At 36.3% G+C, this 72,089-nt stretch overlaps 2 protein-coding genes across 2 annotated transcripts; both read left to right on the top strand.

The window, feature by feature from the left end:
- The first annotated feature begins 54,109 nt into the window (after positions 1-54,109).
- LOC143596245 (uncharacterized) lies at positions 54,110-55,736 on the top strand. The gene is made up of 2 exons (XM_077075072.1): positions 54,110-55,238; positions 55,339-55,736. Exons 1-2 carry the CDS (start codon positions 54,173-54,175, stop codon positions 55,686-55,688), a joined length of 1,416 nt encoding a protein of 471 aa, XP_076931187.1. The 5' UTR covers positions 54,110-54,172; the 3' UTR covers positions 55,689-55,736.
- Positions 55,737-55,818: 82 nt separating this feature from the next.
- On the top strand, positions 55,819-56,870 carry LOC143596244 (uncharacterized). Its single transcript, XM_077075071.1, has 2 exons — positions 55,819-55,993; positions 56,083-56,870. Exons 1-2 carry the CDS (start codon positions 55,819-55,821, stop codon positions 56,868-56,870), a joined length of 963 nt encoding a protein of 320 aa, XP_076931186.1.
- The last annotated feature ends 15,219 nt before the right edge of the window (positions 56,871-72,089 follow it).

The following is a 72,089-nucleotide window of genomic DNA, read 5'->3' as shown; positions in this document are numbered from 1 at the left end:
AAATGAAAGGTATGGTGTACAAAGTGTGATGAATATGGTCACCATACTGATTCTTGTCATGAGAGGTTCACTTCAAACCCTTTCATGTTCCCAATGGAACGAAGTTTGGACAAGATTTTAGTCTATATAAAAGAAGTATGATGAATACTTGGGAAAAGGGAAGAAAGGTGAGGAAGTGGTAGTGGAAGTGGAAGTGAAAGGTGAAGTTCCAAAAGTTGTGAAGAATTAGAAAGAAACTGTGACAGCTGATGAGAATCTGAAAAGTAATTCTGTGAATCAAGTGAAAAGGAATAGTTCACTCAACAAACCTGATGTGGTAATGAAAAGGAATACACAACCAATCAGGATTGTTCCATAGAATGACACCAAGTCTGTAAAGTCTGATGACTCTGAGAAATCACCAAGAGAAGGAAAGAAAAGTACTAAGGGCGTGTGTTCTCAAGAAAGAAGTCAAGAGAACTCAATGGTGATGAAAAGTTTTTATTGAAAAATGGATTTGAATCTCATGGTTTTCTTTGGAAACCAAGGAGTGAAATTCAAGTGTCAAAAGCAACAGATGTGAGAGATTTTTCAATTAGAAAGGATTATGTGGTGCAAGAATGTAAAAGTATAATTCCATATGTGAAAACTCCAATTGATAGTGGTTATGAATCATATGAGTCTGATGGTTGTGAGATACTTTATGAAGATCCTAAGCCTATTCACAACCCTAATGCAACACTTGTCCATGTCAATGATGAATTTAGCTTGCATTTCATTACCAAACTGGTTATTTTTCTTTGATATATGCAGGAACAGTCCACACCGGTCAATGAAGTATGGTATATGGACAGTGGATGTTCCAGGTATATGACATGCAACAAGAGGTCACTAGTTAATTATGAAGAGAAGTTTGAAGGCCCAGTTGCATTTAGGAGTGACGAAAATGGTAGAAAGATTGTGGGCAAAGGAATCTTGACTAATGGAAAAGTCGCATTTGATAATGTATTTTATGTGGAAGGTTGCAATATAACCTTTTAAGCATCTCACAAATGTGTGATAAAGGTTATAAGGTTGGGTTTGATGACTCTCACTGTTTTATTCTCAAACCTGAATTTGTAATCCTTCCAGATATGATTATGATGATGGCTCCAAGGAATGGTAATTTGTATGAACTGAACATGAAAGATGCCATTTCAAGGGGTGGTACATGCTTTGTATCAAAAGCCAATGAAAATGAAACCAAATTTTGGCATAGAAAGCTTTGTCATGTCAACTTAAAGATCATGAACAAACTTGTGAAGGGTGAGCATGTAATTGGTTTGCCTACAAGGGAGTTCAAGCTGGATGAAAATTGCATCTCATGTCATAAGGAAAAGCAGCACAAGTCATCACACAAGACAAAGCTCATCAACACAATTGATCATGTGCTTGAGATGATTCACATGGATCTTTTTGGTCCTCTGAGTGTTCCAAGTATTGGAAAGAAGAGATATTGCCTTGTGATTATTGATGATTTCTCAAGATACACTTGGGTTTATTTCCTAAGTACCAAAGATGAAACTGCTGAATTGATTAAGAGCTGTGTGACCAGGGTTGAGAACCAATTGGATGCAAGGGTGAAAGTAATGAGAAATGACAATGGGACAGAGTTCAAAAATTGAGTAATGGAAGAGTTTTGCAATGAAAAAGGCATTCTTCAACAATTCAGTGCTCCTAGAACTCCTGAACAAAATGGAGTTGCAGAGAGAAGAAACAGAACACTTATTGAGGCAGCAAGGACCATGCTAGCAGATGCTCTCTTGCCTGTTACCTTTTGGGCAGAAGCTATAAACACTGCCTGCTATGTTCAGAACAGAGTCCTTCTCAACAAAAGTCATGACAAGACTCCTTATGAGATCTTGTTTAAGAGAAAGCCCTACATCAAGTTTCTCAAACCATTTGGTTGCAAATGTTTATTGTTGAACAAGGATTATCTCAACAAATTTCAAGCAAAATCCTTGGATTGCTTCTTTGTTGGTTACTCTACACACTCAAAATCCTACAAAGTATATGTCAAAGACCATTTGGGTGTGATTGAATCTTCAGATATAATATTCAATGAAAATTAGTTCAATACAGTTGATGGTGTTGCATGGCTATTTGATCTTGAAAAATTGATCAAGTACTTCAAGATTTATCCTGAAGATTTTGATGATTCATTTTACAAGACAAGTTTTATTGAAGAGAATGATCAAAAGAAGTTAGATTTGGACAAGGTGTGGTCCAAGGTTGCTGGAAAAAGAAGTGAATATAGATTTATAAAGGATCCCTCAAGTGCTGAAATTGAACAGGTTCAAGATCAAGTTCATAATCAAGAACAAAATCAAAATCCAGGACCTGAACAAGACAATGGTAATCAAGAAAATCAGGTAGTTAATGGTGACCAAGTCCTGAATGAAGAGGATCCAAGCAACCAAGATGAAGTGCAAAGACAAGTTGAAAGAGAAGCAAGATTTGAAAATTTATTTCAAAGCTCGAATATGGGAAACAATGGTGCATCTACCTCACAACAGAACAATGAAGAAGCACCAGAGTTTCATGATGTAACAACTGATTTCATCATTGATGAACCAGATCTCAATGAATCAAATCTTGACTCTACTGTGTCTACTAATATGATTGTTCAATCCTCTTATGTTGAAAGAAATCATCCACCTGAAAACATCATTGGAAATATAAATGAAAGAGTTACTAGAAGTGCTTCTGAATCTACAAACATTGGTTTGTACTCCTGCTTCCTATCCCAAATTGAACCCAAGAACATTGTTCAAGCATTGAAAGACAACTATTGGGTAGAGGCAATGCAAGAGGAGTTGGCTCAATTCAGAGATTTACAAGTGTGGGAACTTGTGGATAGACCAAGAAACATATATGCAATTGGAACAAAATGGGTTTTTAGGAACAAAAGGGATGAAAGAGGAATTGTGATTAAGAACAAAGCAAGACTTGTTGCATTGGGATGCCTACAAGAAGAAGGAATAGACTTTGAGCAAGTTTTTGCTCCTGTGGCAAGACTTGAGGCAATAAGAATCTTCTTAGCCTATGCTACCTCAAAGAATATAAAGGTATTTCAGTTAGATGTCAAATATGCCTTCTTAAATGGAAAAATAGAAGAGGAAGTGTATATGTCTCAACCACCAGGATTTGAGGACCCTGATTATCCTAACAAAGTGTATAAGTTAAACAAAGCTGCTTAAACTCCAATGGACACTCATGAGAAAATGATAGCAGATGAAAAGGGGGAGCCTGTTTATGAACATGAATATAGAGCCAAAATTAGATCCTTGATGTATTTTACTGCTTCTAGACCAAATATCATATTTGCAGTATGTGTATGTGCAAGATTTCAGTCAAATCCTAAGGTATCTCATATGATTGCTGTCAAGAGGATATTTTGATACTTGAAGGGAAAACCAGATTTTGGGATTTGGTACCCTAAGAACCATTCCTTTGATTTTATTGCCTACACTGACGGTGTTAATGATGGTGCAACATGAGCAGAAAGTCAACTTCTGGTGGATGTCAATTTTTGGGTGACATGCTAATGTCTTGGCAGTGCAAGAAACAAACTACAGTGTCCATCTCAACTGCTGAAGCTGAGTACATTACTGCATCTGCCTGCTGTGCACAAGTTCTATGGATTCAGAATAAAATGCTGGATTACGGTCTAAATTTCTTGAACACTCCTATATTCATTGATAACACTGCTGCATTTTTCATAATTAAGAATCCAGTTCAACCTTCAAAGATCAAGCACATTGAAACCAGACATCATTTCATTAGGGATTGTAATGAAAAAGGTCTAATTGAGATGAAAAGAGTTGACACAAGTGATAATTTGGCTGACCTATTCACCAAACCATTTGATAGAACCAGATTCCACTTTCTTCTGAAAGCATTGGAAATGATCAACTGATCAGATGAGGTCAGATTAATAATGTATGCCTTTATGTGCTAATTGACTATCTTGATATAGGGTCTAAGCGATTGTTGTGTATGTTTGAATATGTTACTGTTTGATGTTCACTTATGTGTGCTTAATTATCTTTATAACTTAGGTATATTTGATGCTTAGGTTAATGATAAGTGAATATGTGTTATATCATCATAAGTGCTTAAAATGACTAATATGCATTTGTGCTTATCTGATATCATGGTGATACATTTGAATATGATTAATATTAATCTAATAATGATGTTATTAGGATATATTAGACTATGCTTAATGTGAAGTCTATCTGTTTTGATGATGTCATGATTGAGATTTGAATATGTTACTTTATGTTAGTGTCAAAGTATGCTTTTGTGTCAAAATTTCATGCTCAAATGAAAATTTTAAATGAATTTTGCTTAAAACATTTTTTACAAAAACAGAGCAAGTTGATTAATGGTGCTGAGATATGATAAGATTATTCAGTTCAAAGCTTTATAGAACTTAAGAAAGGGTTTTTAAATGAAAATTGATCCAACCTTTTGGGAAATGATAGTACATTGACTTTTTTGGCAAATCATATGGATTTAATAGGCTAAAAAGACACTTAGTGCCGTCATTAACATGTATGGTGCTTTCCCATGATGTGTAAAATATAAGGTGATATAAACATAAAGAAACTTCTAAGCTTAATTTGGAGTTACATTGTTGTCTATGCATATTTCCAATATACATCTTTCCGAATGATAGGCAGAAAAGTGAATATCTAGTCGTACACGAGCCCGTTGGTATTTGGTCCCCAAAATGAAGTATTTATTTGAGAATGACAAAGAACACAAGTGAACAAAATGTACTGATTATACAACACAATTTTGTTATATACAATCTTATGTTACAAAAAAAAATCTTAAGTTCTGTCATTAAAAAGTTTTACCAAATATCAGGGGGTCGAAGTCAATTTTGGGTGATCTGGAGAAAGCCAAATAAGCCTTGAGAATAGATATGGAGCATCAGAAAGCAATATGTGTTATCCATTTAGTGTTATGCATCTTAAATGAACCTTAATCATGTCACCAAAGAAATGAAATTCATGCTAAGTCTAGACCAGCAGTTAACCTGTCTAATCTGTCATAATAATTCTGAGAATGAAGTACTGAGAAGCAACTTGGTCAATATGATCCCATGTTGAGATCTTTTCATACCAAGTAAGAAAATGATTTGAAAGGAAAAATAACTGAAATTTGATCTCTTAATGCACCATTTGCTCTTAAACAATGATCCTTAATGTTAAAACTATTTGACTTTTGGTTTAAGACAAAAAAAAAGTTGCATTTTACCTTCAAAAGGACTGAATGTGTATTTTCGAGTAAGGTTGAATGATTTTCAACCTTTTCGAGCAAACTTAGATGGTTTTGTCTAAGATTATCTTATTCGAGCATGCTTTGATGTTTCATAAACTTTCGAGTACACTTTACTGTTATCTTTGAATTTTTACTCCTTCGAGCAAGCTTGATGTCTAAATATGTTTTGACTATTTTGATTCTAGCAAGCTTTGATGAATTCTGAACCTTCCAGCAAACTTAGTTGTTTTATAGGTTGTTTAGGTCATTATAGCAAGCTTTGTGATTGAATGTGTTACTTCTAGCAAGCTTTAGTGTTTTTGAACATTCTAGAAAACTTAGGTGTTTTGATTGATTGTTTAAACTCATTCTAGAAAGCTTTGTGATGTTCAGTACTTAAATGAATTATACATATATTGTCGAGTACACCTTGATATTTCTTAGCTTTCGAGTAAACGTAGATGTTCTGAAGGTTAGTTTTGTGTAGCATACTTGATAATTCTGTGACATCTGCTTGAATATGCTTTATATGTCTATTTCAAGTAAACTTTGATGTTTTAATTGAAATATGTCTTTATCTAGCATACTTTATGATTGTGAATGTGATTCTTTGAAATTACAAGTGTTTTCGGGCAAACCTTTTTTTCCGGGCACACTTTATATTTCGAGCACTCTTTGAAAATCTTCAAAGTGTTCTCATAATATACTTGGTAATTTTCAAAACCTTACTTTTCGAATACACTTTGTGTTTAGAGTCCTTCTCTAGCACACTTTATATTCTTAAAATGTGTCAAGCATACTTTGTTTCAAAGTTTACTTGACTGAATATTTGTGAACTGATTAAGTACTTTCAAGCACAGTTTGTGTTATTCAGAAATACGAGCAAGTTTGACTCATAGAAATGTTTCTAAGTTACTTATTTAGGATTCTTTATTGATTCCTAGCAAGGTTGCCTATTTGATGATCTATACTTGATTATTTGTATTGTGATTTATTTTTCAAGCAATCTTGTATTTCGAGTAAGTTTCCTTCATTTTATTTACTTAGGTTTATTTCTATCTACTTTATTATTTATGAAATGATTTTGGAACGAGCAAGCTTTGAAAAGTGAAATTCATATACTAGCAAGTTTAAATGAATAAACTTTCCGAGTAAGGTTTGCTACAATATGCTTTAACGAGCAAGGTTTTAAATGGGAAAACTTTATCGAGCAAGGGTTTGTAAAGAAAGATATTTCCTTAAAACATTATAAATGTTTGACAGCTATTTAGTCACTAAATGACAAAAAAACATTTAAAACCCACTTTCAAAAAGGTATAAGAGAGGGAGTTAGAGAAAATTTTCATATTATTCACTTCTCTCTCTTTCCACTACAGTACACTTGCTCTCTTGCTCTTGTTTCCAGAATACAAACCGCCTTAATTATTTTTCCAAACCCTAATTAACCAGCCCACAAATTCCGACTCGGTAAGCATTGATTGATTGATTTCCGACACCGATTATATGGAATTGGCAGTTAATTTTCTTATAAACTAAACTCTCTATTTTATGTGTAGGTTATTAATTTGTCGAAGCTTAGGTTCAAAAAGACATTTCTTTTCTCCTTCTTCAAATTATAACCTAAAACTATTCAAAGATATGAACTTTATGACTAATCTTTGCTTTGAATGTGTTTTGTTTTTGTTTGCACATATATGGCGGATGATGAACCGACATATCCTTTTGAGCACAAGCATAACATGTGCGCTCTGTTGCAAGTGACCCAAGACAACGAGGAAGTCGAACACATGATCAGATGGCTACAACGATCAAACCTTCGATTTTCTCTGCCTGAGTGCCCTTTGATTTATCGAAATCATCACTTGGACTTCTGGCGCTCAGCCACACTATATGATGATCAAAATGGTAGGTGGTTGGAGGCTACTGTGGCTAATCACGAGATCAGAGTCACTGAAAGACTAATACGAACATGCTTACAACTGAACGATGATGACCATAACCCCATTCACTTCACAATTGAGCATTTAATGAAGATTTTTCAACAGACAATGGGTTATCAAGGGAATGTCTGTGAGGGACAGTTCCAAAAAGGCATGTTCCTAACCTGTATAGGTTTTTAATTCATCACATTATTCAAGGGTTTGCCCCTTGGAAGGGGTCGTGGACTCTTATGAGCAAGTATTTGGTGAATGCAACTGTAGCTGTGGTCTATGATTATCATTCAATTTCTCACGGATGATTTTTGAAGGAATGGTAAGTATCCTGAGGAAGCCTAACAAAGAGAAATTTTTAGCCTATCCCAATTCCTCCAGATTATCTTCAATAGTGTGTTATAAGATTTGCCTACGATGGGAACAACTCATGTGCTACATAATCCTAATGTTTACAAGAGGATTGCTAAGTTGAAAAGCACAAGCCGTTTTAATCCAGAAGCTGAATTTGATATACTACCATGGCTAGTGAATCATGATGCGGCTATTATGCTAGTTCCGGAGTTAAGCTCTGAGGAGGAAGAGGAGGATGAGGAGGAGATGGATGATGATTCAGATGGAGATGATGGAGGAGAAGGAGATGAAGGAGGAGTTGGAGGAAATGTTGATGATGATGTACAAGCTCAGGGGGGAGAACAAACCCTTACCTACACCACCAGCCACACCACCTTCCCACCACCACAACATGAAACATCTACCCAATCACCACCCATCCAAACACCACTTACCCATACTCAGAGCCTACCTCTAACCCAAGCCCAAACCTTTATCCAAGACCAAAGCCATAGCATACATGAACCATATATCCCACAACATGTCCCAGTCCACTTACTAAACCTTCCAAACCTTTGAAACTGATCACTTTACATCCACATCTCTAATCCAAACAATAAACCCTTTACCCTATACCAGTGAAAATATCATCCAAAGCCAAAGCCCACCCACTGAACCAACTCCAACCCAAACCAACCTGCCTGATCCTTTCACTGAACAGTCTACCCAAACCCCTTCTCATAATGCTTATCTATTCCAACAAAATTTGGACCTTACGATTGAAAATATTGATTTAAAAGGGAGGAATGCAGAGGTGATGAAGGAGAATGAGGAATTGAAAACACAGTTGGCCCAAGATCTAAAGAAAATTCAAACCCTGAAGGCTGAGGTTGAGAAGACCCCAGCTGTACCAAAACATGGGGAGAATATTCAAGTGGCAACTGATGTTGATGAGGAGATGGCAAAGGTGGAAATGAACGTTGATGATGATGGTCTTAAAAATATTTTGAATATGTATGGTGATAGTGATGTTGATAATAGTGATGAGAGAATGGAGGATAATGATGGATATGAAGGAGACTACTGAGGATAATGGAGGATAGTGATGAGAGAATGGAGGATAGTGATGTTGGTGAACAAGAGTATGATGTTGAGGATTTGTTGGCAAAGAAAGTAAATGAGGAAAATGTTGAGAAACAATCCAATATGGAGATGGAGGATGATCAAGATGTTCAAACTGATAATATAATCACAACTGAGGTCATAGCTGCTGATGCTATCGGTACTAAAACATTAACAGATCTGTTTGTGGATGAGGGTGCGCAACTGAGGAACTAGTTCTACAGAACAAGAAACTCATGAAGAATGTTCCAAAAAGGTTATGCATGATAAGGAGATGGAAGATCTTATGGATGATATTGAAAATTTCCCAACTCAGTTAGAAGAAGAAAGAAAGAGAAAAGAGAAAGGTGCAGAAATAATTGAATCTGATGATGATGAACCTATTGATACATAGGATAAACATGATGATGATGTGTGTGAAGAAGATGAGATGGTTGAACAAGCTGCCAAGAGGCAAGCTAATATTATACAAGAAACACTTGAAAGGGAAATAATTGCTCAGTCTATGACTGCAAAGGAGTTTGGTGAACAAGAAACACTGATTGAACAAGCCAATATTGGCAAAACTCTTAATCAAGAAGCTGATGTAGAACAAGAAGTAATTGAAGTACTAATCAAGTTGAAACAAGCTGAAGAGGTGGACAAAACCTTAGCACTTGTACTAAGCAAGTTCATCCAACCACAACATGAACCTCAACCTGAAACCAAATATCCAACCACTGCAGAACCTACGATTGATGATTCAATTAAGCAGATGGTGCCTGATGAGGATGGAGAATCATTAACAAAGATTGCATCAAAGATATGGATAAAATCGGTTGAAGAGGAGATTGAACATAATCCTCCAGATGAGTGGAGTTATGATGAGGAGCCCAGAAGTAAATTTGGAAAGATCTATAAAAGAAAAGGAAGTAAATTGATAAGAAAAGTGGTGATGAAAAAGAACCTAAAAGAAGAAGAACTGATGAGGCTGATATGCCAGAATATACTGTTGAAAGCCCAATTGATACTTATGTTGATGATGTCCCACGTCAAAGTTTTATGCCAGAAGCTGAACCAGATCTAAAAGAACCTAGAATTGAAGCACTGGTGATTCAACCGAACAAGATGATGATACTGAAGTTGATGATAGTGCAGATGATTACAATGTCAATGATAATGCTTGTGAGAAAACTGCTGATGCTGCAACGATTATTTCCCCACAAGTTGAAATAACTGATGAGCAGAGGGAGAACATACAACGAAGTTTGGATGATGCAAGGAGTAATGATCCTCTGATTGTGAGTTTAATAAGACATGGGTACAAGTTTGAAAATTTGGCTCCTTTATCTGATGAGGAGTTGCAAAAGTTAGTGGATAAGGAAAGTGATTAACTTAAGAGACTGATGGAGAAAAAGAATAGTTCCATGAAATACAGAGACTATCTGAGAAAGCAGGGATTGAATGAAAAAGATTTGAGTACTATGAGTTTTGATGACTTGAAAAGACACTACCAGTTGAATAAGGAAACAACAGAGAGAGAGGAGAAAGAGAGATTGGCTAGAGAGACATAGCAATCTGAAAAGATTGATAAATTAATGAAAAGATATGGAGGAAAGTGTAAGTATCTAATTGAGAAAGGTATGGAAATGGAGCTGGTTGATAGTCTATCAAAGGAAAAAGTTGAACAGTACTTCAAAAAACTCTCTATGAGAGTTGAACCTGAAGCACCTGCAAGAAGGCCAAGAATAGTAACATTAGCTGAGAAGAGAAAGAATGAGAAGAAAAAGAAATGGGAAGATGAGCAGTTGAGACTGCTAGATAGGCTAATGGAGGCAGGGGAGATTGAGTGAACTGCAAGGTATGAACAGAATTGAAAAGTTGAACTTATATTTGTCTGAACTTGAGAAAAATGATCTAGAAAGGGCTCAAGCTACAAAGGACACCAAAACTCCCATCACTGTTCAAGTAAAATCTGAACCTGTTGAATACAGAGATCCATGGGAGGATGAAGAAAGGATCAAAACTCTAAAAGGAAAAATGTTGAGCAAATGAATGAACGAGAATACATTTGATATGCTGGGAAAATCCCAATTAAAACAATTGTTCTATGAGGAAAAGGAAGAATGGGAGAGACTGGAGGCTGAACAAAGGAACCAACAAAACTTTGAAGCTGGACCCAGTGGAGTTCGCTTTGTTCCAGCCGGTCAGCTTGAAAATAATACTGTGAATATGATGATTGAAAAACTGGCCCAAGCAGGGCTATGCCAGTTGAAATGATAATTTCAATATATGAGAAGAAATTTGGAGCGTTGGAGGCCACTAAACCCAGAAATACAGTATCCTCTAGGACCTCAGCCTCGAGACCACAAGTCCCTGCAATTGGAGTCACACAACAATGATCATAAAGGCCACCATCCAAGGTGGACCTACCAAAGATACTCTTCTATGACTCCGTTGCTGAATCATTGAAAGTTGTGATGAGGAGTGGAGATTTGCAGGATATCATCTTCAAGGATGATTTTTGCTTAGTTTAAAAGGGAACAATTGGAGAAAATGGCAAGTTTGGAATTGTATGACGATCATAACCGAAACAAACTTGCAGGAAGGCAACAGAATGAATTCTCCAAATACCTAAAGGAGGAAGCAAGCAAAGGATTCCCTTTGCTCAATAAGAAGAGAAAATGGAAGATGACTGAGCATGAAAAGAATAAAAGAGCAAAGAGGATGAGAAATATCACTGGTGTTGAATTTGAATATATCACACACGTAAGGGAGAGAGACCCTTTGACAAACATAATAGTTTGCATCAATATGAGAAGAAGGATGACAAGGCCGAACAGTGAAGTCCAGAAGAATGGTAGGGTTGCCAGAATTGACTACAAGGAAGAAGATAATTCCTACATTCTTAGAAATTTGAATGGACTTGCCTTGGGAATTATCATAACTGATGAAGACCTAACTTTCCTATATGATAATGCTTTAACGGATATTATGGATTGGACTGTACCTGAAAATCACCCTTATCGTTAGCGGTTATTCATATTCAAGGAAATAGTAGGATCAGTGAGTGTGGGAAGAAGACAAGCAGCCTCAAGCTCCAGAAGATGAAGACTATGTTTTTAGCTTAGGTTTTGTTTTGTAATGTCCACTGGATAGAATTTCCACTTTTAATATTTTGACTTTGATATGTAATTTTGATTTTGAAATTTGATGTGTATTTTTGGCTAAGTGTATCTAACCATAGAGGTGTTTTGGTACTGCTGAGGTGTTCCAATCTAGGGGGAGATTGTTGGGATGAGAAAATGCTCAAAGGAAGGTTGGAACTTTCTCAACCTCTCAAGAATATGCTAAGTATGGACTCCAAGCACACTTAGACCTCCGAGCAAGCTTTTCACTTGACCTAGCAAGGTATTTTGCCATTCGGGCAAGGTTATCTTTTTGAAGTCTTCTTAAGTGTTAATCCAAGCAGGGTTCACTTTGTCTAGCAAAGGTGTTCATCAAGTCGAGCATGGTTTGCTCACTAGCAAACTCTTAACTTCCAAGCTAATGAAACCAGGTAGTTTGGAAGATCTAGAAAGGTTCGATCAATAAATAGTAGTCCGAGCATGCTTGAAGAAAGTTGATCAAGAATTATTCTAAGGACTTTCACTAGAAAAGTTCAACTCTGTGCAAGCTAAAGTGCTACCAGCACAAGTCAAACAGTGTTACCAGCACACTTTAGTTTGCTTAATAAGTTATCTATTAACAAAGAGTTGAAGGGATTCATGAAGAACAGTTTGCTCGTAGGACCATATCGAGCAAAGTTTGCTATGGTCAAGAAGATTGAAGTCTGCTAGGTGAATATTTTCTAAGGAAAATATTTTAAGTAAAGTCTACCCGGAGAACTATTCCCCTACATACTTTGGTTACCAGGTCGGCTTGAAGAAGACAAAGGATGCAAAGCTTACTAGAAGATCTGTTTTACACTTAAAATCTTTTTGTAATATGATTTTCTGATTATGTAACAATCATTAGGGTTTCTAGATGGAATGACAGCTGTCAGGAGACAGGCCTATAATGATCTAGGGCACACCTCCTAACACTCTGAACACTCGTAATGGACACACCCTGAAATATCCTGAAATATTCCAAACATTGAGTGTGATGGCAGATTTGTACGGACAAAATATTCCTTACAGAAACCCTAATCGATTTGCATTTGTATGAAGCTTTCTATAAATGGAAATCTTTTGAGTTAATGTTTGTGTATGTTACCTTAGCATTTATTGTGCAACATTTAGTGTGTTAGTGATTCCGCCGTTAACATACTATTTTTCTTACCTTATATAGTAGGTCGTTAACCTTCTTGTCAACACTTTAATAGTGTGGGTTACGACATATCTATGAGTGATATATCCTATGAGAGGGATCGACAAAACACAAAAAGGACATAGTATAAAAAGGGAGACTTTAGAAAAATTTTCATTTATTTTCCCTCTCTCTCTCTCTCTCTCTGTCTCTTCTATTATACCCAGCTTACCCGTGACCTATGTTATAGAACCGTTGCTCAACAAATTACTCAAAAAAAATTACCATCCACTCTAATTCCGATTTGGTAAGGTTTGATTATATAATTTCCGACACTCATTATGTGGGTTTAGGTCTTTAATTTTCAATTTTACTAATGACTCTGTTTTATGTGTAGGTTATTACTTGTCGAAAAACAGGTTCATAAAGACTATCATTTTATGCTTTCTTCTTCAATTATTTCTACATGCATGTTCAAATTATGCTCATTTGACTAACTTGTGCTTTGAATATGCGTTTTTCCTGATTGTGTGCAGATATGGCATATAAATTTGAGCCGTAGCACAATATATGTGTGTTTATCTAAATAACTGAGGAGAATCAACCACTTGAATTGATGATAAACTGGCTTATACGATACAATCTACGGTACACCCTCATTGAAAGCCCTATAATCTACAGAAATCAACATATAGATTTCTGGAGATCAGCATTGTACGTGGAGGATGTGAATGGAAGGAAGATTGAGGCAACCGTGCTTGGTAGAGAAGTTGAAATCACAGAACAACTTATTCGAACAAGCCTGCAGTTGAATGACAACTTTGGTGAAAAACTTTCATATTCCTAATAAATATTGTTGAGGGTATTTCAAGAAACAATGGGCTACCAAGGAAACATCAATGAGGGGCAGTTCTAGAAGGGAATGTTTCCTTTAATTTATCAGTTCCTTATACATCACATAATACAGAGCTTGACTCCAAGAAGGGGCATTTGAACAGTGATGAGCAGAGAAATTTCAACAACCACTGTATTTGTTCTTTATGATCAACCATTCAACTTTTCAAGGATGATATTTGAGGGTATAGTGACAAATACAAGAAAGAGGGAAGCTGATAAATTTCTTATGTACCCAAGATTTCGGCAAATCATCTTCAATAGACTACATCCTTATTTGCCAACTACTGGTGCAACACATGTTCTCCAAGATCCTAATGTTTATATGTTGGGACCAAAAATGATCAAGGAAGATTGGAATCTTCTCAACATCCTCAATAAATATGCTAAGTATGGAATTCGATCAAACCAGGCACTTTGAGCAAGCCCGGTATCTATTCAAGCAAGGTATCTTACTTAGAGCAAGGTTATCTTCTAGAATTCTTCTAAATGTCTAGTTCGAGTAAACTAAACTTCATCAAACAATGTTGTTCCTCTGTCGAGCAAGGTTTGTTTCAGAGCAAACCCTTGACATAGCCAATCTTAAACCAAGCAATTTGGTGCGTCGAGAAAGGTTTCAATAATGATGATCTCAAGCACACTTGTAGGAAGTTAAAGGATTTATTACAAGAACTTCTACGAGCAAGGTTCAATCTCGAGCAAGCTACAGTACCCAAGCGCACTTAGTTTGCTGGAATAAGTCTTTGATAAAAGGTTGAAGATATCAAGAAAAACAAGTTTGCTCGTAGGATATTCTCGAGCAAAGTTTGATTATATCATGAAGATTGAAGTCTTCTTAAAGAATATTTTTTAAGGAAAATATCCATAAGTAAAAGCTTGCTCGGAAAACTGTACCAGCACACTTATATGTTACAAGGTGTGCTCGATAAAGACAAAAGCTTGCTCGAAGACCTATCTGACACTTGTAATAATTTTAAATACGCTTAAATGTGTTTTAACAATGATTAGGAATTCTAGAAGGTCTCAGGTGTGGTTATTTAAGGAAATACTTGTTCACATTTATGACAACGTTGAAAAATGGCAGATTAGACACTTTCTTAGCAGACATAATATTTTTGTATGGAAAGTAACTACACCTGACATTCTACCTAGAAACCTTAAATTTATTCCTTTGTATTGGTGACTAATATCAATGAAAATCTTTTGAGTCTCTTGTGTCTTTGTCATCTTTGTGTTATTAATAACATCTTGATTACTATTAATTCCGCCTTTAGTAATCATTGGGTTTTTACATTAGCTTATTCGTAACCGTCTTGTCAACATTAATTTGTTGGTTACGATGTTAGTAGTGAGAGAAATCGATCCTGACAAGTGATATCAGAGCTAAGTTAAGCTCTTGTGAAGACCGACGTGTTGCTGTGAAGATTGATTGTGAAGCTTTTCACTGGATATTATTTGATTTTGAAGAAGAAGAAGATGATGACGTCAGTAGAGCACTGTTACATTAAATTGTAACGTCAGCTTATATGTTCTTCATTCTTTAGATCTACAATCATTTAAGGCTTAAAAGAATTCTAATCACAGATTCACATTGATTATTGTTTGTTTTGAGTCCAGATCTTGGTAAAATCCATATGTTTTTCTTCAGAATCAAGGATTTTATCCTCAGATCTTAATATTTCTCAAATTTTATGTAACTTTTCTTTTTAAAAGCTTGATAAAAATACCAAAAATATTTTCAAAACAAATGATGACCAAGAAATGTCTACTAACAAGATTTCAAGACTGTTAGGACAAGAAAACTATATCAAGTGGAAGGTGTTGTTTGAGGCAGATGTTTGCTACAATGACACTGAGTTATGAAACTCTATATAAAACAGTCTCTATGTTCCCACTGAAGGTTCAAACAACAACCATGCTGTTGAAAGACAAATGAAAAAGAGGGATGAAAAGGGTCTTTCTATGTTGAAATTGGGTTTGTCATGGGAAATTTTGACCAGTGTGAACCATTACACAACTTCAAAGGAAATGTATGATGCAGTGGTGGAAATGTTTGAAGGCAACACTGAATTCAAAGACATCAAGAAAGATAGGCTGAAACAAGAACCTGACAGATTCAAGTTTAAAGCGGAAGAAAGGCTGAAGTTAGTTTTACAAGATTTGTAGCAATAGTCAATGAAATTAGGACAACAGATCTTGCTATTACTGATTTTGATCTTAACAAGAAGCTATTATTTTCATTGTCTGGTGAATGGTATACAGCAAACAAATTCATCAAGGTAAAGGCCAATTTCCCCAACCTAAGCTAGATGAATATGTTTCCTTCAAGCTGCTGAATTTGAAATGATTGAAAACCACATGATTAAAGAAGAGAATCCCAATTTTCAAGTTGCAAATGACTTGATAGCTCCAATGGGAAATATGTCACCTAGCAATCAACAACAGATTCCTATCATTGAAGAACTTAGTGATTTTAATGTTGAGACACCAACGGTTTTTGTAGCAATTGAAGCATCTTGGAGCCAGGACAACAAAGATTCAATTTCAAATGATAGATGGTGGTGATACATCTTCTATGGCAAGTGTACATTCTCCATATGTTCCTAGAAACTCAAGTCAAGGAAATGAATATCAAGCATTGTTGACTTTGTTTACTGAATCTTACAATGCCTTTGTAGCCAAGAACTTGATTCATACAAGTGTTGTACAAGAAGACCTTGGAACAGATTGATGCAGATGATCTTGAATATATGGATTTAAAATGGCAAGATTCCATGTTAGCTTTGAGAAGTAAAAAGTTGTACAAAAGGACTAGAAGGTCTACATTCTCTAGTCTAAATGACGGGACTGGTTTGATAAATCCAATGCAATTTGCTACAATTGTCAACAACCTGGTAACTTTGCAAGAGAATGCAATCAACCAAGACAGTTCCAAAACAATAACAACAACAACCTTCAAAGAAATCAATTCCAATATCATAATCAAAGTTTGGTCAACAGTAGAGACAATTTTACAACAACTTTCAACCCCAACAGAACCACAAAAAATCATTCTACAACAACAACCTATCCAAAGAATCAACAATCACACCCTTCCCAAGTTTCTGCAAATCAGAATAGAAACAATACAACTCAACCAAGAAATCAAGGAAATGTTGTTGTAGCTCAACAACCACAAGATGGTTTGTTTAACTGGAGTAATCATGCTGAAGAGATTTGAAAGGCCAATGTTGAATTCATGGAAAAAATCAATGATCAAGCTGAATCTTCAAAATCTTAGATACATTCTAATTACTAAACCTCATATTAACTTGATTTGAATGATTCATTAAGAAAGGAGGTTGGTAAATTGCAAGCAGAATGTTTCAAGAAAGAAAGCATAATCAATGCTTATGAAATGAGTGAAATAACTTATGAAAACCAGATTAAAGGTCTAGAACAAGACTGTTTGGATAGTTATGAAACTCCATCAAGATATATAACTAAATTAGAAGGTTTAAAAATGATGTATTTAGAAAAAAAATCAAGAATACCCAACTTCAAGTTGAAGTTGATTTTCTATAGAACCTTGTTTCAACTGGTAACGTATGTGGAAAGCTTTTGAAGATTAAGGCGGAAGATAAGTATAAAGTTGTTTCACCACCTTTCAATGATAAATATTCTTTAAAAGTTGACAAAGAAAAAAGAGAAACCTATCTAGATCAATTCAAGAATTTTTTAAGTGAGAAAGAAGAATTTATTGAAAACTACAAGAAGGTTGCTGTGAATGAAGAAGGAGAGTTTGTGTTGAAGGATGATGAAATAAAAGAAATTGAAAATGATAATTTATAGTAAAACTCTTATGGAAGATCAAGAGTTAAATGATTCATTTGAAGACAACTCAGGTGTCTCAAGTGGAAAGTGTTCAAGCTATGGGAGTATCAAAGGAAAAGAACAGAAAAGAAAGAATTCAAAGAACAAGATTCCTAAATTACCCAAGATAACACCTAAAATGAAGAAACATCATGAGAAGATAAGAAAAGAACTTAAGAAGTTTGACATCTGTGAAGATCCAAAAGACAGTCAAACAAGGTCTTCTCAGATTAAGAGGTCCAAGATGACAGAAGAATGAAGTCTCTAAAGAATTCAAACACCAAGAGTGAAGAAACAAAGAGAGATGAGTATTATCTACCAATTTACCAAGTGTTTTCTAATCATGAGTTATTTGATATTGGGGATGTGGAAGATTAATCAAGAAAATGGTCAAGACCAGCAAGAGAAAGCTACTCAAGTGAAAAATCTGTAAAATTGGAAAAAATCATTTTTTGTGAAAGGGTCAACTGATAGAAGTTCATTTAAGATTGAAAATTTTCAACCCTTCTCAATCAACTTTAATGAAATCACTCACCAAAAGACAATAGGAATTAATCTCCCAAGACCTAGTGAGAGATTCAAGAAGGGAAACTCCATGGCCAATCTTAAAGGTCAAGTGTGGTGCATAACCAGTTATGTTTATGGGCATCACACTGACTCATGTCAAGACAGATTTTCCCCTGCACCATTCGATGTACCAGATTGTACCAAGTTTGGACAAGATTTTGTTTTGTACAAACAAAAGTATGCTGAGTATTTAAACAAGGGAAAGAAGAAGAATGACGAGTTGTTTGAGAAAAAAGAAGATTTGGTTGAGAAGCAAGATGAAGTGATGAGAAAGAAAGGAAAGCTGTTTGAAAAGATGTTGGACAGGAAACCATCTTTCAAGTCTCAATGTTCTGAAAAGTCATTTGATTCTGTAGACTCACTACCATCTGAAAAAAAAAGACAAATCAATATGACAGTTTTCAAAAGGAAACAAGGGAAAGAATTGAATGGTGATGAAAAATTCCTGTTGAAACATTGTTATGAACCAAGAGGGTTCCTTTGGAAGACCAAAGTTGATACTCCAATAGTTATTCTAAGAAAAGAAACAGTATTTGAAGAATGCACAAGCATAATTCCCTACTGTGGAAATTTGTTTGAATCTGGTTATGAGAATGATGAGTCGTGTGAACTGGTATTTGAAGATACAAAACCAAATGCAACCACTTTTTTTGTTGCTAATGATTTACAAGCCAACATAGCTTTTGATTCATCACTTGACTGGTCATTTTTATTTTCAACTGTGCAGGAAGAATCCATAGAAGTCAGATGTATGGTATATGGATAGTGGATGTTCCAGGCACATGACCTGTGATAAAAGATCACTGGTTAATTATAAAAAAAAAATTTGAAGGCCCAGTTGCTTTTGGAAGTGATGAGAATGGATGGAAAATTGTGGGCAAAGACATTCTCACAAATGGGAAATTCTCTTTTGATATATAAATGTATTTCATGTTGAAGGTCTCCAATATAACCTTTTCAGCATCTTAAAAATGTGTGATAAAGGTTATAAGGTTGGTTTTCATGAATCTCATTGGTTCATTTTGAAACCTGAATTTGTGATTCTACCAGAAATAATTATGATGATGACACCAAGGAATGGCAACTTGTATGTAACAACTCGGGTTTTCATATAATATATTAAATACCAATACCCGACCATTTTCGTTTTCGGGTAATTTTAATCAATAAAACATCGCAATTATCGAGTTATTAACATTTTATTATTATTATTGTTTATTATATTATTTAATTTATCAAAATAACTTTGAATTATATACATTTTTTCACCCTAAACTTGAGTTTTAACCATTTGTGTTCCCATCCTTAAAGTTGAAGGACCAATTTGCAAAATCTGATATATATTATATTATAAATCCTTAACCCTTATCCTGACCCAAACCCGTATTCAGTTCTTAACCCCATACTCATTTGCTTTCTTATACTCTAATCTATCTATTATAAATGAAATTGATTTGGTAAGTGTCACACCCCAATCTACGACGGAAATGTCGGGGCGTGAACTAACTGCTCACAGCTCTCAAGGTACTATCAAGCAATATTGAAAGTTATAATATATATTAAGTTAAATTCAAATAAAAACCAAAATATTCAATACAAAATCACATAATCAAATAAGTCAACAAACAAATATATCAAAGATTAAAAGTCTTGTTTATTTTTTCTATCGTGAAATCCTAAGTTCTCTTTCAATCTTGTTTGAAAATCACATCACACGATAACCTGCATATGCTTTAAAAACATAATAGATTTGTCAACACGAGGTTGAGTGAGCAGCACGCCAGTTTTGGTGTATATATAATAAATAACTTAACATGCAATAAAGTCAAATGAGATAATTAATTCAACCAATGAGCAAATAAATGAGCTGTCGATAAGCACGATGCTAGATAAAATGGGCGATGGCTATTACGACGGTCGTATGATCATACTATTATGATATTTTGTTGAACCTCTACGAATGCGATTCACATAGAGCATGTAAGCACGTAACAAGTAAGGTATAAATTGTTAAACACAAGTAACAACACTTGCAAATTTGTGTATTAAATAGTAGGGAAATAAATAGTAACACATGCGTCCCCAAAACGGTAAAAATAAGTAAACTAGGGGAATGTGATACTCACCATAATAGATGAGCAAAAGCGAATAAGATAATAATAAGAATGTTGGCCGCGGTTCACACGTTGACGATATAGCCTAAGAAGGAAAATTGAATGTGGAAAAATACTAAGTTAACGAATGAGATAGGATTTGAGAGTTAGAAGATTAATATTATTATATTAAGTTCTATACATTGATTAAACTTACTTGGTTTATAGATCTGTTAGTGCACGGTTTGTGACTGGTGATTTGCAGTTAAAGTATTCAAGGATAAAGTATTCGATAGCTACGGAAAAGGGGGAGTCTGTTAGTGCACGGTTTTGGTGTCCGTAGCGATCGAATAAGTTATAGGCGGTTTAGTCTTTGTATTTAACGTATATTGTAAATAGCCTATAAATAGGGAGCTTATGCTCATAATTTAGTAGAGAACTTGTACATAGTTTAAGTTATCCTCTCCATAACTTATTATTCTCTCTAATGTATTTACACTAAATTATCAATAAAGTATTATATTTAAAGTATCGATTTCGTGTTGATGTATCGTATTAGCGGCTAGATCTTGGTCTCTATGACGTTCTCTCAAGATCTTTTTAGTCTTAAACAATATTATATTTTATTATGTAGTAATATTTGTTTGATATGTATAAAATCAAATACATCTTTTAAAATTAATTAATTCGTTAAATATAAAATATATTGTATAAATAAAACAAATTTACCTTTTGAATATATTAAATCGATTAATCATAACTAATTATACAAGTTATATATATATATATATATATATATATATATGAGCTATATAGTGAAAGGTTATAATAAGAAGTAGATTTTTCCTAAGAAGTGTAAAAAGTGTATTTTCACTATTAGATTTAATAAAACACGCCGCACAATAAACGCACTGCACCTAAAATAAAAACACCGCACAATAAACACACTTTCCATATCCATCATTAGATTTTATATATATATATATATAAGTAGATTTTCCTTATTATATAAGTAGATTGTATAATAAGTAGATTTTCCTTATTATACAAGTTATATATATATATATATATATATATATATATATATATATTATGAGCTATATAGGATCTAATGTGGATATGGAAAGTGTGTTTATTGTGTGGTGTTTTTATTTTAGTTGCAGTGCGTTTATTGTGCGGCGTAATTTATTAAATCTAATATGAAAATACACTTTGTACACTTCTTAGGAAAAATCTACTTCTTATTATAACCTTTCTCTATATAGCTCATACATACATATATATATATATATATATACATAAATATATATATATGGGATGGATATATGTGTGTGTGTGTGTGTGTGTGTGTATATATATATAGAGAGAGAGAGAGAAAGGTTCATGTACATTTTAATCTTAACATGAGAATGTAAGAAATAATACTAATTTATACAAAATTGAGAACGTAAGAAAAAATATCAACTACAATATCAATCAACATAAACAATAATTTATAATAACAAATAAAAAAACAAAGAATTACAACAAAAGAATCAAAATTAAGAACAAAATAATAACAACAAATACTAGCAAGTACTTATAACATCAAAAGAAAAAAAATCTAATAATAATAACAAAATATAAATAAACAAATACTTAAAATGTTTCATAATCGAAAATTAGCAAATACGAACAAAAAAGAATAGCAAACACCTATAAAAATAAACTTAATACATATTTCATACTTACATACATACATACTTTCATTCTTTCTTTCATACTTTCATTCTTACATAATTACTTATATGTTTTGAAAAGCATTTCGCCCCATAACCTTCGCAGATATTATTAGGGTATGTTCCCTACGTTCGCATATATTATTAGGGTATCTTCCCTTCTAACTCGTGCAATCATACATTCATGCAATTATATAAATTCATCCTTACACTTATCCTTTCACATACGTATAACATTCATAAGGCATACACTTACCACTTAAGGTAAGTGGATTAACTATCACATAGAGTATGCACACAGCCCCGAAAACATAACAAGGAAATGGGGCTAGAAACTCACATGGGTTCGATTCCTTTCAGAGTTAATCATAACTCCTTTCCTTAACTGGGTGCGGTTAACTGTATAACAATTACAAGTATCAACTAACTAGCCCTACCCATATTATATTTCTATACTATTGTAACCTCTAGCTATAGGGGTCCGGGGGAAACGCCGCTAGCAGGGCAGTCAAGGGGCAGCAGCCCCTAGCAGGGTCCAAGGGGCAAAGCCCCTGGCTGGGGTCAAGCTACCAGTTCAGCTTGAAAACATTTTATTTTCATTAACTACATTTTACTAAAAAGTTCATCATAAAAATTGAAGTTTGAACCAATCAAATCGAATCATGATTCTAATCGAATGACAATTTCTAATCGAATAGATATTCTAATCGAATGGAAATTCTAATCGAATGGCAGTTCTAATTAAATGGAAATTCTAAATGAATGGAAATTCTAATCAAATGGCAGATCTAATCGAATCGGATTACCCATTCAATTCGATTACTTTTATCATTCAATTCGATTACTTTTATCATTTGATTCGATTACTTTTCCTATAACGGGTTCCTTTTCGTCCTTTAACTTGGCCCAAAAGTCATCCGTATCACCCGTTTCATTCCAACATCTCGTTTACGTTCAAGATTATATTTTTCTTGTACAAAATGCCTGATTTGCCTTAGTATCAAATAATAGGGCAAACCAACCTTAAAAACGTAGTCTTTAACCTAAAACGTACCTTTTTGGTTCGGTTTTGCTTCGGCTTGGGTTCAACACGTGAATCTAGACATTTTATCTTGTCGTTCAGTGATGTTGAACACGAAACTCAACCTTACTTCAACTCGGATCTCGGTCCGAAATGATGAGAGTGTTTGTGTGTGTTCTTGAGTGTGTATGGAGGCTAGAATATGGAAATGAGGGTTTTAGGGTTTTAGGGAGGTTTAAGGGAGTTTATATACCCTCAAGCCCATGGACCTAAAGCCAATCACCATCTCTAAACCCATCTTTTTTTGTTCAAGCCCATACTCTATCATTTTTATCTATCATAACTATATAATAGCACACTATTAAATAAATGAAATTCTTTTATTTATTATTATCAAAACTAGGATGTTACAACTCCTTAAAAAAGGTTTCGTCCCCGAAACCTAACTATTACTTAAACAAATCTAGGTAAAACTTGCGCATCTCTTCTTAAACTTCCCAAGTGGCATCCGAACCTTTACAATGCTTCCATATCACTTTTACCAAGGAAATAACTTTATGACAAAGTTGCTTTTCCTTGCGGTCAACGATCTCCACAGGCTGTTCGATATAGTTTAATTGTTCATCAACCTCGATTCCTGCTAGTGGCACATGTGATGTGTCATCAGCTAGACATTTTCTCATATGAGAAACATGAAAACTAGAGTGAATTATAACTCTTCAGGAAAATCTAGTTTGTAAGCCACTTCATCAACACAATATGTAATTCTAAACGATCCAATGTACTTTGGACTCAACTTTCCTCTTTCTGAAGCGAATAATCCCCTTCCAAGGCGAGACCTTGAGCATCACATTGTCGCCAATACGAAACTCAATCGTTCATCATCGCTTGTCAGCATAGGATTTCTGGCGATCCTGAGCAGCTTTTATTCTTGCCCTAATCTGATCATAACTTCCAATCTCCAATATCTTTTGGATCAATCTCTTCCTAACATACATGGGTTTTTGCAACGTCTGCCATACAACATCTCAAACGATGGCTTACCAATACTCGAATGGTAGCTGTTGTTAAAGGAGAATTCTGGAAGATGCAGGTAATCATCCCAACTTCCTCCAAAATCCAAAATCCAAAATCCAAAACACAAGAACGTAGCATATCCTCAAGGGTTTGGATAATCCTTTTAGACTGCCCATCTGTTTGAGGATGATATGCTGTACTGATGTTTAGTCTTGTTCCTATAGATTCATGGAACTTCTTCCAGAATCTGGAAGTAAAGCGAGTTTAGTCTCGTATAGGCAGAAAGTGAGCACTTTTCGTTAAACTGTCCACTATAACCCAAATGGTATCATGATGCTTAGCTGTACGCAGTAGCTTAGTTATGAAATCCATGGTGATGTGTTCCCATTTCCATTTTGGTATCTCTAAAGGTTGCATCCTCCCATAAGGTTTCTGGTGTTCTACTTTGACTTGCAAGAAAGTTAGACACTTACTGACATAGTCCACTACTTCATTCTTCATACCCGGCCACTAGTAGTCTCTCTTCATATCTTGATACATCTTGGTGGATTCCGGATGAATCTAGTACCTTTATTTATGAGCTTCATCTAGAATTCAACCCCTAAGATCTCCATGGCGTGGAATCCACATACGGTCAAACCTAGTCTTCACACTATGACTGTTTTCCATCAGCTCGTCTTGTTGCCCAAATATTCTTTCCTTCTTCATTAGATCTTCATTTATAAGCACCTCAGACTGTACCTTGATGATCTCTCCAAAGAGATCCAAGTTAATGATCATCTTATAAGACTTCACTGTTGCAATGACTTCTTCATTCTTACGGCTTAGTGCATTGGTAACCACATTAGCCTTACCAGGATAGTATTGGATATCATAGTCGTAGTCCTTTATCAACTATAACCATCTCCTCTGCCTCATATTCAGCTCTTTCTTCTCGAATAAATACTTCAAACTCTTATGATCGGTGTAGATAGTAAACTTAGTACTGTATAAGTAGTGTCTCCAAATCTTAAAAGCATGCACTAATGCTGCTAGCTCTAAGTCATGCGTCGGTTAGGTACTCTAATGAACCTTCAGTTGTTTGGACACATAATCTATCACTTTTCCTTGTTGCATTAAGACGCAACCATCAGTACAAACAAATAAATACTCATCACCATCGGATAAAGCAAGGATTGAAGCTTGTGTAAGTCTTTCCTTCAATTCCTTAAAAGCCTCCTCCGAGAACTTACCCCAATCGAATACTACAGACTTTCAAGTCATTCCGATCAACGGTGCGGCTATCTTGGAGAAGCCTTCAATGAATCTCTCATGATAGCCAGCCAACCCTAAGAAACTTCGTATATCATTCGGGTTTTGCGAAGTCTTCCACTTCATTATCACCTCAATCATAGTTGGGTCCACAGTAACCCCTTCAGGATTGATTACGTGACCTATAAACTGCACTTCACGTAACCAAAACGCGCACTTCGAAAACTTAGCATACATCTTCTCTTCCTTCAAAACCTCCAATACTTCTCTTAGATAGCATGGTCAGACTCACTCTTTGAATAAATCAATATATAGTCAATGAAAACAATGACTGACTTGTCTAACATCGGCCGACATACCATATCCATCACATCCATAAATGTTGTGGGGGCATTCGTTAGACCGAACGACATAACGAGGAACTAGTAGTGTCTATACTGCGTCCGAAACGTCGTCTTACACCTCTTTCACCTTCAGCTGATGATAGCCTGATCTAAAGTCTATTCGTGAGAACCAACTCGAACATTGTAGTTGATCAAATAAATCATCAATTTGTGACAACGGATATTTGTTCTTCACCATTAGCTTTTTCAACTCACGATAGTCTATACACATTCACATACTTCCATCCTTCTTCTTAACAAACAACATCGGTGCGCCTCACGGGGAAACACTCGGCCTTATAAAACCTTTATCGAGGAGTTCTTGCAGTTGGGACATCAATTCCATCATCTCGGATGGTGTCAGGCGGTAAGGTGCTTTCGCGACAGGCTGTGCTCCTGGTATTAAGTCTATCTAGAATTCTATCTCTCGCTCCGGTGACAACCCCGGAAGGTTCTCAGGGAACACTTCTGGGTAGTCGCGCACAACAAGAAATCTTTCACTTCTTATGTCTCGGCCGTAGCTTTGACAGCATACGTCAGATGGGAACCACAACATCGTCTTAACAATCCTTCGGCTTTTATCATCGAAACGTCATTAAGCCCTGAACTTTATTTATCACCATAAACCGTCACCGTACCACCATCCAAGGATGTTGGGCTAGTATTAGTTTGGTTTGTACTTTGTTTTGGGCTTATATGTAAACCGAGATCTCTTGGATATTGGTGGGCTTTTGGTTTGTGTTGGGCTACGGTGTAGTGCCTATATATACATTGTATCTAGGTAATTGAATGGTTGGCCATTCATAACCTTGGGTGAACGAGATCTTGTGTAACTTAGTGCTTAAGCACCAGACATAATAATATGTGTGTTTTGAAGCATCTTGCTCTTGTTTTTTGTGTGTTTAATCATTTAACATTGAATCATCTCTTGTTAATTTCCGCTTAACAATGAGATTATTTGGTATCCCATTGAAAGATCAGTTTAAAGACTTACAATTGGTATCAGAGTCTATAGACCTATTCTAGGCTTGGTGTTTGTGATATCATTGATTCAAGGTTGAGTTTTAGTTTATGGATCGTTGAAGAATTCTGTAAATTAAAGAACTATTGTTCTTCGTGTTTTTCGGGGCTGTTGAGATATCTCGGGGGAAGATTTGATTTGATTTGGATATTAAAATTCAAATCACGGAGTTTTTTAGAATCTATTATGTTACCAAAAATATCTTGTCAAAGTTTCATTGGGATTTTTGGAAGTTCTCGGGCATATTTTCATCGTTTTCGGCCATCACGAGGTCATTATAGATAAAATCGTTCTCGACAAATTTTGTGCGATCTCGGCTAAATTCAAGACATCTCGACTAATTTCAAGTGTTCTAGGTGTTATTTCGATCATTCTCGGTGAAATATGTTGGTTCTCTGCTGAATTTGATCGTTCTCGGTCAATCTTTGGGTTTTCTGTTAACTTTGGCTGTTCTCGGTAAACTAAGAGTGTTCTTGGATTTTCTTATTTCTCGATCAAAGTGTGGTGTTTTCTGTTGACTTTTAGCTGTTCTCGGTCAATGTTAATTTTCGGCTGGGATCCTAAAACTGGGCCTGACTGTATTGGGCTTAAGGATAACTAATAAGTGTATTTGGACTTAATTATTGGACCAGCTTATCATTCTTCTTAAAATGGACCAAATAACAAATAGCTCAACTAATGTTGCACTGCATCAAGAACTAGATTCAATAATGGGAACTTCTACTCGTGTACCTTGTTTACTGTCTCATGAGGGGTTTGCCGAGTGGAAGTTCAGGTTTGAAAAGTACGTGAAATGAAAGATGCCAAGATTTGGAGAAGTATTGTTAGAGGCCCTCAAGCTATCACGTATCAATGTGAAATTTTTTAAGAAGTTGCCGTGAAACCTGTTGAACTATATGATGATGCTGATTTTGAAAAGGTGGAAGAGGACGAAAAGGCGCTTGATACTTTAACCATGGCACTTTCACCCGAGATTGCCTTGGGATTTAGGGAATTACATTCTGCTAAGGCGTTGTGGGAAGCCCTGATTGAAGTGTATGAAGGTAATGAGGACATGAGGAGAAGTCGTCAAGATCTATTATGACAGAAGTTCAACATGTTTAATCATGTTATGGGAGAATCTTTGGAAACACAGCTGTAGAGATTCATATCTCTAGTTACTAAGATGAGATATGCTAATATTAATCTGCCTGCTTTTGAGACAAACAATAAGGTGGTTAATTCCCTGCCTCAAAGCTGGGATATGAATGTTGCGGTGATTAAGAAGACAAAGAATCTCAACATGATTAATTTATCAGAAGTCATGGCAATCATCAAGGCTTGTAACATGGATGGCAGGCAACGTGCCATAAACCATGCAAACTCATACAATGCTGCCGGCTACAGTGCTAGTTCTAACAATGCACTCATCTCACAAGACAATTTTTCAATGTTCAAGGCTTCTCAAGGGCAGTATATTCCATAGTATCAACCACAGAACAACTCCATGTTTAAGTTGGCTCAGGGTAAATTCTCACAGGCTCCACCACAACCATCTCATGTGTTCTTTCCTCAACCTTCTCAACCGTCCGCATCTACTGTTAAACCTCAGTCATTTGCTGCCTCTTCAAGTTAGCCTCCCAGTCAAATTCCCTCTATTTCAAAGGATACTCGAGAAAACATCGCCTTAATGGCAGGGTTCATGAATTGCTACAACGCCTTTCTTGCTGGAGAACTGGTTCAACTAGTTGTAGCTACTAAGCTGGATCAAATTCATCCTGATGATGTAGAGGAAATGGACACCTCCTGGAAAATTGCCATGGCAATGTTTCGCGCAAAGAAATTTACTAAAAGAACATGCAGAAACAACTAGAATGGGCTAGCAAATCAAAAGATGGGATTTAACAAAGATTCTCTGAGGTGCTACAATTGTCACGAGCCGGGTCATTTTGCTCATGAATGCACTAACCCAGTCAAGGAAGGAAACAGAGAAATGGCAATGGTTCCAGTGGGAAATACAAGAGGAGAAAATGTTGCAAGTGTTGGTGAGGGTGAGAGAGGTTTGGTGACTCAACAATTCTCTTGGAATGATCAGATGGCAGCTCTCAGCATCAATAATCAAACTGCAAATTTAGCTCAAATTGAAAATGCTGATGAAGAGAATGTTGCTGAGGAACAAGTAAAGTAACTTCAATTTGCTTTCATAACCTTCACCTCTCCCAGCTCATCCGAGGTAAGTTCCCAATTATGTTCTCAAGCTTGTATTAATAAAGTAGATCTATACAAATCCCATAATAGTAACTAGCTTAGAGAAATGGAAGGAATAAAATCTAAAAATTTTAATCTTAAGAAGAATGAGAAAGCTTTCAAAGATAAAATTGAAGCGCAGAAAATGGATTTTTCTAAACTTTAATATGATTTTAGTATACAATGTTGTCACCACCTTGATGCCAAACAGAAAATTGCGGAGTTAACTACTGAATTGGTGGCCTCTAAGCTAGAAATTGTAAATTTAACTAATAAATTTGAAAGAGTTGAACTAGACTTTAAGAAATTCGAAGGCTCCAGTACTGTAATTAACTCCATGATTGAAAATTAATTATGGTGGAAAGAAAACACCGGTGAAGGCATAGGGTACAGTAGCATCCCTCCTCTATATAATGACAACTATACTGCACTTCCTTTTACCAAAGAGCAGGAAGAAAAGTTCAAAACATGCAGTGTGGTAAACCAGCTAAAAATAGCAAAGGCGATCTTGACTCTATGAAATCCACTTAATCAACCTTAAGGGTGAATGATACTAATGTGTTTAATTCACGTGCAGATGAAGTAATTGTCGAGTATTGGACTAATGAGGATGATTATTTGCTTGTTTTGAACAATAAAGACATTAATTCTCATGTTTCTTTAAATTTACCTGCTTTGAATTCTGTGACTTCAAATGTTTGTGTGGGCTCTACTTTTAAGACCAAAGACAATTGTGTGGTTGATTCCTTTAAAACTTTGAAATCTGGTGGTGTGTTTTTGAATAAGAATCCTAATAAATGTTCATCACCTAAACTTGTTAAAGAAGGAAGTTCAAATGTTCAAAATTGTGATAAACCAAGCAATAAATCAGGTGCTAAACGCCAAGTAAAGCAAACTAGCTCACACAACAGGTCCAGACAAGGAGTTGACCACAATGAATTCCACATAAAATGTCAAACATGTTTTAATTGTGGCACTCCTGTTCATATTGCAAGAAATTGTCCACACCGTCCATACATTCCATATTAAGGATATTATTAGAGGTATATGCCTCAAAATACCCATCAAAGAGAATCAAAGTATTACAAGGCAAATCCCTCCAGCAGCGACTGGAAAAGAAACAAAGTTGGTAGGTTTAGTCCTCATCAGACCAAGCCTAACACGTTTCGAAATGGTGATTGAAATTGTGCTTCGGTCTCAAGAGCCAACTCAGTTTCGGGACCGAAACAAGTTAGGAAGACAAAGTCATCTGTGTCTCCCACTCGCAAACCAGATATTAAGTCCTCCATTAATACAAACAACAGTAAATCTTCTAAAACTATATATGAATGGTTGCCTAAATCTTCGGTGATCAAGCTATCAAATTCTATATTTAGATAACTGGGAAGACATGTCATGGCAACCCGTGACAAGTTTAGATGAATCAGGTTCACCCAGTGTTACCATAGACTGGGTATCAAAATCTAACTGATCTCACACATCGTGCAGGAACAGCTATGGATGAATATCATCAAACCTTGGTATGTTGATAGTGGCGGTTCTAGGCACATGACAGGAGACATCTCCCAAATACACGACATTCAAATCTTTAACGGTGGGTATGTTTCCTTTGTGGGAGGAGAGAAAGGGAAAATTACTCAGAAGGGTATTGTAAGTAATGGTGTTCTAAATTTTAAAAATGTGAATTTTGAACCTGAGTTGAAACACGGTCTGCTGAGCGTCTCGCAGATCTGTGACAAAGGTTTTTCAACTTATTTTACAAAAAAAGAGTGTTTGATATTAAAACCTGGTATCATCATACCAGAGGATTGGGGTTTTGTTAGATCACAGAGAAAAGATAATGCATAAGTGATCGATATGAAAAAAAATGTTCCTGATGAAATAACCTGATTGTTCTCAAAAGTGTCAGAACATAATGCCATGCTTTGGCATTGTCGTCTTGGTCATGCCAACATTAAAAATCTAAACCGTCTTGCTAAAAACAACTTGGTGCATGGTTTACCTGTCAAAGATTTTGTTATCATTGAAAAATATGTGGCTTGTGCCTTGGGTAAACACAATCATGAATCTCATAAGCAAAAACTTATTAACACCATTTCATCAGTTTTTCAATTGCTACATATGGATCTGTTCGGTCTCATTCATGTTTTGATTATTTCTCGCAGCTCTTATTGTCTTGTTATTTCTGATGATTACTCACGTTTCACTTGGGTGTTTTTCTTGTCAAATAAGAGTGAGACTGCAGAACTGATTAAATGCTTCATGGTGCTTATGGAGAATCAGCTCAACTTAAAGCTGAAGGGTATTTGCTGTGACAACAGCACGGAATTCATGAATTCAGCACTGAATTACTTTTGTGCCAAAAAGGTAGTAATTTGACAGTACATTTCAGCTCAGACGCCGCAACAAAATGGTGTCGCTGAAAGGAGGAAGATAACTATTGTTGAGGCGGCAAGAACTATGTTGTGTGATTTAAAGTTGCCTTTGTTCTTCTGGATAGAGGTTGTTAACACGGGATGTTATGTTCAAAATCGAGTGCTGATCAACAAGTCTCAAATGAAGACTCCATATGAGATTGTCTGTGGTCACAAGCCCACAGTCCATGCACTCTACTGAATCTTGAATCGAATCCAAAGTTTGGAGCAAAGGCTGAGGATTGCTACTTTGTTGGATATGCTTGTCGTACTGCCTATAGGGTCTACAACAAGTCAACTAAGCAGATAGTGGAATCGTATGACGTGCGTTGGCTGGAAGAAAATGAGACTGATGCTCGTGTTGGTCCTGACTGGTTATTCGATTATAATGAACTGTTTAAGCCTTTTAATGTATTTCCAGTTGTCGATACAGAATCTTCGGGTGCTGATGTTTCAAATTCTGTTGATGAGGAAGAAGACTTAGTTGTTTATTCTCACATGTCTCCAGTGCTGGGTATCGATCTTTAGAATCAATGGATACCACACAGTCATTGTCAAACAATCAACAAGAAGAAGTTGCCGAATTTGGGTCTTCGCCAGCACCTGCTGTCAATGCTTCATCAGTTGATGGGGAGAGTCCAATTCGTCAAATATTTGGAAGCACTCTATTACCAGATGTCATACCTAATGAATACATGGCCATTACCTCGTACTCACACAGTACGGAAACATCTGGATGGAAGAACCCTCTTACTAAAATCCTTGAAGATCCATCAAACTTACCTACCACCAGTTCTATTCCTGAGCATTCTACACCGACAAAAGTTTAATAAGATCATCAAATTGGCAATGTCATAGGTCCTCTTGAAACAGGCGTGTCCATCAGAAGTCAGACCGGACACATCAACAGTTGTTTGTTTTCCTGTTTCATCTCTCAGATAGAGCCTAAGTCAGTGGAAATGGCACTACAAGAACCAAGCTGGGTGGATGCCATGCATGAGGAACTAAATCAGTTTGATAAGGTCAAAGTTTGGAGATTGGTCGAGCTTCCTGTTGGAAAGAAAGCGTTAGATACAAGATGGGTTTTCCGCAACAAGCAAGATGATACGAGGGTCATCGTTCAAAATAAAGCACGGCTCGTTGTTCGTGGTTTTCGTCAGGTTGAAGGGTTAGACTACACTGAAGTGTATGCTCCCGTGGTTCGACTTGAGACCATTCGGATTTTTCTTGCATATGCTTCCTACATGGGATTCACGGTTTATCAGATGGATGTCAAGATAGCGTTTTTGTACGGAGAAGTCAAGGAAGAGATTTATGTGGATCAGCCACCAGGGTTTGTAGATTCAAAGAATCCAACTCATGTTTACGAGTTAGATAAAGCACTGTATGGTCTTCATCAAGCACCTCAGGTGTGGTATGCAACTTTGACGGCTCACCTTCTGCGGCATGGTTACAAGAGAGGAACCATCGATCAGACTCTGTTCCTTAAAATTTTTGGGAAATATTTGATTATGTTTCAGATCTATGTGGATGACATCATCTGCAGGTCTACCAGTGCTGCACTATGTTCTGAATTTGCGGAGGTGATGAAGAAAAGAGTTTAAATGAGTACGTTGGGGGCAGATGGATGACTTTTTCAGGATTACAAATTCGTCAAAATTTTGACGGGAATTTTGCTGCATCAAGGAAAATATATCGAAGACATTCTTGCAAAGTTCGAATTTCAAGATTTCAAGAGCGCAACAACTACTATGGCGGAAAGACCTCTCCTTTCCTCTGATCCTGAAGGGAATCCCGTATATCAAACTTAATATCAGTCAATGATCGGATCCCTGATGTATCTTACCACCAGTCGCCCTGACATCATGTTTGATGTTTGTCAATGCGCCCGTTTTCAAGCTAATCCTAAACTCTCTCATCTAATTGTTGTTAAACGCATTTTTAGATATTTGAAAGGGCAACCAAGCTTGGTCTTTGGTATCCCAAGAACTCAGATTTTGATTTATATGCTTTTGCGTATAGCAATTTCGGTGGAGACGATATTGACAGGAAATCTACATTGGCTGGATGCCAGTTCTTGGGTGATCGACTCAGTTCATGGCAGTGCAAGAAACAACAAACGGTGTTCACGTCCACTGCCGAGGCTAAATATTCGCTGCATCAGCTTGCTGCTCACAGGTTATCTGGATGCAACATCAATTGCTGGATTACAGTTTGGAATTTCTTGACACCCCAATATTTTGTGATAATGATGCTGCTATTGCTATTGTTAATAATCATGTTCAGCATTCAAAAACGAAGCACATTGACATTAAAATTCATTTTATACGTGACTGTTACGACCGTAAATTGATTCTTCTTGAGCAAGTTCACACTAATAATAATGGGGCGGACTTATTTACAAAACCGGTCAGACCAGCCAGATTTAATGTGCTTGTGGGGTTTCTTCAGATGCTCCATTTCGATGATAGAGTCCTTTTGAGGTTAACTTTATACATATTTGTTTAAAAATTTGCACAGATTTAGGAGGAGAAAATTAAAGATTCAAAAAGAGTGTGTGTGTTTATTAAAAAAACAAATAAACAAACAAACAAACAAACAAACTTTAACACTCTCGTTTAAAATTATGTCGGCTGCTCAAGTTTAAAGGACATATACTTGTATATGTTTGGTCCTGTCAGCTACTCGTAGACATACAAGATAGTCATTCACTTTAAGACTGAAAGCGAATGGGGATATTGTGGTGTGTTTTATTTTAATTCCTTTGCAAAATTATGTCGTTACCCAAAGTTTGAGGGACATAAATGTCTATATATGTTTGGTCCTGTTATCCACTTGTGGATATACGGGATAGCCATTTACCTAAAAACTAAAAGTGACTGGGGCGACTGAGTTTAAAAATTGTCTTCTGTAACACAACTGGGAAATGATATGATTGTTCAGTTAAGAGCTCTTTAAAAGCTTTAAATATTTCAAATGAAAATTGATTCAACCTATGTAAAATAATAGAAAAATTGATTCTGTGTGTCTAACGTGTGAAGTTACTAGGCTTTAAAGCCTTTAGAACAGTCATTGATTTGTATGGTAGCTTTCCATGATGCGTAAAAGTTGAAGTGATATAAACTAAATATGCTAAACTTTCCGTAGAGAGTCATTTTGAAGAAATGTGCATGTCTCTAGATATATATCTCTGAATGATAGGCAGAAAAGTAATTACGTCATACACGAACCTGTTAGTGTCTTGATCTCCAAAAATATTATGTCTTTGTTTTGTTATAAAAATAATAATAATAATAATAATAATAATAATAATAATAATAATAATAATAATCTTATTATACACTATTGTGTTATTAAATTCGCTTTTTCAAAGCTTAAAGGGTCAAACTAGAACAACAAGGGTGGGGCATTCAAATAAGTTCTAAACACCCTGAATGAAATGCATGTAAGTCCAGATGGCTTGTAAGTCCAACGTTCAACCTTGAAGCTTAAATTTTTGTTTGTATAGAGAAAATCTTTTGTTCAAGCACTAGGGGTTGGAGTCAAATTGGGGTGATCTAGGGAAAACCAAATATGCTTTGAGAAGATATAGGAGGCATCACAGGTCCATGAGTGATGTCTATCTAAAATTTATGCCAAATTGAACCTAATTCGTATCACTGATGCAATAAAAAGCATGCTAAGCGCATTATACCTACTATCAACTTGTTTCTTTATGTCATAATAATGTTGAACACGAATCATTGTGAAAGTATCTTAATCAGTATGATTCCATGTTTGGATCTTTTTTTAAGAGGATGTGTGTTTATCGAATCTGAAATCTGATCCCAAAAATTTGTTAAATTACAAGAAGACCGAGTGATTAAATAGTGTTTTGTTTGTTTGTTTTTAGTCATTATTTTATTTTATTTTATTATTATTACCTCTTAATAACTCTTGTCGAAACTGATGCTATAAGGGATCGTTTTTATAACCATGGATCAAGCCCATGTTGTGTATAGAAGTGGTTTTCAGCCCATGTGGCCCACCAAGGGTGTGTTTTGGACTTGATGAACTGATCATTGGTTCATAAGCCGTTTTAGGCCTATCAGGGTTTTCGGCCCATATTCTAAAAGTTTTGAAATATAAAGGGATTAATTTGCATTATTGGTTTCATTTTTTAAACAAACTCATATCTGAAAAACCTCTCTAGCCGAAAACCCTTGGTATTCTTGTTCTTCAATTTTTTCAGTTCTCATAGTTCAAGTTAGTTTCGTGATCATCTTTTATTAACAGGTAATTGAATGAAAAGGGGAGCCTTTTTGGTCTATTGTGGATGGTGTATGGACAAAATTGGCAGTTTATTGTTACTCAAGGTATGTGTTTTGATTAGGATAGAGATTATGATGCTTATAAGTGTTTGAGATTGCAGGTTTCATCGTAAATGGTGGTTTTAACGTTAAGGAGAAGATTGCCCGGACTTCGAGGAGAAACCCAAAGGGTTTTCCTGTCAGAGATCTAAGTATCTAGAGTTCTCGGGACGTTTGACCGAAAACATGTGGTCAAACAGAGAACTCCTAAGTTCACTTGAAATTTCAAGGGTTCTCGGTTGACTTGTTGACCGAAAACATATTCTGACTGACCGATAACTCCTGTTCTCGGTGGTTTTGAACTTATTTGGACAGAAAACACAACTTAGGACTGAAAACTAACTTAAAATAGACATTGATTTACATTGAATGACCAATATTATTTAAAATATCATTCTTGGTCCCTGTTCATAAGTAAATTAAATATGTATCCTTATAATATAGAGTGATTGTTAAGATTAAGTGAACTAACTTAACTCGTTTGTTGCAGTCATGGTTGATCAAGTACCATTGAAGTTTGTAGATACTTATAATATAACCGGATGCCTATATGATCCACCCCTTGTACACAAAGAATTCATGTCCATGATTGTGGGGATCAACACATGCAGGATTTCTCACGCTATACGAGAAACTCATGTTATTTGCAAAAAGATGGTGATGGAGTTCTGGAACAACGCCTCCATCAATCAACGGGGAGTCGTGACAATTGACTCTAAGATTCAAAAAAAAGCTTGTCTTCATTTCAGAGGCCTTCATTCGTGAAGTTTTACTATTCGGAGATCAACCATACTATCCAACCTACCCCACAGATGTCATTTCTGAAGTTGCACTAAAGATAGGATATGAAGGATCTTACCCTCCAGCTATCAAGAAACTTTTTCATCCTTACTGGAGGTTCTTGATTCACGCGTTCTTCACGTGTGTCTCAGGACAAAAGGGGGTTCAAACGAGATCAGCCCCATTCAGATGTCGGTTGTGGTTGCTCTGATCATGGACTGGAATTACAATTACTCAAATTCGTGTTCGATGAGATGATGAGCAACCTCAAATGGAAGAAGAAGAATAAGAAGAAGAAGAAGAAGAAGAAGAAGAAGATTTTTATGATGTACCCGAGGTTTCTACAGATGATTTTTGACTCAAACTACCCTGATCTTGTCAAATCTGTAGAGATGCTCGATTTGAAAGCCATGGGTCCCAACACCTTTGGGTTGACGAAGCAATCAAGAAAGGGGTCGAAAGTTGTATACAAAGGCCTTAATGAACTGGTCAAGTTTGGAAGGTTTGTTGAGACTGAGGCTACTCCTACCAGTGCCTCGATTGCTGATGAGCATGTGACACTTGTTCAGAGGTTCATTTCTTCGTATGAAACCATTTCTGATGATGATGAGCCACAAAGTTCTCCATTTCAATACATGGATATAGAGCACCAAAAGCAAGAAATTGTACCTACTGCTGATCAACTAAAAAATTTTGAGAAATTTAAAGATCAGCTCCAGTCGACTGCATTAAAACCTCCTCAATCAGTCACTTCGACACAAGAGGATGATATTCCTGAAGAACCAGCCCCCGATCTTATTCCAAGAAAGCAAAGAAAGAAAGATCCAAGACCGGGTGTGCTGGTTACTAAAACTACACCAACAAGCCAATACCAAGAACATGAGTCGTAACCTACTGAGACTCATGTTCATACAAGTCCATCAACTGCTAAAACTCAGACTCATTTACAGAACTTTGATGATATTGCTCACGAGTTTGAGTTTGAGATTGATATTACGTCTGCTGTCGAGCCATCGGGATCGTCTAAACCAATTGGTCAATCAAGTTCCAACGGTGTTGATAAGATTGCTCACATTCTTGCAATCCAGTATCAATTTTTGCAGGATAAAGGCAAAGGAATCACTCTGGATAATGAACCCATTGATGTAGAGACCTTACAACGACGAGTCTTTGAACTTGAGCAAGACTCGGTTGTGAAGGATGTACAAATACAAGAACTTGAAACTAGCAACTCTGATAAAGATTTGAAGATCAATGAGCTTCAAGCTAACATGGGTGGCCTCACTGAATTATACCTGGATCTCCAGCAAAAGCTTATTCTTAAGTTTGTAGATGAATTTAAAAGCGGTGAGGACGTTGCTGCAAAGACTACTGCTGGCAATCAAGGTGATAGCTCTAGTGCGCGTCCTGCTTCAAACATTGACGCTTCTGAGACACTAGAACAATATCTTTCTGCCCCTACAAGAACAGCTGAACAATCTGAAAGGCTTAAAAAGAGGATCCTCATTATGAAGAATTCGAATCAGAATGTGGAATCTTCCGATCACCCAGATAAGTTTATTCTTGAACTTCAAAAGGGTTATTCAACAAATATGGTGATCGATCTGGGGTCGTGTCTTGGGATTTTGATATTGACAAAGCTATGTGGTGGGTGAAAAGAAGGTCTGGGAATACAGAATACTACAAGAAAATGAAAGACTTTGGATCTTGGACGAAGGTTGATCTCAGTGACCTTGTTAATGCTCCCTTTCACAACCCTAATAATGACAAGAAGGCTATAGATTTCTGGAACTTTTTGAGGAATGAAGTTGATCGAGGATTCCCGAATATGACTACCGCTAAGTCATTTTTAAAGAAAGCCAAAGGGGTCCGAGATCCAAAGACAGGGAAGACAATGGTCAATGTTATGTGGCCGGAAACCAAGAAGGCATGTCATATTCCTCTATCTACCAAAATTCCAGAAGGTGCCTTAGTTGAGATGAAGTTCTGGACGTATGATGGTGAGACAGCTACAGTTGTTATCCGTCTACGAAAATTGCAATTTCTATTCGTTGATCCAAGTGATTTACTGAAGTTCGGAGAAAAGGATGTTAAAACTCTTAGCAAATTTCATATCATGGCTCAGCCGTTGTACGAGCCAGCAGCTAAAGAGTATACAAGCATGGTTGGGTCAATTATCCGAGCGGATTTATGGGCTGGTGCTTACAAGGAGGCGGATGAGAATATTCTGGAACATGATTGAAGATGAAGATACAAACCATGGGGGAGATTGTTGGGCTAGTATTAGTTTGGTTTGTACTTCGTTTTGGGCTTATATGTAAAACGAGATCTCTTGGATCTCGGTGGGCTTTTGGTTTGTGTTAGGCTAGGGTGTAGTGCCTTTATATACATTGTATCTAGGTAATTGTATGGTTGGCCATTCATAACCTTGGGTGAACGAGATCTTGTGTAACTTTGTGCTTAAGAACCAGACATAATAATACGTGTGTTTTGAAGCATCTTGTTCGTGTTCTTTGCGTGTTTAACTTTTTGCTTAACAACGAGATTATTTGGTATCACATTGAAATATCAGTTTAACAACTTACAAAGGACTTTAACCTTATCAACCTACTCTTAGACACTATCTGAGCCTCAAACTCAGATAGCCAATCCATTCCCAAAACCACATCGAATCCTCCTAAGGTCATAACATATAGAGTAGCAGGAAACTCACGCCATGTAACTCTATCTTACAATCCTTAACCATTCCCATTATCCTAACTGAGGTCTCATTAGCGGTTTCTACTATAAAATTTTCATGCACACGACAACATTTCATTTTTGCTAACTTACTAAATGTCGTAGCTACAAAACTTCTATTTGCACCTGAATCAATCAATGCAGAAGCGGAAATACCGTTTACTAGAAACGTACCTATCACAACATCTGGAATATGCTTGGCCTGCTCCTGAGTCAGCATGTAGGCTCTGGTCCTTGGCCTAGACTGGTCAGCATACTTCTTCTCATTTTCCCCAGCTTAACCACCCGTGCAAGCCTTTGCTAGGTTACCGACGTGTCCGCACCTATAACATGTGGGCTTAGCATGGCAATCATGAGCGAAATGTCCCCTCTTTCCACATTTGTAACAGGCATTTGACCCTATCCTGCATTCTCCACCATGGGATTTTCCACACTTGTGACACACATCAGAACCAGTGCCCCACTTGCACTCACCACCGTGCCACTTACCACATGACGTACACAACCTCTTCTCCCACACCTTCTGCTTCTTATCCCTAGGTTTCCACAACTGAGTACCAGGTCGTTTGACAGGAGCGACCAATTTCTTATTTTTCTTCTATTCCACCACCACATCGTCCACAGCCAGGTCGTCGTAAACCATCTCTGCGAGTTCAACAGCAGAATCAAAATAGCAGGTTTACTAGCCTTGACTAATGTGCGAACATATGGTGGTAGCCATCTGCTGTAACAGTTAATTCTCTTGGCTTCAGTGTTCACCATGTCAGGTACCAACCTTGACATGTGGTTGAATTCAGTAGTGTATTCGCGGTGGGTCATCTTTCCCGCCTTCAGATTTAGAAACTTCATCTCAGCCCTCTCAACCCCAGGATCAGCACAAAATCGCTTCATCACCAATTCCTTCAGGTCATCCCACCTCATAGCCTTAATCTCTTCCTGGGTCTTTCTCTGTTCCATAGTTTCCCACCAAAACATAGCCTCATCATCAAACGACTGGGTAGCATAACCCAACGCTTGATCGGGATGACACTCGCTAATTCGGATAACCTTGTCCATCGTGGTTATCCACTGGAGAGTAGCGATTGCATCGCCCAAACCGGTCAGCTTCGGTGGGTCGTAACCTTTGAACGACGTGTAGTTACACCTACCTCGGCTCCTTCTTCCCTCACCGATTTTCACAGACCTAACCTCACTCGAGTCATTTTTCTTATTCTCATCAACCTTCTTACCACCCTCCCCTAACCTCTTAGGAGTTCTTGCATGGCTTTCAGCAGACTTACTAGGATGCAGATTCTTCACTGCAGCCGCCACGGCTTGAGAAATGGCGGCTTGAACAGCATGTTCAAGTTGATACCCTTCATTGTTTCTCTAATCTCGCACAGTTGCACTCCCTTCTTCTCTCATGTTAGTAACTGGTTCTTCAGAAGGTTCCCGGACAATACGTGGCTTACCACGACGTCCAGTACTACCTCCTTGACCAACAACCTTCCTTGCTCCAGCCATTCGTATTCTATAAGAAAACGCAAACGTCATCACTCAAGGAACTGTTTAGTAAAAGGAGAGTAAGGCTAACAGGCAATAACAATGGCCAGCTGTGATTAGCTAATCACGTTACTTTTTGTTTCCTATACACTTCCCTTTGTAAGTCCACTTGTGCTAGTTCTACTTTATACATTTAGACAATCAAACAATTCATATAAATCATATACTCATATCTCTAGCAATTAAACTAACTTTCTTACACATTCTTACATTACACGTGAAATTAATCATGTACCTTGCGTTGACTTAGGTTGCTTGAGTGACACATGGCTTTCTTGAATGGGCATCTTCTTTCTTTTCTTATCTAAGTCTCATTCTTTGTTTGAGTCTAAGCATGTCGGATGCTTATTTCTCTCGAACTTATGCTCTGATACCAACCTGTAAGGCACCGGTCCCAATGTCCTACTTTGATGTTTGATTTACTCAAACACAGTTCTAATTATTAGAGTAAATAAAAACTTTTCGCGGAATATAATAAGTCAACCATATATTACATAACCTTTCAAATATTATCTTAAAATCATTCAAATTTGGCTTTCAAAATAGAAACATAATCAAATATGACAACATAACATTCTTCTCAAGATTTCAGCCTCTCTAGTCTAATGTCATGTGTTTTCATTCAAGCGAGTTGTCTTAGCCTATTCACCTGCGTGCATACTAAAAGTCAAATAAGCTGAGTGGGTTCTAGTTAATCAGGCAACATACAATACGATCACATACTTACACACACACACACACATATATATCCATAAATACATATTTCATGCTTGCATACATACATACTTTCATTTTTTCTTTCATACTTTCATTCTTACATAATTATTTATGTGCTTTAGAGAGCATTTCGCCCCCATAACCTTCGTAGATATTATTAGGGTCTGTTCCCTACGTCCGCAGATATTATTAGAGTTTGTTGCCTACATTCGCAAATATAATTAGGATATGTTCCCTACATTCGTAGATATTATCAGGGTTTGTTCCCTACATTCGCATATATTATTAGGGTATGTCCCCTTCTTACTTGTGCAACCATACATTCATACTAATATATAAATTCATCCTTACACTTGTCCTTTCACATACGTATAACATTCATAAGGCATACACTTACCACTTAAGGTAAGTGGATTAACTATCACATAGAGTATACACATAGCCCCGAAAACATAACAAGGAAATGGGGCTAGAAACTCACATGGGTCATACCCAATAACAAGCTATAAAAACACCCACGATATTTATTTTAAGATATGATCTAACAAATAAATATCAACACTTACGATAATTAGAAAATGGGTTTCTAAATATTTGCACTTGTTTAATAAATAAATTATATGGATAATTTATATTTTGAGAGAAAATATTTTATAATGTTATTTAAGTTGGTTAATAACAGGATGCATGTTACTTACAATATGTTATGTTACATTTTATATTATGTAACAGATATATAACACAAGTAATAAATTAGAAAGGTTTTGAATATTTTGGAGGGAATATCTTTCTCTCTCTTCTATTTATTAAATGACTCTTTCAATAACATGCATGAGATTTGGTTGGCCAAGAAAAGAGTTCATTGGTTGCATCTTTTTCTCCCTCTCTCACACAACACAATTTTGCAAGTAAACTCCTTCTTCCTTCTTCATCAATTTCGGCCAAGTTAAGGAAGAACAACAAGGAGTTTCAAGTGTGTAAATCCTAGAAAATCAAGGGTGTTTTGTTATTGGCTTGTGGGTATACAAGCTTAAGGGTCTTCTACTTTGAAGACTAGCCATTCAATCTTCATCTCCTTCATATTTCTTAGCATCTTGAAGTTAGTATGCTAAAACACCCTATGGTTGTTTTGATAGCATGTATTATCGTATATGGATCCGGGCATTGGGTTTTATATATTAAATGGGTTTTATATTTATCTAATTAACAAGATTTAAAACTTTGATATCCGCTGCGTTTTTCATATAAATGGGTTTATATGACTTTGATAATCTTGTTAAAACCCAACAATGGCATCAAGAGCCGCTTATGTGGATACATGCTTCAATAGATCTAAAACTTTTCGGGTTTTATGGTGTGGTTCACCATTTGGCCGAAAGTTTTTTGGCTTTTGGTTACCCTTGGTTCTTCAAAATTATACTTTAAATGCATGTGGTAATCTTGAAGAATTAAGTCATATGGATGATTAATTATTTTGTTTGGATAAAAACCCGAAACTTTCGGTTTGGTTAGCCTTGGCCGAAAGTTTTATGGGCAAGAGGGGAACCATTTTGGTCTTCTAAGACCTTGCATATTTGGATGTTCATAACCTAGCCATGACCTTTTGGATGTGTGTTTGTGTTGTGATTTATTTGGTTTATTCAATTTAGTTGTAATATTCTTTTATTTGGGTTTGTAATCTATTTATTCATTGTTTGTAGTAATAAGTAGATTAGTTGTAATTCTTTTACTAGAGAAAAATTTATTAGGATATATTTTTTTTTGTAAAAGAAGATGCAACAATGTTAAGGTTTTGGTTTTGGGCCTTAATGGACCTCAAAGTCCAAGATGGGATTTAAGCCCAATGGCCAAAACTCAAACATGGAGGCCCAAGAAAGCTAGGAGCTGAAGTTGGAGCCTAAATTGAAGCTCAAATAAAGTGGAAGAATCACAACACAAGGTGAACACTTGAAGCATATGGATGCGGGGTCAAGTGGGAGTTCATCGACTCATGCCTTGTCTCATTCTCGTCCCTTAGGAGAGACCTTTTGGCACACTTGTTTCGGTCAACAAGTGTTGTCATTTTAGGTGGATATGGTTATGGACTTGTGGTTGATTTATTTATGCTTGTTTGGTTGATTTATGTTTTGTTTTGCTTATGGATTGTTAACAATTAAATCAACAACTTGCATAAAATTGGTTCCTTAGAAATCATTAGGTAATAAAATTGGTTTATTAAAGGTTAATGATTTCACAATAAAATGGGTTTTATTATATGGAACTTTGAAAATTGGTTTTCAAACAAAGTACCATACATTTTAATGCATGCAAATGCAAGGTACAAAATAGTTTTCCAATCTAGAATTTAGAAAACTTAAATCCCTTTTGAAACAAGTTTAACACCATCCTTTTATACAACACTCGAATCACTTGGGAACTCGCTGTGGGATAAAGGTCACCTAACCACATTGGAGAAAACTTGTGAGTTTGAGGTAGGTTTGCCATATTTGTGGGATAAAGGTCACCTAACCACTTGTATGTGTAAATTAACATGTGTGTGTAAGTAGGACGACTTGATTTGGAAACCATGTGAATAGGGTCACCGAAGCATGCAGTACAAAGGTGTTGATAGGATTAAACATTCCAACTAAACATAAGATGTTTAACCGATCCCATAAAACTAGAAGTTGCAAAGGGCTGCAATCGTCAAACGTTGACTACCTTGTCAATTGAATAGTAGGATAAAGGTCACCTAACTACTATGTGAATGTAACGTTGGGTTCTTGATTTTAATCATTAATTGTCTTGGAGACATAAAGGGTATTAACGATTAAAATTGATTAATGATATCGAAAATACTAAAATTGAGCTTTGTTAAATTATGTAGATGGCCGCAATCAATAATCCACCTAACGCAATTATCCCACCCGTGCATAACCTATCACTAAGTGCTATACTTGATAAAGACCGTCTTAACTAGAACAATTTTATGGATTGGTATCGAAACTTGAGAATTGTTCTCAAGCAAGAAAAGAAATCTTATATATTCCCGATCCTACTCCCGATGAACCAAACATTGACGATGTTGATGTCTATAACAATTGGTTGAAATACACCGAAGATTCGGTGCAAGTTTCTTGTCTCATGTTGGGAACTATGATTCCCGAAATTCAAAAGGATTTTGAAAATCATGGGGCGTATGACATGATCACCCAACTTGAGGAAATGTTCCTTACTCAAGCTAGGGTGGAACGCTTCGAAACGGTTCGAGCGCTTCATGCATGTCATATGGAAGAAACTCAATCTGTTTCATCTTATGTGCTTAAGATGAAAAGCCACATTGATCTACTTGAACGGCTAAATTGTCGCGTCTCATAAGAGTTAGCCACGGATATGATCCTTAATGGCCTAACCAAAAGATTTGAGACCTTTTTTTATGAATTATAACATGAATGTATGGGACAAGAGCATTGGTGAGCTTCACACAATGCACAAGACGGCCGAAGCGGGAATGGGTAAAAGGGTTTTACCGGTTCTCACAATCAATGAAGGTGGCAATAAGAAGAGGAATCACCTGGAACCTAAAGAAAAGGTTGCAAATGTTAAGGGACACGTCAAGGGTAAGTTCAAAGGGAAGGTAAAAGTGGAACCACCCAAACTGAATAAGCTAAAGGTTAGCTCGGAGGATCCGTGCTTTGGTTGTGGTGAGATAGGACATTGGATGAGGAATTGTCCAATCTATCTCAAGGAGTTGAAAGCTAAGAGGGATGCGGGGCAAACCTCAGGTACAACTTTCATGATCCACATTGATCTGAATATTATTTCTTCTAACATATGGGTATTGGATACCGAATGTGGAACTCATATCTGCAATTTATTGCAGGAGTACAAAAGAAGAAGTGACTTCAAGAAAGGAGTTATAAGTCTCTTCATGGGCAATAGAGCAAAGGTTGACGTCCAAGCTTGAGAAAATTATGTTTTGAAGCTTCCAAATGGTTTGGAAGTTATTTTGAAAAACATTTTGTATGCTCCTAGTTTGACTAGGAATATTATCTCTGTTTCTTTATTAAGACAATTTGGTTATCATTTAAAGTTTGTAAACGATGGTATTTATGTTTTCATTAATAGTGTCTTTTATTTTAATGTGATTCCGTCTAATGGCATTTATGAATTAGTTCATGATAACACATCTATTGATAACTTGTTGTACCAATCTAGCACCAAGAAACTCAAGATGGATTCGAGTAAGACTTATCTTTGGCATTGTCGCCTTGGTCACATAAACAAAGATCGCATACATACACTTTAAAAGAATGGTCTTTTGGAATCAAATGATGATTCATTTGATAAGTGTGAATCTTGTTTATAAGGAAATATGACTAAGGAACCCTTTAGTGGAACTAATGAAAGGGCGAAAAACTTATTAGGTATCATACATTCGTATGTATGTGGTCCTTTTAAGGCAATGACAAGGAATGGTGAAAGATACTTCATTACCTTTATCGACAATTATAGTCGTTATGGGTATGTGTACTTGTTAAGACACAAAGATGAAGCCTTTGAAATGTTCAAAATCTTCCAAAATGAAGTAGAAAATCAACTCAATAAAACAATCAAAGTACTTCGTTCGGATAGAAGAGGTGAGTACCTTAATGATGCTTTTCTAGATCATCTTAGGAGATGTGGGATCATCTCACAACTTACTCCACCCAAAACACAACAACATAATGGTGTGTCTGAAAGGAGGAATCGAACTCTATTGGATATGGTTCGATCTATGATGGTTCGATCTATATATATTATATTTCACGAGAGAGAATTAAAAGATATTATAAATTCTCTTTTAGTTTTATTCTTAAAACATAAACTTAAATTTGATGTTTTAAAGTTATTATAAATGTTATTTATTTATTTATTTATTTATTTGTTATGTCATATGATTCTTGAATCCGATCAGACATGTCCAACTAGTAAACCAGTAAGGCATCTGGTTCGATGTCTGATGCAGTTATGAAAACATTGGTTTGAAAACATGATTTATATGTCAGGAAGTCAATTTTCTGTAAATATAAAACACCCAAAATTTTTAAAGCATATGAGCGCTTTTGACATTATCCTCAGGTTGAATTTTCTCAACTCACTACCATATTATTTAGGAAACCTAACCTTGTAAATCTTTAGGATTAATTTTATATTTAGTACTCACAAATTAATCTTGCAAAGTTGTGCTAGATTCTTAGCTTTGAATACCAATATCTCAATAGGAGATATAAATATTAATACCCTTTTGGTTGTCCATAATTATCCTGATATGTTTCCAAGGGAAACAATGGAGACAACTATTAAGATGCGAAATTTTAAGATAAGAATAAAAATTCCCTGCCAACCCTCTGTATGTTTGGATAGGTCATTAAGATGCATTATGGGAAAAGCGTTAGTACGCAGTTGTAAGTTAATTGACAATTATGATCTGGAACATAATTGTGAATGCATTTACAAAGGTGTTTTATGGGTTTCTGTAACATCCTACTTTTGATAATAAATAAAAGGATTGTGTTTATTTAAACGTGTGATAATATTTAATTAAGTTAAATAAAATAATAAAGTGTGGGCTTGATTAATGAAAGATGGAATCAGGGATGGTGATGGACCTTAGGTCCATGGGCTTAAGGGAGTATAAATACTCCTTAAACCTCCTTAAAACCCTAAAATCATCATTCTTATCTTCTCTAGCCTCCTGCTCCTAACACACGCAAAACACACACAAACACTCCTTAAACCCTACGGCTCATACCCGAACCTTAAGAAGGAAGATTTGTGTTAGATCTTTGATTATACAAGCAAGATACGAATCTAGAGTCGCATAGTGAAGCTAATCCATAGCCTAAACGTCAAAAGAGGTACGTTTTATGTATAAAGATTATGTTTTTAAGATCGGTTTGCCTTAAGACTTGGTACTAAGGCAAATCAGGTATTGTTATACCATAAAAATGTAAACTTGATGTTAAAAGTGGGCCTAATGAACTCGTTAGTATGTACGGTTCACTTAGAAACCCTAGATCTAGCTAAAACGGGTTTGAAGTCAATAAAGGTTTAAACTTTATTGATAAACAAGCTAGATCTTGGTCTATGATGGAAAGGAAAATGTTAGGAGGCCAAATACTGAAATATGAGAATAGATGTTAATATGTATCAAAAATGATAAAAAAAAATGGCATTCATACCCTACATCGGGTGTATTCGAATGGAAACAAACGTTAGAATGAAAGGTATTTGAATGAAAAACATTCGAATATAAGGAAGGAAAGAATGAAGATGAGGAAAAGTTGTGGACCATTCGAATACAAAGGTCCATTCGAATGAAAAAGGACCATTCGAATACAAGGGTCCATTCGAATGAGAAAGGACCATTCGAATGAAACCATTCAAATACAAAGGTCCATTCGAATGAAAAGGGACCATTCGAATACAAAGGTTCATTCGAATGAAAAAGAACCATTCGAATACAAAGGTCAATTCGTATGAAAAAGGACCATTCGAATACAAAGGTCCATTCAAATGGAACTTGCCATTCGAATAGGTAAACCATTTAGAATTTGGCATTCGATTAATCCAAACTTAGAAATTTCTGATGAACTTTTTAGCAAAGAATAGCTAATAGAAATAAAAATTTTCCAAGATGACCTGGCATCTCGACCCCAGCCAGGGGCTCTACCCCTTGGACTCTACTATGGGTTGCCACCCCTAGAACCCCGTTGCTAGGGGCGCTGCCCCTGGACCACCGAATCTAGGGGTTGCAATAACATATAAGGATGTTAGAGTTAGAAATAGTTAATGGATACTTGTAATTATTATACAGTTAGCCGTGCACAGCTAAAGAAAGGAATTACTATAAACTCAGAAAGAAACAGGATCTAGGTGAGTTTCTAGCCTCATTTCTTTGTTATGTTTTCGGGGCTGTGTGCATACTCAATGTGATAGTTAATACACTTATCTTAAGTGGTAAGTGTATGATATGTGTTAGTATGATATATATTTTGTATGAATGACGTATGTATGCTACTGTAAAGATTGAAAGTATGTATGAAAGTTTGTTATGATAAAGATAAAGAAAGGTAAAGTATGGTTACATGGAAGAAAGGAAACTGGGCCCTAACAATACTAGAGGAAGGAGAGAACCGAGCCCTAATAATACTCGAGGAAGAAGGGAACCGAAACCTAATAATATTTGAGGTAGAAATGGAACCGGGCCCTAATAATGCTTGAGGAAGTAGGGCGAAATGCTCTTTAAAATGTAAAGATTAGTAAGTATGTATTAATAGACTAAAACAAGAAAGTATGAAAGTATAAAGCATGAATGAAAGTATGTATGTATGTATGTATGTATGTATGTATGTATGTATGAATAAAGTATAAAGGGAAGTGATATGTGTCTTCGGATACATATAAGTAAGTTGGTGAACGTATTGTATGTTGCCTGATTAATTAGAACTCACTCAGCGTAGCTGACTTTTAGTATGCACGCGGGTGAATAGAATGAGACAGTTGGCTTAAGGAGGGGCACATGGCAAAGGAATAAGAGACTGGCATCTAAATACTTTATTTATGATGTTTAAACTCAAGACATGTTTATTATTGTTGAATTTTAAGACTTGTGTAATGAATGGTTGACATTTATATATTCGACGAAAAGTTTTAATTAACTCTAATATTTAGAACTGTGTTTATGAGTAAATCCAACGTCCAAACAGGGCACCGAGACGGGGGCCTTACACTTCCTATTCTGCATATTAGTGTCCATCTGGATATTAGGACTCCTTAGTTCATTAAAGTATTGTGTGAGGATCATTAGGGCACGATTGTATAGCAATTGACAATTGAGGTCTAGAGCATACTTGTAAATTTCATATCATGTATGTGCGTTTTTAGTAGTCATACGTGTAAATTAGTTTTGATTGAGTCCAAGTAACTATGAATTTTATTTTTGTGATCTATATTATGAAACTACTGTTTACGTACGTTACACTCACAAATGTCGAGGACGAAATTTCTTTTGAGGGGGTAATAGTTGTAATAACCAAAAATTTAATTTTTTTAATATATTTATACGTTAAAATAATAATAATAATAATAATAATAATAAATAACAAATAATAATAATAATAATAGCAATAATAATGATATAAATAAACAAACAAATAAGTGACATGTACAAATAACCGGAAAATTAGTTAGTAAATTATAATTCTATAATAAAAAGAAAATTATAAAATACATTGTTATGATGTAAACTTATTAATATATATATATTAATTTGCAACTTCTTAACAGCTTTAGGGTAGTACCCTTGGCTTTATTAGTTGTACAACTGCCTTTAGCTTCTTCATGCTTTAATTTGTTGTACATGTTGCTATACTAAAAGCACTCTACCTTTTATATTTGTTAAGTTCCACGTTTCAGAAGTCTTTCCACGTGTGTTGTACGTGTCTCCACTCTCCACCTTTTTCATTAGAGAGAGAAGAAGACACTGGTGTTTCACCACTTTTATGTACAAATTTACATCTCTCTTCTATGGTACACCGTCCTCATCATGACCTACCGTTGCCGGTTCCTATTTGGAAACCGTAGGTGCCAGCGGTGTTCCGTTAGTGTTTTACGGCATCTGATATTGCAGATTTGCGTTGGTCGGTTGGGTGCTCATGGGTAACCTGCTGCTGTCGCGTTCTATTTAGAAATCCTAGATAGTGGTGGTGTTTGCGGTGGTGATTCTTTTGAGTTTCTCCGATTATGGGTTCAAATGGTGAGATTATTCTCATTTTAGTGGAAGTTTTTGGTGTTTATTGCTTGAATGGTGTTCAAGGTTTTGATCGAAACCTTCATCTTAACCCTTGCGTGTCATCGGTTGTTGTTATTGGCTGGTATATATGTTTTGTTAGTGTCATGGTTTGAGTGTTCATTGTGCTTCATGTGATTTACAACCTGTACTTGAAATTGGTTAATTTGTGTTGTGTGCAACAATTGTTAGTATCTTCCTGTGGACTTTCGTCCATTGGTTGTTGGTCATTGTTGGTGGCATTTGGTTTTACCTTCTGGTTGCTATGTTGCCGATGACTTTTGGGTCATCTATGGTTGCTGTGGATTTGCAACCTCTGGGTTCGAGGTTGTGACAGAGAGATTGATTGTTTGTATAACTTTGAAGCGATGGTCTAATTACAGGTTGAAATGAGGAGACTTTAGTTGTGGTTTTTGGGTGTTTATGGGTTGACAGGTGTTCAAGGTTGCGGTTTGAAACTGATTGATGTCGGTCCGGTGTAGCTCCTTTCTTCCGAGCTTTATTTGTTTGTACTATATGGAAGCTTGGTTGTACTTTAGTGGTTATAATTCACCGACTTATGTTATTTGTACATTGTGTTTCACAGCGTATGTTGCAATTGAAACGGAAACTTGAGGCTTCGTTTTCTACCACTTAATGTTTTTTTATTCATTTGTGCATGATGGTTTGAAACCAATATGAGCATACACAACACTACCCTTTGTAGAAGTTGAGTGATTTTTTGGTGAGAAGTTCATTTATTCAAATTAATTTCTTGGTTAGACATTATATGCAGTTGATGATGATCATAAAAATATCTCCCTGCTGAACAACCCTATCAACATTTGAGTTTTTGAGCTATTAACTTGGGATGGCTTTTTATTACATTAGAATTAGTTCATCTACCGTCTGCATATTACCAAATTATCTAAAAATAATGGCGATTTTGCACAAACCATTTGGCTAATAGATAAACATTTTACTCATCAAATCCTATATGCAAATGTTAATACCTTTTGTGCATTTTAGAGTGCATGAATTGAAATGCTTCTCATTCTATTGTGTTATTTATACTGATTGTAATAGTATGTATATTTCAAGGAAAATAATTGACTTACATGGTCTCCAAGCATATTCTGATTTTACTCCAACAATCAATAATTTTTATTATAGATCTGCAAAATGATTGAATTATAATAAGGGTATGCCTCCAAGATTAAATGGTTGAGAATTGAACAGTTGAGCGGCCTCTAAGTCTAACGTATTGAAGTCAATGTACATCCTATTAGTATAGAAATATATATAATTCAAATCTTACACCATGTTCCAAAATGTAAACAATTTAACAAGAAGTTATTATTTGCTGAAATAATTGGCCAAATTTTCTGTTACTTTTGTAAGGTGTTGGAAACTTTGAACTACTAGCCAGATTATCAAAATCGAGAAGATTTGATTGACTCTCGATCAGATTCGACTACGGTTTCACAACCCCCCGCAACGCGGGGGATCGAAATACTAGTTTATATTAAAAAGGGAATATACAAACAAACTAATAAGTTCAAAAAGAATGTATGTTCAGTGAAGGTAACTTCAACCCACAAGTTTTAGTAAACGTGGATGTTATTAGATCTTATCATCTATACCTATGTATATCTCAACCTTCGTTTCCAAGTAAACTAGTTATAAATAAATGTCTAAAACCTTTAAAAATTTATACAATCACACCTTCTAAGCTCCGATGCTAACTTCCGGCGCTAACTTCCGGCGAAGGTTCACGTTTCCGGCTAATCAAAATTAACCCACATAACAAATAGATACATGTAGTAGTTTCCTCCACCTGCATGTGACGAAGTTGTGAAATCCGAATATTAGAAAGCACCCTATATAACTCAAAACAAGTTTCCGGCCAACCTACATGTTTTACTGGTAAACCGGTACGAAGGATACTTCACTGTCTCCGCCATATAACCTTTGAGCCACCAAACTCGATGTCACGACACAACCGACTTTAACTGGTGACCTTTCACTATCACTACATGTTGGTCATCTCAAGCGTTAGGACCCCACACGCTTATAACTATGCTTAAATGTGATTGCGTGTGCGTGTGCGTGTGCGTGTGCGTGTGCGTGTATATATATGTGTATAAGAACCTAATAAATGTATAAAAGATAAGAAAAGGAAATCATTTACTAATAGAAGACGAAGATGAATTAGTTAATAATTTGTTATTTTATTATTAAAAGAACCACTCGTTTTTAGTTAAGTTATTACTTAAACTTCATTTTCATATCTTGTTTACGTAATACTTGTTTTAAAATTTTACTTTATGGTTCATTAATTTTATGATCAACGTTTATAAATAAGTTAAGAAACCCGTTTCACAAAGTGATGAATCCTTTTAAGACTTCACTTTTATTTATGTTTTTATTTATATTTATTCAAGAGATGTATTAATTAATTTATTTTTCTATGTATCTATTAGTTTAAATAAGTAACGATTTTATATTTATATAAAGTTTTAAAATTGTTAAGCTTGAAGATAAAAGTATATATGTATGTATAAAAGGATATTATGAACTAAAACTTTTGGATAACAAGTGATTATAGTTTCAATCCAAACATATGTATATATTATGAGTTTATTTCTTTATTTTTATTTCTTTCTCTAAAACATATAAGTTTTGCTAAGCCATCAGTATGGTTTCAAACACAACTATATTGATATTATTATTATTATTATTATTTAATTAATTAAAAAAAAGGTTATAAAACCTTTATAAGAAATCCACCAACATCATAATAATATATTATAATAATGTAAGCTATATAATTTAAAGTAAGTATTACGTCAAACAAAATAATGAATTTTAAGTCACAAATTATACATTAATTATTACTAAAACGGTAGCATCTAAAAACCTTAAAACATTAAAGATAACAATACATACATATAGGACACCATGAACAAAAATATATAAACGAATCAACTGTAAAACTCCTTATATAGTTTCTAAATAGAGTGAATAGCCATTTTCGTCCCTGTGGTTTGCGACTTTCGCCACTTCAGTCCAAAGTTTGATTTTTTGTCAATTTAGTCCTAGTAGTTTTCATTTTTAGCCTGTTATATCCTCCCGTCTAACGGCATCCAAGTATGCCGTTAGTTCTTTATCACCTGAGGGCTAGAAGTGTCTTTTTAGATATTACCTCAGGGACTGAATAGTCTTTTTAGATATTACAATTAATTATTATATTAACTGAATACACAAAACTTAGATACGATATTCACAGTGAAGAACTAGGGAAGAAGAACCAGCGATTAAGTGAAGAACAACATGGAAATGTGGGATACCAGAGCTTCTGGTGATGATTTCGATCCAGACGTTGAATACGGTATGTATTAACCCCTTAACCCTAACCCTAACTATTATATATTAACCAAAGAAACCCTTGAATTCCAAACCCTAACCCCTAACTATTATCTATTAATCGGTTTCAGGGAATTTTCCAGACCATTTTACTATTAAATTCCACCATGGGGGAGAGTTCGAGAAATCTCCAGAAACTACATACAAGGGGGGTTTGGTTACTTTTGTTGATAGAGTGAATGCTGATCTGTTTTCAGTGATTATTGTGAATGATATGGTACAACAATTAGGCTACAGCGAAGAAGAAGTTCTTACTGACCAGAAATTCTATTTTAGAATTCCCGGAGGGGACTTAGATTCAGGTTTAAGACCCTTGTCCAATGATGTTGATGCTCTTAGCCTCATAGGATATATTAGTGTGCATAAGGTAATTGAGGTGTATGTGGAACATTCACACATTATATCAAAGGTAAAAGAGGCTTCAATGTTAAGTTGTTTTAATGTGGAAATAGATGATGAATTAGAATCTGATGAACCTACAGATGATGATGTAGTTGAATTAGATGACATAGATTTACATAATGTTAGGGTGCCTGAATCTGATGAAGATGTAGAGGGGTTTGATAGTGATAGTGAGGCAGAAGGTTCTGATTATGATTCAGACTTCATATTTAATGAAAACAGTATGGATGACCCAAATCAGGATATAGAATTATTTAGAGCAGCCGTGGATGATATATCTGATGAAGGTGAAGATGTTGAAGATAAAGGAGATGAGTTAGATGATTTAGATCTACATGATATTGATAGTCTTAGTGATCCTGATAATGATACTATGTTGCAAAGAGCTATTAGGATGAACAAGAAAAAAAAGAGAAAATCACACTCAAAAGAAACTGATGAAGAATATTGTCATTTTTACTTGAGTCAAACTTTTGGTGGTAAAGATGAGATAAAGCAAATGGTGAAGACTCATGCAATTCATTCAAGGAGACAACTTCATGTTGTGAAGAATGACAAGATTAGGTATCGTGTAGTGTGTTTGGGGAGAAATTTAAATATGGGTAGTTGTGAAAATAATGATAACCAGACAAATGAGGTGGAAGAGAATCTCATGCCAAGAAGGAAAAGAAAATGTAAAAAAAATTGTGGGGCCCAAGAGGGTAGTTCCAGCCATAAATCCAAACCTAAAAAGAATAAGATTCCTCCTCCCACTTGCCCATGGGTCCTACATGTGTCTTTTGATGGGGCTGAAAGAATATGGTGTGTGACAACATTAGATACTGAGCATCAATGTTTACAAACTAGAACTGTAAGCTTATGCACGGTTGGGTGGTTGGCAAAGGAACTGGAGGAAGATCTTGAAGAGGACCCAAATGAAAGTATGAGGAAATTGCAAAAAAATATTCAAAGGAGGTTGCAAGTTCAAGTCACCCCTAACCAGATTTACAAGGCTAAAAGAGTTGCTAAAAAGAATGTTGTGCATGATTTTAGTGGTCAGTATGCTATTCTTAGAGAATATTGTCAAGAGGTGGTTAGATGCAATCCAGGTATGTATTTTTAAGTATCTTAAACTGTTTACTTATGTATTTTAGTGTAGTTTTGCTAAAATATTTACTTATGTATCTTAAAACTGTTTACTTATGCTAGGTACAACTATCAAGATTGATGTTGAAAGTGAATGTAATCCTAGCAGCCCAACTAGACAGTTTAAGAGGATTTATGTATGTTTAGCTCCATTGAGGGAAGGCTTTAAATTATGTGGGAGAGAATTATTGGGGCTAGATGGTTGTTTCATGAAGGGGATATACCCAGGCCAAATCTTAACTGCTGTTGGAGTTGATAGCAACAATGGTATTTATCCTGTTGCATATGCAATAGTTGAATCAGAAAATACCAATTCATGGACATGGTTTTTGGAGATTTTAGCTGATGATCTGGATTTGACATCTAACTCTAATTTCACTTTTATGAGTGACAGGCAGAAGGTAATTATTTAACACTTGATTATGTTTTATATCATATTACTTACAAATATTTTTGTTTTAAAATTAGGGCTTAATACCTGTAATACAAAAAGTTTTCCCAAATGCTGAACATAGATATTGTGCAAGACATATTGAAGAAAATATGAAACAAAAGTGGAAGGGTCAAGCTGCAAAGAATCTGTACTGGAAGTGTGTATATGCAACAACTCCTCAGACATTTAATAAAGCAATGAAACAGGTGTTTACAGAAAATAAGGAGTTATATGATTGGTTGAAGGAAATTCCACCAAGGCATTGGTCACTATCACATTTTACTGGTATTTTTATGTTATTAATTACATTCTTGTTCATTACATTATTGTTAATTACATCCTTGTCAGTTGAATTACTTATGCTTATACTATAGGTAGGGCACTAAGTGATTTGCAATTAAACAACATGTGTGAGGTGTTCAATAGGCAGTTGACACCTGGAAGGGACCTCCCTATCATTAGTTGCCTAAAGTTCATTAGGGAATACCTAATGAAAAGAATTGTGAAAGTGCATATGAAGATAGCAAAATGTAAAGGTCCATTAACACCAAATGTTACAGTTTCATTTAAAAAAATCAAGAAGGATGCCACTAAGTGTAATGTCATTTGGAATGGGGCTACAAAGTATCAAGTTAGTGGTCCAAATCAAGAGCAATATGTTGTGACAGTTGACCAAAGGTCTTGCACATGTAGAATGTGGGACTTGACTGGGATTCCATGCAAGCATGCAGTGGCATGTATTTTTGATATGGGTGAACATGGATTGGATGATGGTGTGCCAGAGAAATGGGTTGACAAAGTGTATTGGTTGGAGACATGGAAGAATGTTTATGCACACACCATAGATCCAATCAATGGCCAAGAAGAATGGGCACCATCCCCTTGGCCCACTAAATTGACTGCTCCTAAGCACCATGTGCGGATTGGTAGACCAAAAAAGAATAGAAAGAAATCTGCTGTGGAAATTGAATTACTGAGTCAAAAGGTTGGTAAAGCCAAGAAATTGCCAAGGAAGGGTCGTACAGTTACATGTGATATTTGCAAGCAACCAGGACACAACAAGAGATCTTGCAAGAAGAGGAAAACAGGAGATATAAGAGAAGCAGGAGGTTTAGGAACACAAGTTGATGCAACTGATGCAGCAGGCTGTTCAGGGGTTTAAACTGCTTTTGGTATTGTAATATTAGGATGTTAAACTGCTTTTGGTATTGTAATATTTTGGTACTATGTTTAATTATGTTAAAACTTGTAATCTTTTGGTATTAGGATGTTTTTGGTACTTTTTACTTTATGTTAAAACCTGTAATCTTTTGTATTGGTTAGTTGACCTTACAAATGTCAACTGGAATGGCTAATGGTATATTGTTTGAATTGCATAGTTGATTGTAGTTAAAGGGCATTTTGGTAATTTGTATTGGTTTTTATTTGTTTGTCTGTTTTTTTCCTGTTTGTTTGATCTGAACAAGCAGGTGGACCTATGTTCATAGATTGCAAAAAGTCATTTGACCTTAACATACAAAAGCAACCAATTTTGGTACTTTGCAGACAAAAACATACAATCTGCATAGTTGACTTTTACAAAAGTCAACTACAGTGGTACCATTGACCTGTCAAACATTTTACACAAAACCAACCAATTAGCTTGTCAAACATTTTACAAAACACTTAATCAAACATTGAGTTGTTTAATCTAACCATATGTTCAAACAAAGACCATACATTTTCATATCATAAAATTAGTACTACAAAAGACAATACAGTGGTACGATGACCATACAACAAAGAGATCTTAGCAAGACAACTTCAACATTCAGTGGAGACATACATAAAGGAAAAAAACAACCAAAACAAAAGTCAATGCAAACTTCATTCTTTTGGTCTTCAATTCCAATTTAGTACATGTTTGACATATTGGAGGATCCATCCAAACAACAAAGCCACAACTCCTTGGCTGCAATTAACAAAAATTAGGGCAAAAATTAGGGGAAAAAAACCTAATTTCAAATGTTTGTTCAATACAATTGTATAAGTTACCTGTTTGCTGCAACAAAAGAACCGTCTTCCTGGGTTACTCTCCGTATATGAGGTACGAATCACAGTAGGCCAACCACATGAGCAGAAAACCATGATTGATGATCTAGAGTTTTGATGGAACAATTAGGTTGATAAGCTAGGGCATCGTTCTGCTTTTGGTCTTATAAGGAAAAGAAAACTGATTTAAATTAAACATAATCTAAAACTAAAAAGAAAAAGACAATAATACCCTTAAACTAACGGCATACTTGGATGCCGTTAGACGGGAGGATATAACAGGCTAAAAATGAAAACTACTAGGACTAAATTGACAAAAAATCAAACTTTGGACTGAAGTGGCGAAAATCGCAAACCACAGGGACGAAAATGGCTATTCACTCTTCTAAATAAAATATAACTTTTATGTAGATAATTACAAAACTCGTAAACAAATTAGCATCACCCTGGAACATTAAAAGTACGAATCCTTACCCCCCCCCCCCCACTCTTCATTGCTTTCATATTCAATTGATATAAACTCATTCAGTGGCGGACTTACCTAGGCTACGGCTCAAATTTTTACGAGTAGTGTAAAAAAAATTTAGTGATTTTCATGTTTCGTTTCGGCTGAAAAAAATAACGTTCCGCTAAAATTTTAAGTCCAACTAATATATGTTTTAAACCCAATAAAAAGATAAAGCCCAAACAAACAAAACCCAACCAACCCAACCCAACCAACCCATTAACCCACCTTTCACAACCTAAAAAAAAAAACATACGCAGTCTTCCTTCCACCTCCCCTGTAGCAGCGCAGCAGAGCCAGCCACCAAATTGACAGGAACAAAGTCGACGTGTAGATCCTTCTCGTAGAGAGCAGCCAAAGCACGAAAGGTAGCCAGTGAACCGAAGGTCCCGTGCAATTTAAGAGCCATTGTAGTCTTGCAGAGCACTTGAAATAAGTGATGGTAAAGATATGATGAAAAGGAGACTAATTATGCAGATAACTAGATGAGGCTAAGTTTGATATTTTATATTTAAGGCTATTTTTGTGGGGTTGTCGCTGTTGATGGTTTATGTTAGATTGTTAGAATAATTATATTTAATATGGCATGTGGAATTGAATAGCTTTGGTTTTTGTTTAGGTTTTTGTTAGGTTATTGATTATTGGTTATTGGTTATTGATTATTGATATTGATTATTGATATTAGGTTTTTGTTTCAAATTTTGTTAGGAACTTTGAATCTTTGAAGATGAGTAAACAAGCTCTTATTAGCAACCTTTTTAAACGTCAAAGAAAAGAAAATGATGACATTGGTTCATCTTCACCAAGTTTAAATATTCCAACTTCATGTTCAAATATGGTTGATGATTTGCAAGAAAATGAAGATATCTGTCCAAGTTCAAGTCCTTCAATACGTTCAAAAATCAATTTGGATGATCTTCCTTCGGATCCCGCCGATAGACTACCTATTACTAGTTATCATCCTAATCAAATAGATGACGTAAGAAGAACATATCTTGTTAAAAAAGCTTTTCAACCACGAGGTCATAACTTTAAATGGTCAAATTATTGTAGTGGCCGGAGACGTTTTAATGTCAAATGGTTTGATAAATATGATTGGTTGGAGTATGGCACTAAACAAGAAAAAGCGTATTGTTTATGTTGTTACTTGTTTAATGGAAGTGTTGGTAATCAAGGTGGAAGAGAGGTTTTTTGTTAGTGGAGGCTTTACTAGCTTTAAATTTATTTGTTGTCGTGTTCTTTATATTTGTTTCGTTAACATTGTATTAAATATGGGAAAAAAAAAATTTGAGCGCTCCGGCTCGGTTTCGAGTCTAGATCCGCCACTAAACCCATTGATTTAATATATATTTTAAAACTCCTCACGTTTTTGGATTATCAATTCACTTGACTGTCCATTGGATTCCAGATCTGATTATAACATTGGATTTAGCTTTCATGTCATGCGATAGTATTATATTTAATTATACTCATTTTCGCGTGTTCCTATATATGTTACAACAATATAATTGCTATGAGTTATGTGAATAAGATTATCTATATTCCGATACCATGAGTGTCGCTTCTCGTGGAGTGTCCCACGAGCATGTTGTTGTGGCATCAACAACATGTGCGCCAACCATGACAGTGAGATCAATTCACGGCGTCTCTTAAGTACAAGGTGGTGCATATGGCTATTAGGAGGCATATGGATCGATCCTAGGATTAATATTAAGGAGATGGATAGCGATATGCCAACTCGCCATCTCGTGTGATAAATATTCAGGAGTAGCTACCTGTATATTGTCACGTTTTATATTCGCTCATGGGTACTTCCATATGATAAGTTTTAATTTATTTAATAAGGTTACTTTGCATCATATCATCAAATGTAAGTTCAATCTAAATTACGTTTCAGCAAATCATTAATTGTTTGAGCCTATTATGTACTGAGCATTCGGTTCATTCCGTTATTTTTATTTTTAGGAATTTTTACATATATCCCCTTCTTAATAACATATTTCCCCAATATTAAATTTGTAATTACATATTTCCCCCTTTTAACATGTAAATACCTCTTTACCCTTATCAGTTTATAATACCTAAAACCAAATGTCCTTCAATCACTCACTTCCTCTCACGCTACAACTGTTAAAAGGGGCTTTTTAATTTTTCATAGAATTCCCATGAACAACTGTCTTTGATTCAGTTTAGTTCGATTTGTGTGGTGTTTTTTAGTGGGTTTTGGGACTGCCGGAATACGGACAACACTTGCGGTTTACAGAGAACAGGGAGAGGATTTTGTGTGGTGCCGAATACTGATAGCAATTGCTGGAATGCCGACAACAGCCGCCGGAATAGCAAATGGTGAAGACGGAAATAAAAATGCTCCGCATATTCTTGAAACATATAATTGCCTATTAATCTTTTTTTTTTCTTTCAAAGACTCAGATGTCTTCATTTACCCGCGGATTGTTTATTTCATTTACAATTTGCCCAAATTTTGAGAAAGTAGATTCGAAACTTTCTTTGAATTGGTATTGCATTACAATAGAATAAATGTGATATTTTGATTATTGTAGTCCTTTTCAATTTATTGATAAGTGCCAATTTATTCGTGGCTGATTTACATATCAATTTATTCGTGGATAATTCAAGAGTTTATTTGTGATAATGGTGACCGAAGGTAGGTTCAGGACGAGGAAGAAAGGGGTAGGGTTAAATGAATAAGGGTAAAATAGTCTTAAACAAGTTAATTTTAATAAAATGGATATACATGTAATATATGCATTTTAAGGAGGGAAAATATGTAATTAACTTTTTATGTTTGGAGAAATGTAATTAATGAACTTAGGAAGGGGAAATATGTAAATGCCCCTTATTTTTATACTGGTCCACAGGTTATTTTGGACGGGATTGAGAGCGAGGAATAAAATACATTTTCAATCGTGCTAGTGTGTAAATTAACCTTAAGTTTGTCTTGTATAATGTATTATACCTATGACAAGTAAATATATAAAATTATGTCTTTTGTTCAAAAACCATGTTATTGTGACACGTCAGCCCTTACGGGCCGGGGTGTTACATTAACCATCTTTTGAATCAACTTGTTTCAACCCTTACCTATTCTAACCCGAATCCATTCTGACCTGAATCCGCCGGACATGACCCGTTTTCCAGTCCTAAAGGAAGAGAATATGGATTTTCCGTGGATATAGCACATCATAAATATTGGATTTAGAGTGAAACCCTTATAGTGATGATAATAAAGAAAGTTTGTAATAAATTAACTCTTAAGTTATATTTTATGAAGAGTTAGTTACGATATGTAAAAGAGAAATATACATCTTTCTAATAGGTGCATTTAGGGAATATTCTTCAAAAAAACATTATTAATGGCAGTTAGGAATTTGAAATCATTTCATGCGTTAATAATACATCTTGATGAATGAAGTAACCGATTAGGCGCACATACATTCGATTTTCCACACCTTATGATATCTTCAAGTATTGATGCCCTATAAGAAATCATATGCCTTTGAAAAGAAGGTAAGATAAAGCCTTCTTTTAGACATACTTGATCTCTCATTTAAGAGTATCAGCCTATATCACAACTACGGTAGATCAGTCCGTTTAGACCTCCAAGGATGATCAATCCGTGTAAATTGAATGGTCACTCTACTAGTCTCTTACAACAGGTTATTTTCACTCGTTCATTAGAGTAAATCGACTGACATATGGTCCATGGCACATGGGTTGTGCGCATATCGTGCAACAATTAGCTGGCTAGGTTGACATTTCACACACGTAGTGATTAAATAGGGTACGCTCAATGGCTTGGCTCGCCCATGGAACATGCAAATTCCGGCCTCGTCATATTTCTAGGAGCTTCTGATATTCAGCATCCGTAATGTCCATAACTCGATCTTTTCCTTCCAAACCAACAAATCACTCGCATGAATGATAATTTAACTATTAATGTAAAATTTGTTCAAAACCATAAACAAATATGGGATAAATTCATATAAAATACATTTCGTAATTGTAAAACAGCAAATATCCCCGTAATTGCATTGTTTTCCCCTAAGCAATCTCTCACGCAAATGCACTAACTATTAACAACATGCATAACGTTTAACAACTAAATCGGTGCTATTTTCATCCCAAAGTTTAAAATTCAATCCCAAAGACTAACAAAGGTAAGATATTGACACCCTACAAGTTGAAGGTGTTACATTTTAAAGCAGGAATCATATGACTTAGTAGTTGCAGTTCACTTTCTAGTCTACACTTGCAATTCACACCTCTCACAATATACACTCATCTCGGCTGATTTCTAAATCTAGCAAAAGGTGTGCTATTAAATCTACTAAAGCTCACCACACTTATGTATCATTATCATAGGCTTATATAGAAAACAAAACCTACCACCAATAAGAGTTCATAACAGAATAAGGGACTTTATGGGTTTTAGGCTTAGGTTAAGGTATGAAAATTTGGTAAATTGACTAAAAGGTTGTTATATCTTGGATTTTATTACTAGAACAAACAAAACTAAAATAAGTTCTGGATCAAGATCTATTATCCTCACACAAATTTCTTTTTATAATTCTTTTTTTAAACAACTTTTCTTTGCTGATTATGATTCACATGCTATAATTGCAAATAGTAACACATATAAAACATATATATGGATTTAATAGGTTAACATAAAAGGTTAGTGCCTATTAAATTGGGTTTAACAAACAAAAGGCTAGAGGGCTCAAATATGATAACTAAGGAATTATATCAAAGAAATGGTAATCAAATGGATATGCTAAAACACAGGTTATAATCTTTATGCCTTTATTACTTTGCGTAATAATTGTTATGGTTTAGTCAATGCGTAACATGTCAACGGTAACTCTAAGCACGTATGATTGAATAGCATGTGTGATCAAACCTTGCTGACTTGATTCCATAACCTGAAGGTTATGCTAAAAGTCGGTTCTTATGACACCATGCATTTTCAGGTTATCTCCATTAACTCAGTTATAACGCCCCACATGCATGTCACGTGATCACATACGTGAGTATGTCCACGAACGTTGGTGGTCTGACAAAACTAACATGATAAGAAAAATAATAAGGTGCATTTATATGAGGTACGTGTCATGTGTTTATATGTTACACTGCATGTTGTAATATGTTACGTGTCTACAGATGATATTATGACATATTTTCAATGTTGTGAAAGTAGGTTTACAAGGCTGAGTACTCCTCGAGTACTCGTTACATGGTATGTCGTTGAGGAGAATTTCTTTAACTCCGCCTAGTTACTAAGAATAGATCAAACGTTGTCAACCTCAGCCAGAATCACATTTAGTCGGTGAACTTAGGCCGATTTTGACTTATAAAAATAAAACATAATTCGTATTTTTGTAATGTTAAAGCACCAATATCATATTTTTTAATTAATGATTAACAATTTTTATCTTAATTTATTATTTAAAAATGTATTTATCTTATTTATTTTGATATTCACCTACATTGTTATAAATATTAGTAAACTTAAGATATTTGACATTGATATGGTCTAAAAATACTATTATATAAATATTTCTTACACTTTTAAGTGCTTTAAACAAGGTTTTTATTGAACATTACTTCTATTTGGCTCATATTTGGATTTTAAAGGTTTCATGATTAAGCGAGTTAAAATTGAGTACTTATATTAAATTTGTTAAAACGAGCTAAGACAATAATATTTTACTAAACATGAGACTCACATGTAAAACATCCAAAAAGTTTTATTTATTATGATTATTATTTTCGGTAAAGAATTAGTAAGATATCATATTAATAAAATTATTTACCTAAATACATAACACACAGTGTTCATAATATAAATCAAATATTATGGATGGATTAAAATGGATGGATTAAGTTACTTTTTACCACGTTGAGTAATGTAAAGTTGGGCAGGCATGAAGTTGGCCCACGCATATAGGGTTGTTCACGAGCCGAGCCGAACTGAGCGAGCCTCTGCTCGAAGTCGGCTCGAATTGAAACCGAGCGGCTCGGATCGGTTCGAATTTAAGTAAACGAGTGAAAAACGTTGCTCGAACTCGGCTCGAATTAAAACGAGCGGCTCGGATCGGCTCGTTTTCGCTCAAATTGGAATGATGAAGACGAGACGACTCAACTTTAGGATGGGGAGCAACCTGTGAATAACGATTCCGGCGAGCGATTATGGTTCTCCGTTCAGCGACGTGCGGCGTGGATAGAGAGGAGTGGAGATGGATAGAGAGGGTGATGCGATGATGGACCAGAATGGATTTGTGGCTGTGTCGCTGTAGATGAAGAGGTGCGGCTCATATTATGAAAGAAATTTAGGGTTTGTGTGTTCACGTGTTGTACCCTATATCTTACATTATTATTTTCTATTTTTTTTTATATTTTAAGTGTACTAAATATATTAAATTAAATATTGTAGTATCAATATTCAAGATACTTATGAAATAATTACATCTTTATACATAATCATATGTATATATTATTATATAATAATAATAATTATATGTACATATATATAATAAAACAAACTAAAAATATTTGAGCCGAACCGAACCGAGCGGACCCTTGCTCGTTGCTTGGCTCGTTTACAAACCTAATCGAGCAGAGCGGCTCGTTTTCAATCGAGCGAAAAAACGAGCGAGCATTTTCCGAGCAAACTCCGAGCGAGCGGCGAGCGAGTTCGAGCGACGAGCGGTTTGGACGGTCCTACACGCATCACAATAAAAAGGATTATTTGTGGGCTTGAAATTAGTTGTTGGGGATTCTAATTAATTGGGTTGTTGGGAGTTTGGCAAGATAAACCACATAAACCATTAAAGTAAACTTGGGCCTATAAGAAATTAACTAGAGGTCGGCATATGACATAATCTATATAAGAGGACGCAAGAAAAGATTATTTGGTGCGGCTGCCCTCACAAGAGAGGAACCTTGAGCCTTAGGCTTTGAAAGGGTGCCGTAAAGACAAAATAGAGGAGAGAAGAGCACTTTGGTTCTAGCAGAGAGTCTTTGAATTTAAAACATACTCATCTAACATATTCGGTTTGATTTTATTGTTTTCTTTATATATTTAGTTTTCGAACCTTATCTATTTGGTTTGTTCTGAATATGATTGTTGACTAACCCTCTTATACCTAGACGTGCACAAAAAAAACCGGTTCCGGAACCTAACTGGTGGAACCGAACCGGAACCGGTTCCAGTTCCTACCCGGTTGGCCCAATACCCGGTTTTGGTATTTTTGTACCCGAAATTCGTACCCGGTTCTCCTATTTGTATATCCCCATCGGTTTCAACCCGATTTCTACCCAGTTCCTAATTGTAACCGGTTCGGTTCCTACCCGAAAAAACCGGTTCCGACGGGTTTTTTTTGAAAAGTCAAACACAGGTCAAACTAGCCGTTGGAACCGGTTCCAACGGTAATATAGCCGGTGGAACTGGTTTTTGAGACACAAAATAGCTGTTGTAACCGGTTCCAACGGTAATATAGCCGTTGGAACCGGTTTTTGAGACAAATAATAGCCGTTGGAACCGGTTCCAACGGTAATATAGCCGTTGGAACCGGTTCTTGTAGCCCAAAAACTATATATAAGTTGTTTTCCATTACTTGTTTCACCACCAAACTCAAAAACAAACTAAAATACTACTCCTTTAGCAAACCCGTTCCGTTACCCAACCATCCAACTAAATATTATTATGGCACCCATCAAAAAAAACTAACAAGAAGGCTAAGAAGAGTGTTTTTGTTGCCCCCGTTCCTGCTACGGAGGACCCAAGGGTTGTTACGGTAGTCAACCATAACCGCAACGAAGACATATGGAAGAATTGGGATTTGATTGTGGATGACGAAGGTTATCAAAAGGCTCGTTGCAAACTATGTGGTTCACTATTAAAGCACGATTCCAACTCTACTTTGAGAAAGCACATCGAGAAGCCATATTGCAAGGCGTTGAAAGGGATTGGCGTGACCGATCAAATTGACTTGGGTAAAGATGGTACACTATTTCGTTACAACACGACTCAAGTTCAAGATAGAATGGCAAAGTTCGTTATTCAACGAGGTTTTCCGTTTAACCACTTTGATGACCTGAATTTGACGTCGTTGATTCGAGAAACTCTTACAACCGCGATACACACATGTAAGTCGTACTACCTTAAGACGTCATTGTATCAGGTTGTGGGAGTGTGCTAAAAAAGAGTTAATCGAGTCTTTTCATTCTTTAGAAGCCATGGTTAGTTTAACTACCGATGTTTGGTCGGCACCATGTGACAACTGCCCGAATCCGACCCGACCCAGGTACCCGTTTCTCTGATCCGTTTCTTTTTATGATTTAAAGTTTGTTATTAATCTTTGTAAATTTAACTGAGTAAATTAAATATATTTATTTTTATTTTCCCGCCTCTTTCTCTTCCCTTTTCTTTCCGCCGTCCCGCCTTCCTTTCTTGTCGTCCCGCCTCTTTGTCTTGTCGCCATCCCGCCCTCCTGCTTAACCCTTGCCTTGAACCCTCTTCTTTGCTTGTCTTTTGGTTCTTCCCGCCTAAGGATGTCTGCAGCTCCACGCGCTAAGGAAGCCTGCGTGAAGACATCTTGTTCCTGCAATGCGTGAAGAGAACTCTTCTCGCAGCGCGCTAAGAATGTATGTTCTTCCCGCGATGCGCTAAGAATTCTAGTTCACGCAGCGCGCTAAGAATTTGTAGTTCCCGCGGCGCGCTAGGAATTTATGTTCTCGCAGTGCGCTAAGGATTTGTGATTCTTCCCGCAGCGCGCTAAGGATTGTAGTGCCAGCCTTCGCGCTCGCGCACTCAGCCTTCTCGCGCTGAACCCTTTGAGTTCTGTTTAAATCTAGCCGTTTGCTTTTGTGTTGTCTTATCTTTTGAGCTGTTGACCTGCTTTGCTTTATGTCTGAATAGTTGCTTTCGGCGCTGCATGCGTACCAACCCCATTGGTTGGTAGATAAAGTGACTGACATTATCTTTTTAGGATCTGCTTTTGCCATGCTTAACCTGTACCTTTTTCTGTCTCCGCCCATGCTTTTTACTGTTCCCTGACAGCTTTCCCTTTTGCTTTTCCTCTTTTTCTGCTGCCATATCTTTTGAGATCTTTTACTTTTTGCTTTTGATATCTTTTGTTATCTTTTGAGATCTTGCTTTTGGAATCTTTTTGCTGTTATCTTTTCTTTTACTTTTGGAGATCTTTTCTAGGGTTTATGTCCCCTAGGGTTTGCCTATAAATAATAGTAGTATTTTCTTAACACTTCACACACTACACTTATTATCTCTTCCTCCCTTTTTGCTCTCTGCCGCCCTCCTCTCTTGCCTCCGTCTTCCTCCTTGTTCTTCCTGCTTGTCCGGTAATATATTATATATAATAATTTACTTATTAATTATGCTAACTTATTACCTAGACCTAAAACCGATCGTTGAAACATAATCTCTAATTATAGGTTAACTTTGCTTGATTAAGAGTTGGTTCTTGCATTATCTTACATCGCATCTTTATCAAGTGAGTAATCTCGTATCTAATCCCTTTTTTGTTTTAATGTTTTGGGATGTTCATGTGTTCGTACAAAACTGAGTCTTAAACTGTTTATGAAGTTTTAGTCGCGCAGTATCCCATGTGTTATGGATATTTACTTGGCTGTTATTTGTATGTGTGTATCATTAACCGCTTTGTTCGGCCTATTCCGAAGTTCTCATGGATCCATTGGTAGACACGGGAGAACCTATCGTTTATGTTTTCTCTTTTGTTTACACTTGCACAGTTTTCTTGTTTTTGTGCTCAATTGGGAGTACGGATTGAACTATGAGCTATGAATCTAAGGCTTGGTCACAATCTGATTTCACCCTTGTTAGATACCAGATTAACATATGTTGCGCGCAGATTTACTGTTATTATCTATGATTATCTATGATTAACTATGAATATCTATTAAACTTGATTTCTCACCAACACGCAAGTGTTTGACGTTTATTTTAACACATGTTCAGGTTTGCAGTAGCTGCTTTGAAGCTTGGGGACACATAGGATGTTTACTTTTGTTTTGGACCTAGATTTAAAATGTAACAAGACAAGTTTATGTTATTTAAATGTTATGCTTTATAATATATTGATTTATGTTGATTTATGTTCTTTATTTTCCCCGCTGCGCGTGCGCGATAAAATGTGTATTAATAAATATTGACACCAATAGTGTCGCGAGTAATGAAACAATATGTGGCGCCCCGATGTATAATCCGCCTTCGGTCGGGGTGTTACAGATTGGTATCAGAGCTCGTTGACTTTAGGATAGGTGGTTAGACGTAACGACCTAGAAAACCTAAGAGTCCCCTCTCGCGCATGAGAGAAATCTCATGTTCGCGCGCTTATTGTTAATTACTCGTTATTTATTTAAATATGCTGGCACCTACGCAGCGTATGGTTTTATGTTTTATTTCGCGATTTTTCGATTTTATTCGTTTGTTGGAATTGAAAATCCGAAAAGTCATGGTGATGCATGAATAGTTGACTTTCAATTCCCATTTACTTTATGTTTTTAAATTGAAGATTGAAAAGTCATGGTGATACATGAATTGTCAATCTCCAATGCTTATTTCTTGTATGTTTTATATTGAAGATTGAAAAGTCATGGTGATACATGAATCGTCAATCTCCAATACATATTTACTCGTATATTTTAAATTGAGAATTCGGAAAGTCATGGTGATACATGAATTGTCGATTCCCAATTCGAATTCGTTATCTGTATTAAGTTTGCATTTAAATTCATGTTTTACTTCAGCATTTGATAGCATGTAACTTCGCGAAACAAGTTTTATAAGGTTATACTTTGCGCTGAAACCAAGTTATTAACTAAAACTAAAACTTTTATAGAATGCCTCCACTATCAGCTCGCTATCGCCAGAGAGAAGCATCGCGCAGGCGTAAACAGCAACGTTCCCAGGAAATGGCCGCCGCAATAGCCCAAGCCTTAAACCAAAACAATGCTAATACCTCCAGCTACAACATTAAATCCTTTCATGCGGGTAAACCACCCAAGTTCACAGGTCTCGAGGGAGCCACCGTGATGCTCCAGTGGCTCGAGAAGATTGAAAACACTTTCCTCCATACCCAATGCCCTTCAGACAGACGAACCCTCTATGCCTCAAGTGTCCTGGAATCTAGGGCGCTTACATGGTGGAATGGAGTAGCTCATGCGCGTGGCGCAGAAGCTGCTTCTAGCGTACCTTGGGAAGAATTTAAGGATCTCCTAATGCGAGAATTCTGCCCTCCCAACGAAGTCAAGCGCCTGGAAGAAGAATTCTGGAACTTGAAACAGTACAGCGGCGAAGCGCGCGAGTACGCGACGCGCTTCCACGAGCTAAGCTTACTGGTCCCTCACCTTGTTACCCCTACCCGCCGAGCCATCGAGAAGTTCCTTGGGGGTCTCCCCATGGAAATCCAAGACTCCGTATGGGCCAGAAACCCAGCAACCCTCTCTGACGCCATCGAGTTGGCCGCTGTGCTCAGCGACAACCATGTCAGAGCAGGAACCCTGTTCCTGCGGGGAGCTGAGAAGACCAAACCCACCAAGACTGTCCCTGAACCATCAGAAACCAAACCAGAACCCTCACACCATAATAACCCCAAACGCAAGCGCAGAGCCTATGCGCTTACCAACCCTCCCATTGTCCAGCAACCCATTTATCAATCCCCAGTTTACGCGCCTAACCCACTGTCAACCTACCCAGCACCTCCTGCAGTCCACAACTATGCCTTAACCAATCCAGCACTTACTGCCCCGCCAACTAAGAAGCCTTACACAGGGAACCAACCCTTTTGCCCAACCTGTAGACTTCATCACCCACCTCAAACCCCGTGTCGACAATGTAACAGATGTGGCCGCACTGGTCACACTACTGAGTACTGTAGAACCCCTCCCGCCAATCCAATTGCGCCAACACCACCAGTCTACCCGCAGAATCCACAACCAACCTACCAAAACCCACGACCCAGATCGTGCTTTAACTGCGGTGATCCCAGTCATTTCCGGAACGCGTGCCCAAGACTACAAGTCCAGATTACTCAAGCGAATCCGGTGAACCAAATTTCGAACCAAGCGGCGCGAGGCCGAGCCTTTAACATAACAGCGCACCAAGCGCAAGCAAATAATGACGTAGTTAATGGTACATTTTTACTTAACGGTCACTATGCATCTGTACTTTTTGATACTGGCGCCGATAGAAGTTTTATCTCTCGCGCTTTTGAGCAGAAGCTTGCGCGACCGCGCAGCGATTTAAAAGAACATTTTTCAGTTGAATTGGCTAATGGTGAAACTATTTTATTAAACGCTGTGATTAAAGATTGCACACTTAACCTTAACGAAAACGATTTTCTAATTGACCTCATTCCTATGCCTCTTGGAAGTTTTGATGTTATCATTGGTATGGATTGGCTCTCGCATAATCGCGCCGAAGTTATTTGCGCTAAGAAGTTGATTCGCATTCCTCGTGAAGATGGTGATCTTCATATCTTTGGCGAGAAACCCTCCCGCGGTCTTAAGCTTATGTCTTGCGCCGAAGCCCAAAGACTCATGCGGAAGCAATGTGTTGCATTTTTAGCCCATGTGGTTAAACCAGATGAAGGAAAGAAGAAACTTCGCGATATCCCTGTTGTGCGTGACTTCCCTGAAGTTTTTCCTGATGATCTTCCTGGTATCCCTCCCGCTCGTGAAGTCGAGTTTCGTATTGATCTTGTCCCTGGTGCTTCCCCCGTAGCCAAATCTCCTTATCGTCTTGCACCCGCTGAAATGCAAGAATTAGCAAGCCAACTTCAGGAGTTGACTGCTAAAGGATTCATTCGCCCTAGCTCTTCGCCCTGGGGTGCTCCGGTGTTGTTCGTTAAAAAGAAAGATGGATCGTTTCGCATGTGTATTGATTACCGCGAGTTGAACAAACTCACCATTAAAAACCGGTATCCCTTACCGCGTATTGACGATCTCTTTGATCAACTCCAAGGTGCCTCTTGTTTCTCCAAGATCGATCTCCGTTCTGGCTATCACCAGTTGCGTGTTCGTGATGAAGATGTTCCCAAGACTGCTTTTCGTACTCGTTATGGCCATTTTGAATTCTTGGTCATGTCCTTCGGTTTAACCAACGCACCCGCCGTTTTCATGGATCTTATGAATCGGGTGTGTAGGCCTTTCTTGGATAAATTCGTGATTGTATTTATCGATGATGTTCTGGTGTATTCTAAGGCCAAGGCCGAGCATGAGCAACATCTCCGATTGGTATTGCAAAAGCTTAGAGCCGAGCAACTCTTTGCCAAACTCTCCAAGTGTGATTTCTGGTCGGATGAAGTACAGTTTCTTGGTCATGTTGTAAACAAGATGGGTATTCATGTTGACCCATCCAAAATTGAAGCAATCAAGAACTGGATTACGCCATCTACTCCAACCGAAATCCGTTCCTTCTTGGGCTTAGCTGGTTACTACCGGCGTTTTATTTCGAACTTTTCAAAGATCGCTTTGCCTTTAACAGCTCTAACGCACAAAGGTAAGCCGTATATTTGGGGCTCGAAGCAAGAAGAAGCCTTTCTAACGCTCAAGCGTTTGTTGTGTGAAGCTCCTGTTCTTGCGTTACCTGAGGGTAATGATGACTTTGTCGTGTATTGTGATGCCTCTAACCAAGGTCTCGGTTGTGTTCTTATGCAACGAGGCAAGGTTATCGCTTACGCATCAAGGCAACTTAAGATTCACGAGAAGAATTATACAACTCACGATCTCGAACTTGGTGCAGTTGTTTTTGCCTTGAAGATCTGGAGACACTACCTTTATGGT

The sequence above is a fragment of the Bidens hawaiensis genome, unplaced genomic scaffold (genome assembly GCF_021521415.1).
Source record: "Bidens hawaiensis isolate Kalapana, Puna unplaced genomic scaffold, B.hawaiensis_p1.1 tig00046183_1, whole genome shotgun sequence".
Classification (NCBI taxonomy): domain Eukaryota; kingdom Viridiplantae; phylum Streptophyta; class Magnoliopsida; order Asterales; family Asteraceae; genus Bidens; species Bidens hawaiensis.
The sequence above is the reverse complement of the archived record's forward strand: the minus strand, read 5'-3'. Positions and strand labels throughout refer to the sequence as shown.

Coding starts and splice junctions, on each gene's coding strand:
- LOC143596244 (XM_077075071.1), top strand. CDS start 55,819: ATGAAACAAAAGTGGAAGGGTCAAGCTGCAAAGAATCTGTACTGGAAG. Junction 55,994..56,082: donor GTCACTATCACATTTTACTG/GTATTTTTATGT, acceptor CTTATACTATAG/GTAGGGCACTAAGTGATTTG.
- LOC143596245 (XM_077075072.1), top strand. CDS start 54,173: ATGTTAAGTTGTTTTAATGTGGAAATAGATGATGAATTAGAATCTGAT. Junction 55,239..55,338: donor GGTGGTTAGATGCAATCCAG/GTATGTATTTTT, acceptor TACTTATGCTAG/GTACAACTATCAAGATTGAT.